Raw genomic sequence first — 72,089 nt, 5'->3', positions numbered from 1 at the left:
GAATTGTCACGGTCCGATTTATATCATTGAGATCGCTATCGGCTTGATATTTATTTCCGTCCGTCTCGAAACGAAGCATTCAGCTTAATTGCGTTAAAATGAGATTAACGCGGTATATAAAAACTTACGTAGCTTCGTAAACATGTATCGTGGAAAACACGAACGTGAGAAGAGCAATTCATCTTCATTATCGAATATATATTATAACGGAATGTAATGATCTATTCAACGAAATAAGTGGATGTAATTGATTCAATTTCCAACACACGCGAAAAAGAGACACGCTTATATCTTCCCGATTGCATGAAGAGAGAGATGATCTTTCAGTCATTAACCATTATATTGAAAAGCGCATGTATGTGTTGTTCCGACGATTTGTGTCACGAAGAGAGAAAGAGAGAGAGAGAGAGAGAGGAATGTCGTATATACGCTTGAATTCTTCGAGAGAAGAGTTTCTTTTGCGCGTAATTCGCGCACTGTAATTATCCGCTCTAATTCCAAGATAATTGCTCTCTTTTCTGTGGAAACAAAGGCCCTCGAGGTAAAGTTTACTCGCATTCCGGTAAACCGAGCCACCGATTAAATACGCGGACGCTAATTGAGACGTACTAATTTGTGAGAAATTTGGACGAACGATTATTACCATCTGCCAAATGCGCTTATAATTGTGCCGTTTTAATTATCACACGCAAGATCGGAGGTAGCAGCACCGATTTATCACCCACAGGGCAAATCTTGCTCGGACGGATGTTTTTTTTCTCCCCCGAAGGATTTTAACCGCCGGTTTGGTTGTTCTCATTTATTTTTCTCTTTTCAAATGAGTAACTTTACTTTCCAACTAAACTTGGTGTACGACAGTCCTATTTTCTTTACAAGAGAATAATGTAACAAACTAAGTTTTTTTTTTCGATTTAGCACGGATTCGCGGTTTATGGATCCGATATTAAATCCACGCTTAGATTTTCATTGATGTACAACATAATTGAAATTATAGCTTGCAAGATGTGTGCTGAACCGCAAGAGAGAGAAGAGTAGGAGCAAATAAATTATAAATCATAAATTACAAACTTCTTGCGGCCGAAGATAAATTTATCTTGGAAGCATGAACTACTCAACATAATAATATAAGATTGCGATATTTTTTTCATGTTCCCATTTTAGTTTCTTGCTATTCTGAATTGCTCGATAAACTTGATTCATTATCAGCATTTTACGCAAATGGATTTTAATATCGGTATATCTCTCTGTAACAGAGAAAAAAAATTTGCTGATGAAATGCAAGACATGAAAGATCATGCTGTGTGTGCATTAGAATAATTACATGCAGGATTAATCTGTAACATAATAAAATGTAATTATAAAATGTAATTTTTAAAAGAAGACTTAAAACCGTACGTGTCTGTTTTCTCGTGAAAAATCTTTTTTTTCCAGGATTCTTTTTTTAATTATAAATTCAATTATGATTTAATAATTTTTTAATATTTCTTTTCGATTTCAATTCTTTTCAAATTTTTTCGTTTAGCACATATGATAACGCATACGACTATAATTGGATCAGAAAGAAGAGGATGTGAGGTAGGTGGATAGAGTAACGTCACACGCAGATGAACGTATAGATAAGCCCGCATGCAAGAGCGGATCATTACACGCATAAAAGCAAACCAGGCTCTCTTGCATAAGGACAATAAATACTTCAATCAGCGCCCTGTAAGGTGTCAGTTAGCATCGAGGCAGTGTGGCGGCGGCGACTCGCAAAGAGTACGCGTCCTTCCACTTTCCGGGGCTCGCGACTAAAGTATGTCTGCCTCGGGTGACAGGCACCTGCGGCTGTAGGCAGGTATATCCTCGCTCTTTCTCTCCCTTCGTCGTAGATTTACATATCTCCGGGATGAGGTCTAGCCAATGGCAGTAAGCGAGTTTCGGCAGAATTGCGAAAGAAGGACGAAGTGTTCTGGGTGGCGATAATCGATTGGCTGCGCTGAAGAAATTCTGTGTAGAATAAAATTTCAAATTTTGCAATCCACTTTGATCGTCATTATCTTTGGAGAATGTGTAATCACTTCGAGAATTTTAATAATTACACCATTGATTATATATATTTAATTTTTGTAAATTGTGATCGATCTTTGAAGGGTCATTAAAAATAAAAATAAAGGAAGTTATGTGTTCCATAGAAAAAATGTAACTTGCTCTTGGCAGATAGTATTGGAGATAAGACATTTATTGCCGATAAATTATGTCAATTATATATTGTTTATGATCAGCTGTTGCGATCGCGGAACTGATCATTCTGTGCAACGAAGTCTTATACCGAAAAATTCTTCAGAAACATTTCGTATGGTCGTAGCTCTGATAATTGGGTGAGTAAAACTGCACGACATCTTGCGACCCGCGCCCGCTTTCGTTGCGGATCCAGAGCCATCGTGAAGAGTGGTTGCCACCATCGTGGGCATCAGGAACCCTCAGTCAGTCCCCCGTCCAGACAATAAATCTGGCCCTTTGGTGGGTAATTGGGTTCACTCGCCGAGATCAATCCGATACTGTCTGCCGCGTGTCCGTCTGTCCATCCGTTCGCCGCTTAGCTCCTGTCCTTCCAACATTCTGTATGTGCGCCGTTTCTTCTTTTATTCTCGTCCTCTCTCTCTGGACGTTTTACATCCTTCCCGTGTACGCTCCTCCGGAATTCAAGCTTGGTGTTTAATTATTCTCTCCTCGTATCTCTCGTATACGATGTGACTCCGGTAATTGTCGAATGACGAATTTAAAGAGCCAATCGAGCATACACCAGACTCAATTTAATTGCTCGGCTATCAGATAAGTTTCGGTTAAAAATGGAAGACTTGGGCGGAATACGCATCACGTTAATTAAACGCATAAAATCACTTACGTTGCTAATTCTCTTTAAACTGTCAAACTACGCTATCTCGGCAACAGCTGTTTATGAAGTAAATCCCGCGAAATAATTAACCGAAAAGCATCACGAAAAAGAGGCAACAATCACATTCAATACATTTGAGTATCGACTTAATGCTTTTTTAAAAAATAGAAAAAAAACGTAATTAATTTAACAAATGTGTGTAACAAATAATAAATTAAATTAGTTACAAACAGTGGTTTATGTCAAAGTCACCGTGTAAAATGCATTTTCCGAGAAAAATAAAATGTGTAATGTTAATAAATCAAACCTTTTTTCGTAATTTTAATAAATGAATATAATTAAATTAAGTTACTATATGTTGCTGTGAAAAAAATGAAAGCGTATTATTTTTCTTATTTAATTAAATTGCGGAAATTTTTCTTGCTGTATATTTCTCTCTGTTTGTTGACGTCTCTTGATATCGAAGCTTTCACAGATGTGTTTGTCAAAAGATGCACAGCGAGCGCGCTCATCCGTTGAAACCATCTCTTATTATGCGGATTTCGAATTGAACGAAGATTGTGTCGTATGCAAAGCATCGAATTTCTGAGGTTCTTCAAGGATCCGCGGCCAACTCGCAGAATCGCAAAGACCTGCCGATCTGTGGGAGTCAGTTCGAGTCTGGCTATAAATCTGAATAATAAATGAGTCTCGACGGCCTCTAAGAAGTCTCCGACTCAGCGAGAAGACGTTGCTGAAGACTTAAAAGATAAATTCACGAGAATACCGCTTATGAAACTCAAAATAAAAAAATAAAAGCTAAATAAAAAAATAGTACATTATCTATTATTTTATAATGCTTTAAACGTTGAATAATAATTCTTCCTTTTTTCATCTTGTTTGAATAATTAAAAATTTACTTGAATTTATTGCAAGTGTTTTATCGGATATCAGACGATGGATCCTTGTTTTTCAACCTTGTTAGAGTTATCCGAGTACCAGTTGTTCCCTCCTGTTCTCGTTGAGTAACCGATGTATCGTGGAAACCGGAGAATCTCGAGATCCTCGTACGAATTCTCAGCATTCTGTAAAGGAAGGAAACCACTTTTCTTCTTGTAAAGGAAATTCTCAAACTTGAGAAATCTCGCTCAATGATCTCCCGTTCTAAAACCGCCGAGAATCACCGACACCTGCCTTTGTCCGTGAGACTGTGGGCGTGGAGGGGCGTACGGATTTATTTATGCCCACGAACCTCCCTAATGAATTTTCGTCCGCGGTGTGAAATTTCGTCGATTTCATAATTGGCTCATTTATCTTCGAGCCTACAATCAGCAAACCTCGAGCGAAAACCGCGTACTGGGTAATTATTTCGTAATCCCTTACGACTTTGTCTGGCTCTACCTCTCGTTGTAATTAACCCCTCAGAAAATATATGGCGCATTTTCGAATGATTGTTTCTATACGTAACCATACGTATATCCGCAGCGTTTACGCAGTGTTTCCCCTCCGTAGATTGCCGATGTATAACGCGAATCCTGCGAAGATTCTACCGATCCCGCCGACCCTAGCGCGATGATAAATCACAATCCATTTAATTCGCTAAAGATAGAGATTAGATCCCGCTCTTCTTTAATCTCTCGCGAAGATTTCTCACTCCTATAAGTCCCGATACGCGGGGGATAAGCTTCTCTTCAACGGGAATGGAACGGTGTCGTAAAATTGCGGACGTGTAATATTCGCGGACTTTTTTATTATCGAGTTTTACCTCTCCGTAGGGAATCGCGACGCGCGAATGAGACCGGCACGCAAGTCGGCGCGCGTCAAAGGTGCCGACGTGCAAGCGGAGGTGCAAGGTGTGTAAATGTGATGAGGTGTGCGATACGGGTGCCACGGGTGTTACCGTTCGTGTGGCACAAGAGAAGGAGGTGCACACTTTTGTCTCTCGCCGCCAGCGCGGCTACCCACGTAACTCACGTCACCTGAGCGCCTGATTAGATCTATACGATTATTTTCTTTCTTCCTCTCGTTTTCGTTCTCTCTCTCTCTCTCTCTCTCTCTCTCTCTCTCTCTTTCTCTCCCTACCTGCATACGCCCTGTCATGCACTCGTCCGTCTTCCCGTAAGCACCCTGTGTTGTAACAGTCAGTATGCTACGCACGTATATGCCGCACCTTCGTCGATACTCATAAACGCACGTCGATCTCGTAATGCATTTGCAACGAGGCGGATTACTCAATGATCAAACGAAGATCGACCATCAAGATTATGTTCTTAGATGAAGCGTGAGCAAAAAAGTATCAAAGGTGTCACTAAATGGATTTGAATGAGAGAACAGCTAGTGACTTATAATTAACGAAAGATTTTAAAAAGAAATTTTGCTGATGTTTTACAGTAAAGCCTTTGGAAACCTATTTCTTTGAAGATAGAAAATTATTTGACATTTCTTCTCCATAAAAATCGCTCATTTAATAAATGGCAATCATATAATCATCCGAGTGACATTAAAGCGTATAATTAGCACGATCATCTCGTTGATTACACGATTCCGGTACATTAACGAAGTCACACCCGTTGCCTCCCGGATCCTCGGAACCGTGATAAGAAACGTGCCTTTCGTAGTCGTGGCATCCGGGCGAGAACTTACCTCCCGGCGCATCTCCGCTCTTTTCACGGTCCACGAGATCGCGAGAGACTTTCTTGCCAGTCCACAAATATCGTCGGCTCGTGTACGCCGGCATGTTTTGCTCTTTAGGAATCATTAGCTCCGGCTTTCGCGGCTAATTCAAATTGCAATTTCTGCGTCGCGAGCGGTTCCATTCCTTCTCATCAAAATACCGTGGCCGCGCACACGCCGCACAGAGAGCGCGAGATCTACCAGGGTTTCGGAGCAAAAAGCTGAATTAACTTTTACTATGGGAAAAAGCCAGACCAGTCTCGTTTTACGCGCAACCCAGAGAGCTGATGCAAGGACGGCTGATTTCTTTTTTCGCGCTTTCAATGATAGCCGATGGGCGGCATCAAAGAGAAATGAGGCACTTTTCTTTTCATGACTTTTGAAACGCATCTGATATTCAATAAGAGAATTTATTTTTTCAACAATTCAGATATATCATATTTCTTCGAACTAAAAAGATCGAGAAAAAAGAAACTTATTTCTATCAACGGCTAATTCATTATTATTATCGCACAACTAGATAAAAATAGAGATAATTTATATTACGATCGATTGTTAAAAAAAGCTTTTAAGAAACTTATAAAAGGTTTATAAAAAGCTTTTTCTTTAATTCTCTCGGTTGTGTAAATTATTTAAATAAACACGCGATTAATCTTAATTAATTTAAGTTTCGCACGTAATAAAATCCAACTTTTACCTACTACAAAAACAAAATTCATTTTGTTTTAATTATATTAATCTAATATTGTATAAGCATTAAAATAATAATTGCATCACAAAGTTAATGTATTTTAGATTGCATAATTATATTATTATTTTGTGTTTTACTTTTTCAATTTTCAACTTTTACTTGCCATTCTAACGCACCATGATTTTCTTTGTATTTTGCAACTTTGCCAATGCATCTAAATAAAAATCGTTTTTATTATTGCATACCATTAATAGCATGCTTCTTAAAAATGTTATAAATTAAAAAAAAAATGTAAGATGTAAATCTAAAATACACTCGTGAGAAAAATGCTTTTGGTGTCGCGCGAGGATCTTCGTAGAAGGGCACCGCATCTCCACGGTGCACTCCTCCGCCAAGGATTCTTTGTCCGAAGGAATGCAACTGACCCTTTCCTTCTCCTTGCAACCCGTTCTCTCGTGTCCTCCCACCATGGATGTGCCTGCAGTCACGCGTGGCACGCTCTACACACGTGGATCGCGCGTTTTCCAACTCGTACGAGCTCGGGCCCCTCCGGATGCGCTCGCGAGACGATGCCCACCACGTGTCCTCGTCGTCCCGGAGATTGGATCCCACGCGCATTCGCGCTCGCACCGTGCGATTCATTATCAACACGAGAAGTTGCTCGTGCATCATCGCGTCGTGCAATTAAGGCGATCACGCGAATGACCCGCAGCAACGACTCGCGTTCATTTAATATTTGCCCCGTTGTCCTTTTGCTCGAAATTTTGATTACGTGGTACACTACTCTGGGAACGGTCGTTATTTCACATCGTCGAGATAATCTCACTTTTGGCGACTTGTCTCGCAATTAGTTATCATTAAAAGTAACACGGAGAGGCATGCTGTTTAAAGATCATAAATTATGAAAATTATAGCCGAACGAAATACTCCGAGTTCTCTCTTGATTAGTTTTAACGGCAGCCTCACTGTCTCGGTAATTCTAGTGGTTTTCCTTGCAATTAAGAAAGATTGTTAATTAGCATTCCTCGTTAAAATCGGACTCGATCGCAGTAATTTATTTTGGACCTACCGCGCGAGCGCTTTTTGTAGAGATATCGGGGAGTTCGAGCTTTTCCTCCGATGCAAAGTAATATTAATGAGAACGTATATACAAAGCCCGAGATTTATATATATCCCGAAACACAGTTTCATATATTTCATCCTAATTCATCATTGTTCGAGCTTCCGAAAAGGTTGGCGGTATATCATTCCTCGAAAAGCAATTAAGAATCCACCCCCTTTGGTCAAACTCCGACGCTCTAATTGGATGCAGGACATATCCTATTAATTTCTCTTGTACCGGTCCATTTGACTAATGAATCTGTGGCAGCCGATCCCTAAGGAGTTCTACCGGATATGAGAGTGCATAACCCATTCATTGCACACACAATAAATATTAAAATCGAAGAAATAATTAAATTTGTTCAAGCGAAGAAGTTTATAGCGCCACATTACATTTATGTTTGAAATCTCAATTATTTTACAAAACCAATTATTTTATTATTTTTGTTATAGATATTCATTATTATATAATAGCGCAATTGAATAATTTTCTCATCATTCCACGCGATCGTGTAAAAAATGGATACGCGGGGTGGGATGAAACGCTGTAACTATTACAATTAAGTTTCTTCTGGTATACAATTGAGTACCACAATTTCGGAACTTGAAAAAGCCGAGTGCCGTAATTACCATCAAAATTATGAAAAATAACGGTTGCCCGACTTAGATCGTAAAATTGAGCTAACGAGAAGCGCGGCAAAAGGGCGTTCATCACACGCTATAAAAAAGGGGAACGTAAGTGTGGGGGTAAATGCGACGGATGCAGGTTGTTATGCGTTTAATTTTTGGCCACACACGTGGCTTCTGCCTGTGGTCTTTCTAAAAGGTGTAGGGGAGACTAGAAGAAGAATGTGGAAATTATAAGTTAATATTAATGATTTTGAAGTAAAACGATGCGCATTTCAATTTCTATTCAATGCCTATTAAAGGGTTGATTATTTATCGAACGCTTCCAAAAATTCGAGAACGAACCTAATAATCATTCCTATAATAAGAAGCTTTAATGAAAGTATTGTGTCTTGTAGTCACGCATACAAGTATTGTATCATATATGTATGTGGCATATGGCATATGTTCCACAAAGACACGACATTTACTTTAAAGATGAATCTTCTTTTCCTCCTTACGGGACCATGGCAGGTGGGTATCGAGATTTCCTGAGCATCTAACTGTATTACATAACAGGACTTGCTTTTACAAAAGAATCTAGAAAATATCAGTACACGCCCATCCAGGAAATGAAGAATATTATATCCTGAGATTATTTTTTTTCTCGCCTCTGTTTCTGCCATTAGTCTTATCATACGGAAGTAAATTAATAATAAGCAAAATTTAAAAAACCGATTACATCTATGAAAACTTTTCGAAAGTACAAGAAAGATGAAATCCGTGTATTCTAAAGTAAAAAGTAAAATCTGCAGGCGGTCGTTAATGGGTTAATAAATTTCCGGAAAAGAGATAGAGAGAGACGTAAAAAGTTTATGATTTATGGGATAAATTTTTTAAGATTTACTCTTGATTGAGATGAATTTCGGTGAAAGCATTAACAGTACCTTTCTCCCTTCTCATAAATCATATCTAAATAATTAAATTATTTTTGAACATTATTCAAAACGTGTATTATCAGAAAAGTTATTAAAATATTGTTTTTTACTCGATACATTGAAATAATTTAAACAACATAATTAGATCAATTTACTATTTCTTCCGTTTTACATCTGCATCTTCATTTTTCATTTTACATTTCTGCCTATTCCTTTTTACGTTATTTTGAAAATAATATTAATATTAAATAAATATGGAAATATACATAATAAAGTTGGGGATCTATAATTTATTGTTAATATATTTATATGTATTTATAATTATAATTATGACAATGAAATAAATTAAGTGTTATGATAATTTTTTTATATAGAATAGAAAATACACAGAAAATATAAAAGGAGGACTAATCTATCGTTTTTTTTGTAAAATCTGATTACAAGATTATCCAGTGTATTACATTGTATTACAACTTAGCTTATCTTACACATATTGCCCTCTATCGAAATCTTCTTTAAGCTTTATTCACATCATTCCTGGGTATGGAAAGTTACAATCGATGCACGATACACGAATGAAATTACTATTGCATTTACACATTTACCTTCAAATGGTTAAATAAATATAGTTTCTTGTCAATAAATAATTATTTAAATAAAAATAAAAATTATTTAAGTAAAAAATGTATATTTAAAAGCTTAAAATGTTGATAAAAATGTTTTTTTCTCTATTTATTTATTACGATTAATTATTTAAATTTTGAATTACATAATTGCATTACGGTTATTTAAAAGTATATAAATTTAAATTTTGAATATTTAAATGAGCAAAAAATATACATTTTTAATTATAATACTATACATTGATTTTTACTAATTATATTTAAAACTTATTTATTTAAGTTGTTGAGTTAATCATCTGGGTCATTGTAGATACAAAATTTATAATATTATTTCAATATAATAATGTATATATTCAAATTGATTATAAAATAATTAAATTTTTTAAAATTATTTAATCAGGATTGAGATAAAAAATATCTTTATGTAAAATTTTTTGTATATTTATTTTCATTACAATTTTTTATAATATGTTTGTTTCAAAGAGACAATTTCTAAGTACATATTATAAGCATCACCTCGATGCGTGTTACTCGTAACACAGCATCTGTCACGAGTTAAACTATTTGCCATATATGTCAGCGCCCTACCGGACGTTATTAACAGACAATTATTGTCCACTCAAACAAACGTTTTGCTGCAAACCGAGCTCCGATCTGGTCTCTTTTTTCAGACAAAACTTTCTCGACTGCCACTACATTCTGCCAGGTGTTGAAGCATCCATGGGAATTGCGCTGATAACCCATCGCTTATTCTCATAACGATAGTCTAATACAAGACAATGTTTATAAATTAATATTTATTTTCTGCAAAATTTGATGTAAGCAATGATACGGATAATAATTGTTTGAATAATTAAGATATAATGCTTAAAGAAATTGCTTGTGTCAGTCTCAATGAAGAATAAAAATTGATTGATAATTTTAACCCCCGTACTTCAATATTAATAAATGAATTTTGGAATCTTTCGCTTATGTTATATGTATATGATTATTGATTATAGTATTGTATGCACATTTCAGTGCTTATTCTTTTTATAGTTCTTTATAGTTTTATTAAGTGTTTAATAATTAATAAAAAATAATATAGTAATAAAATGAATAATTTTTTTCTACAGATCACATTGCATGACATATGAAATTTAAAAATAATTGGAACATTTTGCTGGTGTATCAAATTGAAAGCGTTCCCATAACGATAATACAATAATCAAACATATGTCGTGAGCGTCACGAAACCACCTGGACGGGTTAACTGCATTTCTCATGGTGAACGAACCCCAACACGATGACATGATGAAGATGAGCGCGTTATATTATTTTAAACAGTTATTGAGCGTAATATAAGTTCTCTTTGTAAAATTATTTTTTAGGCGTTCGTAATCGTGCGATAGCGACACGTGTAAGATAAAAGATTTTCTGACAAGTGTGATTAAAGTTGGGACAACACTTTGGCGTGTGAAGATTTGTGCGCGAATAATTGGCAAAAGAAATTGTTCGGTTTCTCTGTAGCAAGAACATCGAACGTGTACAAAGAAATTTCTAATTATCTGACGCAGGACAAGATCTCGTCTTCAGATGCAAATCCGTGTCCCACTTAAGCTACGTTGTAGAAACGTCACGCAATATTTTGCATAATCCGAAATTTAACAATAACAAGACAACTTTTACAGCTGCTGTCCGACATTCTTCACTTTTCAGAACATTGACCTAGTCTTGAAAGACACGAGGGCAAAGGGTCGAGGCGGTTGCTCGTACTTCGTAAAAAAGAAACGAACTGAATGCTTTATCGATTATATTTCACGTTAACGAAGAAAGTAGACTAAATTTGCATTCTCTGCACATTGCTAATTATGCTATATTACATAAACTATAATAGCTTCAAAATAAATATATTGCTTTAACAAATCGTACACATAATACTGTTAGCTTTCTATCAATATACTGTTATTAGTCGTTCAAATTATATTGTATATTTATCTAACAGAAAAATGGAACAAAACTTTTAACATATAACAATATCAATGTATTTATATGAAAAATAAAATAAATGATAAGAAAATAGAATATTTGATAAAATGCTATGGATGTGCAATTACAACATATTGCCATGTAACGCATCTGCTCGTAGCTTCCCTACGTAAATTCGGGGAGATCCCACGACCCAAGTCTACAAATGTCTCACCTAGAACGATAGCACTCGAAAAAAAGAATCATTGTATTTTGCCGGTTCCTTACGTCACAAGAGTCCGGCACATGTTCGTGACGTCACAGCAGGCACACGTCATCTGGCATGACGTCGTGCGACGAAGGGGGTCCGAAATCTTAAACGGGATATCTGTGGGGTGCCCAGATTAAGGGGAGGGAATGTGGAGTCTGATCTTCAGATCGTAGGGAGCAGAGGCAAAGAGGGAGAAATCGTGCAAGAAGAATGAGGTGGAATTGCACGCGGCGCATAACAAGGATCGAAGGGGAGGAAGTAGACACACATGGGAAAACGGCACGCGTCCCTTTTTCGGCCCGGTGTCTTTTACACCTGGAATTTTTCGGTCATCTATCAAGAAGCCCTCGATTTTCAAGGTGAAATTCCATCGTGTGACTTCGCGTGTCTGCGAACGCGAACCCCTCGATCGGACACGAGCGCGCAAAAACGATCGATTGTATTCGATTTCATCTACCACAAACATTCTGCTATTATTACACATCGGCAGAGATTATATAAATATATATTTTTCAATTATTTTTCAATTAGATATATTTTTCCATGCCGGTGTATAAAATTTTTTGTCTTTTATAAAATACTTAAGTAAATTTTATAATTTGTCTTAATACAAAATCAATTTTTTTCAAATTATTAAATAATAAATTTCAGAAAATAATCTTATATAAGAAACGCCTTGATTGAACTTTGCTCAATTTCGAAAGACTGCAGCAAGTGCAAAAAATACCTGATGGAGTTTCCTTTAAAATCCCGCGTAAAACGAAGAATCTCAACGTTTGTGCCATATGACGCGCATAGATAATGACTCCATAGACGTCTCGGTCTGATGACCGATGCAAGAAGCACGACGTCGCAGCTGCACTCAAGAAAATCGATATAAGAACTTCAGTAGGTCGCGCAACGGGCAGGTGACGTTGGTCGCGTGCCAGGTTCCCCCTTCTGCAGCCGAGTAAGAAAAGCATTTTGCGTAACGTATTGTCCTTGCTCCCTCTTTGCTCACCGGCTTGCGGTCCCTTTAACGGAGGTCTAAAAAGGACGGGCTCCTACAAAATTGTACGAAGGGAATATAATTCTTCGTCTTGCATACGCGGGAAAGTGATCTGCTTTGGTCGATGAAAAAAGTGCAATTTTGATGAATGACTTGACATGATGAGATATTTCGATTTTCTATCTTTTACGTTTATTATACAGCGTTATGAAAAATAAAATAAGCAAGAGTAGTCATTCAATTCTGTGATGCTTTAAATTTGATGTGTTATATCGGATGTTGCTATCCAGTCCGATTTATATATTGAACTTTGTTATTTTTTACAACCTCATGTAAAACGTTTACTTTCTTTTACGATGCAATTATGTAAATACTTATAATAATGTTTGCAATTACTTAATATTTAAAGTGATATTGGGAGAAACGTAATATTAAATTATTTCCGAAAATATTCGCAAATCTCACGATGGCACGTTAATGTAGAAATATATCTTCACATCAGCTGCTGTTCTAAAATCAATATCCAAGTGGCAGGTGATGTCTCGGCGCGTGCCAGCGTCTCTGGCAATAAGAGAATCGAAAAATCTTATAAGGAGGGGTTCTCGCGCAATCTGTGCAAGACCGATGCATTGTTTGCACCCCAGCTTTCGAAACAGCACGAGTTCGTCCGGCAGCAGATGCGGCGAACTTACTCTCTATCGACGTGTTTGTACTCTTCATTTCTACATCTCCCAATAAAAGAGTACCACGTCATCGCATTATTGATTTAATATGTAAAATTAAGATACTAAAAATGAAAAATTTTTAAGTATACAAGAAATTCAAGTATTAAATTAATTTTTTAATAAGAAAATTGAATAAATGGAAGATAATATATTTTATTAAAAAAATTTTAATTTTTTAAAATTTTAGCTTATTTTTATATATTGTAATGCAAATAAAAAGTTTTTAAACAAATAAAATTTGTTAAACGAAGAAAATGTAAAATATAGAGAACATAGCTAATTTTAAGTGATTAGGGTCAATAATTACGCCTACTTCGCCGTGAATTATCAGCTAAAGCGCAAAAGAAAATCGAAAATGTTTTAATTCAACAATTTTAATATATGTATCACAAATTTTGCAGTATTACATCGACTATCATATAGAATATTTTTTTGTTCAATATCCGGCTTTACTTTGCAGCGTATAAAATATATTAGCGTGAAAATGTCAAAAGGCTAATGGTCGAAGAACTTTTTTTAGGCGACCATCTGCGTTTTTTTCATCAATTCTACTTACATATGCAGAAATAAGCTGCGACTCAAATACGAATTTCTCACAACAAAGTAACCAGTGATCTGCAATTTCGACGAGCCGGTTTAGGTGTACAAACTACCTTGTTCAAAATGACAAATTTGACTGAAGGTCGACAGCATTCAATAACCTCGTGCGAAAAATTTGCATGAAGCTACGTTCGAAAGAGATCATAATCAAACCAATTGTAGGGCTGAAAAAAAATTATTGTAAAAATTTATTGTTAAAAAATTGTTATCGTCACATCTACTATCTATTTATTGTCGCTCATTCGTAATCTCTCAAATTAATACCTCTTACAGTCTTTTATTGTATTATATGTAGAATATTTAAAAAGCTGCATATTCTTAAAATATCCATAATAATTTTTCATTAGAAAATTATTATTATTATTTACGTGTTTAAAGTTAAGATTGATACGTTATAAAATTATTTATGTTAAAATAATTTTCAATCAAGATAAATTAATTATTTTTTATACTACTGCATAAAAAATTGTACAATGTTTTATACGTATTTTATACATACTAATTATACATTTAGAAAAAAAAAATATCTACATTAACAATTTGCATTTGCAATTTGCAATTTGAGTCTTCGACGTTTCTGCGGAAAAATGAACATGTTGAAAAAATGAGCGAGGGATCAACTAACACCATTTGGACCTGTTCCGGCATCTCAGAGTCCGGGCCTACAAGGGGGGACCCACTGTGGCGGAGAGGGCCCTTGACGGTAGCCGATATCGAGAACGCGGCGCACACACAGAGCCCGAGTATCACCGAAGAGGTTGCCGAAGAAGCCCGAGGATGATGGTGGGAACGCATGGCACAGTGTGTTCTCACCAGCTCTTCTCTCGGGGCGCCTAGCTGCGAGGAGCGCCGCCGCAAGGTTGCTGCCTTGTTACTGCTACGATGTTGAGGTCCGTAGCGCTTGCAGCCGCAACGCTGCTGCAGCAACCTGCCGCTGCACCGCGACCTCCGCCGGAATCACAGGCGATGACAACCGGGTTCCGCGACCGAAACTGGACCCCACATGACCCAGCCAGCCCTGTCGACCCTCCTCCTCCATTGTTTCGTTGGAGTAATAGCGCATCCGGAACTCTCGAGTATACTCGAGATCACGTTGCGCCTTAATGCGAGTTGCAAGACAGTTCTCTCATATGCACTCGATTTTTTTTTTGGCAACGATATTGGGACTTAAAATTTATTTAAAAATATTTATTTTAATTCTTATATCAACGATGCGTTTATAGAATAATAAGAAATGTTATATTACATAGCAGTCAATTTGCACTGGGAAAACGATCAATTATATTGTTGCGATAATTTAGCAGTAGAATAATAAAGGAATCAATTAATTTTTTGTCATAAATTATCATCGAATTATTCCAATTTTCAAGAATACTACAATTGAAAAACGACAACATGAATGTAATTTGTAGATGCGTAGCTTGGTCTCTTTCTTCTTGCATATGGGCGTAATAAAGACAGTAAAGGAAACAGTAGGAACACAATCTTGTGCCGTTGTAGGGATTATTGTGCTTTCGACTAAAACAACTAGTAGAAACCTAAAGGTCCTTTTTAGGTTTGGTCGAAGACTAACCAAAACATATCATGTTTCCTAAAGATCGGCCGCTAATGATTTTTAACGAGGTCGTGATGTATCAGCTTCAATATAGGTATATTAGCTATATGTTATATCATATTATATTTTTAATATCGATTCATACATATAAATTTAAATGCGTCATAATTATATAATGTGTTAAAAAAATGTTATTGTTTTAATTGTATGTACTTCAATTATTTCAAAATTATGTGTCTTCTCTTTACAATAACACAATATTCTATATATATAATCCATAATTTGAAGAAATCTTATATTATTAGTAAAATCAGCGTGCGATCTCGTAGAAGATACAATCCAAGGAAAGAGAGAGGGAGGAAGAAAGGATGCTAAAGGTTAGATTATAGAATATTCCCACAGGAGCCCGCGGATCCGAAACCTCCCACGATTCCCAAAGGAAAATAGTTATAAGATGGTGTAGCGCAGGGACAGAAAATTTCAATCTTTCTATGCAAATACATATATATATCGCTGCCGCACGGTCCGATTTTAACACCACGTTTTCTCCTTTCTCCCTTCTTAATAAAACGTCGAATCCCGGGGGGTTGCGCGGGGAGATCCTCGTGTGTCAGCCACGCGCATCGCTATAGCGGTCAGACCCCCATAATGGATGCACGAGGCACGGCTCGTTTCCTTTTCTTTTCGCATATTTTTTTTTCACTCCTTCCACGGGCCCCTCTCTCTCTCCCGTGCCCTTTGCGTGCTCACCATTATGGGCACCCGGAATCCACCGACACGATGGAATATAAGGCAAAAGGGTGACGCCGAACGCGAATCGCAGAAACGTGGGAACCGTCGCCAGGTGATCCTTCGCCGTAAGCTCGTAAGCGTCGTGCAGGCACGAACTTTTGCGAGCCAAGGCGAAAGACGGCCACTCCGGAAAGGGGTACGCGAGAATGGAACGGCCCTCTCCGAGTCCTCGATGCTTACGCAAGGGGGTAAGATGGGGTTACAACGAATGCGCGAATGTGAGCAGATTGCGAGAAGCTGTGTTGCAATTTTATATAATATTACAATTTTATGATTATTTAAGCTATTATAATAAAATTAAATCGTTCATTTATCAAGATTTATTAAATATATAAATTGTTGATAACAATGTAAAGCGGGGTTGTTAAATATGTTTCAGACAGAAATAGAAATTAAAAAGAAAATAGAATATGAAAATCATTTCTAAAAGTCTTTTGATAATCTTACAAATTAACGATGTATAATATATTTTTTTACGTATCTCATATATAGAAAAATAATCATCACAAAGATATTATTCAGGGTAAATTGAATCGAAAACTTTACCTGAACGAGTCTTCTATTGTAAGATATTTTTTTCTTTACGTGTGTCCAGTACACGACCTGATTCCCAGCGATGGAACCCACTGACCCAATTCGTATCAATAGGATACTTTCGTTTTACGATCGGGATTTTCAACTATTGTGCCAAAGATGTTCGTGTTACTTTCGCTGATGTGGTTGTACCGTATAAAGTTTCAATCATATTTTCTATCTCTCTTTCTCTCTCTTCTTTTTCAGCCCTTTTTTATTCTTGAAATCAATTTTTAGTTAGCGAATAGCTAAAACCATTTAAATACTATTAAAATAACATCAAAAAATAGAATTAAGTAAAAAAATAAAAATTTGTAGAGCTGACGTTTTATTTCCAATTACTTCTATTTATAACAACCTGAAATTGCCATGTTATACTCGAGTTTTGATAAAAAAATTTACTGCGGAAGTATTTTGTCCAAATGTCATTTTTTTGGAAGAAACAAATGGTAGAATGCTATAAATGATGCCGGTTATGCGAGACAGCGCGTTTTTTTATTGAACTCCCACGGAAACGAGTTATATTTTCCTGCATTTACAATGTGTGTTTCCCGAGAACGATAATCCAGATGTCGTCCCATCGACCCCACGCACGCATTTTTTGAGCCGGTTTGCATGCTTTGCCGCCAATAATATAAGGGGTTGGTTCTATATATATCCGTATTATATTTCGTATATATAGTACATATTTTATGTTCTCGGATTTTAATTCCTTACTATTTCGAGAGAACCTGTAATATATTTTTCCCGTGAAATATATAATTGATGCAAAAATTGAACAAATTTTCAAGTTTTAGAAGGAATATTTTTGTAAAATTAGGCGAACCATCTTTGAGAGATTTATTACTACCGGAAATGAAGATTTCGGCATTTAAGAATAACGTTTCCTTCCTGTGAGATCTTATGGCTGCGTGGGTGCAAGCTGCAGGTGCATCCCAAGATGATCGAACCTCAAAAACAGGAGGACCGGGAGGATGGGCGTTCCAAATTTAAACCATGGTGTGCCTTCTTGATTCTTCTCGAGAAGTTTGTGGTCAAGTCGAGTATTCCGGGCTCTCAGCCTCTCGGGGTTAATGAGAAGGTCGCGACATTTGACCGAACGCCTTCCGTTATGACAGCTAGGCTGGAATATTTATGGGAAATTATGGATCATGGGAAAGAGAGAATGGATCTTTCTTGCGAATAAATATAGCGAAGCGTTTACGCAAACTCTGTTTATTCGATATTTATTTGAATCCACATATAATTATTTATTTTGTGAGCGAGGACAAATAAAATTAATATTTCTGGATATATCTGTGAATCATTAATTCATATCTTTTACATTTTATCTCTCTCGATCGATCTTTATAATATTTAATAAAATACTATTTATACATTCATAATATTTAAAAAGATATAAAAAAATTAAATATATAAAGTAAATATAAATAAAAAATATGAATAATAAATGTTTATGAACTGATTACTTTATATTTCTGTTGAGACATATGTAAAGGTTGTACAATATAAAATAATACAAATGACTATACTATATCATAGTTGAGAGATTTAAGGTTGGCATATCTTTTTGTTAAATTTCATGTTATACTTTTAAAAGTCCAAACATAGATGAAAAGAGTGCAGTCTTAAAAATGAAAAAAGATTAAAAACTCTTTGCGTAAAATATCTGATTTTCGGTTCTTTTATAATTCGTTTTGACGTGTCTTTTAATGCTACCAGACTTGTCAGGGACAGAGTTGCAGTTTAGCTGATGGTATGACAAACAAAACCATAAAACATGTAATTCAAAAGGGCTTATTCTTTCTTTCAATATATAACGGAAATTCGACCTCGAATAAAATACAATAAATTTAATATCTTTTGTTACTATAGAATATAGAGAAAACATATGATAATATTAATAGTGATATTCTCTAAATAATATTATATAACAATATTTATTAATTATTATAAATTATTATTAAATTAACATTATTTTTTAATCATAAAACACACATGCATAAGATAATATTTATTTTTATAAAATTAATATTATTTTTTAAATTAAATATTGAAATGATTATTGAAACGTTGACCGCATAATTAATTCGCGATAAGCAAAGTATTATTTTGATTTCCTTGCATGAATTCTCTTATTCAAATGGCAGCTGCTTGGTAATGGATCGTTATCGAATTAATACAAACACTTATTGTTAAATCAAATAGAAAAGGGTTTTTATTTGTATTGTTAAGAACTGTTTATCGAATATCTAGACAGCGAATGCGCAGAGAAGAAAGACCAAGCGGAAATAAGTGAAAAACATCTCGCCTATAGACTGGTCATGTTTATCGAGTAATCTCGTTACGTTTTGCAAGGATCACAATTTTTTAAAATGTTTAATAGTTCAATTTTGTTAAAGAGCTCTGTTGCATCTGCTAACCGCACCTGGTCGTAGACAAATAATACGACCATATAGCTAACTCACATATTTGCGATTATATCTTTATATATCGCGAATGATTGAAATGATTCTTTTATTTGTCATATAATCATCTTATTAAATTATAAATTTTTTATAAATGTTTGCTATTTTTACAATAAATTTTTGCCTGTATAATGGAAAAACCTGGAGTATATTCAAAATTCGTAAAAATTTTAATAATTCCTTTAATATATCAAATAGATTATAATGAATTTTTCAATATCTACGGTTTAATTTTGGTTAATATGTTACAAAATAGTTAATTTTATTTTCGTGTTGTGTGATTGCATCACCGTGAAATATATTTTCAAAGTTTATAGCAATATACATATACATAGTTAGAAACATGAGGAAATAAATCAACTCGAAGGACCTTCACGTATTTTAAATGCTGAAAACTCGGAATGACCTGTGAGGCACGAAACCAAACGCAAAAGTTTTACAATACAATAATTGCGTGTCATAAAAATTTATTACGCTGGTTATTGCTTCCTTGAATGAGCCGTGACAGATTCAACAAAAAGAAACTCGTTGCTTGCAAATCATTTGACGTATATATATATATATCCACATAGCTTCTAAAAATACATTTTTATGAAGGCATCGTTTTTTATAATTTCGTTTCTCCACCCTTTTTGGATAAAAATAGCACGTATTAATTGTCAAAATTATTGTAATTAAAAAATAATTTTATTACGTTTAATATATATAACAGTTTTTATATATTAATATTATATTTTTAGTATATATAAAATTTAATTTAAAATTTTTATACAAATAAAAATTTTTCTCTATATAAAATATAAAGAAAAATATAGATATATACATATGTACATATTGCATATCTCTCATTTTATGTTTTTACATTTTACAAATAGCAACACGCTAGTGTCAATAGTCAGAACATATCACACTGCGCTAGCAGTAGCAACTTTGTACAGGTAAATAACAGTGCATTTTAAAACAATTCCCACGTGAAGGACCTTGCGCTCTCTCGTATGCACCCGTGCATCGGATCGCGTTGCGCGCGCCAGCCACACTTATGACGTGCGCATATGCACGCACATATACACATTGGCACGCAATGTTTGCCCTTCTCTGTCAGATGATACTCTATTGCATGCCTTTGTGCTTTACCGCTTCTATAGTCGATACACGTTATACTCGATCCCTCCTCATCGGCGTTCGCACCCAGACAGCAGCAATTGATTGAATCGCTTCTGAAATATTTCATTTAGCATTAGAATTTTACATGTCATCATTAGAATAGAGATAGAAAAATGTCTATACGTATACGTTTTTGCATCTGTTTGTAAAATAATATGTACATGAGAATTGTAACGCATATGTCATTTTTTACTTTAAAAAGAGAAGTGTAAATTATGTGATAATACAAGAGAGAATTCATTTATGAAGAGTAACAATTACAACGTTAATTATAATATCAATGCAAAATAAATTAAATGTATCGCTTTCGTTAAATGTTGCCGATCGCTCAAATTGCTTTCGATATTATCTTCACAGGATGTAGCCTAAATTTAAGTGACTATGTTGCACGAGGTAGTATATCCTGCAGACGGCGTGAATTCCCACACATCAACAGGTCTCAGGAGGGCCGAGGACTTCCCCACCTTTAGGGTACCCAAGACCCCACTCCGGGGCGCATTTTGCCCCACTCCAATATATACATCGGCATGCGGTCTTCGAAATCGAAAACGTCAAACAGTTTCCCTCAACATCCCAAGCGGGACGTCCATCAGCAACGATGGACTTCCCTAGCTTGGTATAAAGTATTTGAATGTTCGAATGGTGACCAGGCACGTCATCGAGCCTGCATTTCAGTGTTTTTTCAGTGCGATCGTTCAACTTTGACGTTTTGTGCGTTGCAACTGTATGAAACTAATCAATCAAGATAATTATCAAGATTAACAATTAATTGCGGATATAAAGTGTGTTTGCGCTCGAGCAAAAGTCATGCTAGTCAGAAAGCTTGCTTGAGTGGTGGATTACTATACTACAAAATGTTGAACAGCGAGGAGGAATTTGAACCTCAAACGCAGTCAGGGATGACGAAAGCGGAACTGAGAAGGGTAATGAATGGGTTTTATTATCAGATAAGAGATTGATAGTTTCATTGTTGCATAAAAAAATTTATCATGTCGAGAAAGAAAAATTAATTTATTAATATACTGATATATATTTTATTTTTGAAGTTAATATAGTATAATTAGTGAATCTATCATTAATTAATTAGTATTTTGAGAAATGTTAATTCAATTATTTCAGAGCAACAAACCCATTATGGAAAAACGACGGCGTGCTCGAATTAATCAATACCTCGATGAACTGAAGAATTTTATACTCGTTAACGAAAAAGACGTAAGTCATTATTTCATTTCTGATAACTTTTTAATAATAAGAAAACTAAAGTTTTTATCTATTGTCGTTTTATAATAGGAAGTAAAATATAATCGAGGAAAAGGGATAGTTAAATCGGAGTTATTTCGTAGCATTAGATATTAACATTTTTTTTAATCTTTCAATATTTAAACATTAAACACTACATTAGCAATTATATCAGCAACACGTTCAAATGATAACACGAGACTACATACCAATGAGTGTAAGAATGATTTTTGTTTGCACTTGTGAAAGCACGTTGCCGGCGCCGTATTACATGTCGTAAAAAAAAACGTGACTTCTACGAGTTTATCTAGAGATGTAATTCGTTTTACGAGAGATAACACAAAAAAATGTGCTACTTCTGATTGTTCGAAGAACGTTTAGAACATTTCCACATAACATTTACAATATATAATTACTTTTAAATTTTTAATTCATTTTTAAAAATTTTTATTGTCTTAATTACCTTCCCAAATTGTCATGGCCACGTGATCAAGTTTTACAAAATTCCATCTAAGCTATAGATAAAGATTAATTTTTTTTATTATCAAGTATTATACGATAAAATTAAAACACTCGAGATTATATATAAAAGTCAAAGTAAAATTATGCATTCCTGTCGATCTGATATTTAAAAAATGTAATTTTTCTTACGATAATATATATGGAGCTCAGTGCGAGTACATATGCTGAATTAACTGATTATTGTGTGCGATAGCGGAAGTTGTCATAACGGATGTATATTGGATGTATTTGATCAGGTTGTCCACTATGGACCCCTTTTTTTCCCTCGGCATCCTCTGCGACAGGATCTGTTTTAGACCTGAGTGTTGGCCATAACGAGGTATATATGTGTGTCTGTGTGAGAGAAGCGGGGGAGGAAGAAAGAGGATAGGTTTTGTTTTAGTATTTTAGAGATGCCTCCGCGTGGGAACGGATGGGACTCGATCCCCAATAACAGCGTGTATATAATCTGCTCTACAGATTTTACAATGGCATTCGAACCGGTTAAAAGAAGCGACGAAGAAACATTTAAGAGAACGTCCAATTACCGCGCCCACTCAAAATTAATTTACTGAGTTATAACTTCCGGAATCACATTTGTCATTTTTCAATATTGTTGAGTCGATAGCGATTTTTTATATTTCGGAAGTAAGATTTATTTTCGAATATGAAAATTATTGATAAAAAAACAGCTTAAATGTATGATACGTTTAAGTATGATTAAGTAAGTTTAACGCAAATTGAGGTGCAAATAAAGTAAAAAAAAAAAAAAAGGAAAGAAAATTGGATATCGATTAATTAGGAGTTATTTCACTTCTTTTCCGAATCAAAGATTCTGCGTTACGTAATATAGTAAAACATAATGAAATTGATTTCTCAAACCGGCATATAACAAGACAAGACGCTCTCACCATTTTCTCTCTTTACTCTCGTCCAGATGACTTCCGCTACCTGCTCGCTTCGGTGTGTCCGTCCCGTTCGTACGAAACGCCCCCCGCATGTTCGTGGGAACGTCGAAATAATTATTACCAAGAAAAAAAAATCTCATCTCAGGTTGCTGCTTCTCTCTTTGTTGACCGTATCATCTTTAAGGATCCAGCTCCGATCCGCGACGACGGATCGGCGAAAAAAAGGGAAGATGCACAAGGCCTCTGCTTTTTTTTCTTATTCTTAGTCCTTTAACAGGTGCCACTTCTCCGCTTTTAAGCTCGGGTGTCAAATTCTCATAGAAAAATCGATATCTGCGATTTTTTTCTTCTTTTTTTACAATATTTCGTTTTATTACATTCCTATAAAATCAATTATTCTATAAAAATTACAAAAGATTTTTATGATCTACAATGTATAAGCGATTCTTTGCTGACTCCCAAGCCTTATTCTCATTCTTCAAATGATCGCAAATTTACCATAAAAATGTGATCGGGATGATCCGACAGGATAAGATTCGAAGAATAGGACACAATGGACCCTTGAAAAAGGACAACGATACTATACTTATTTATTGAACTAGCTAAAGGGCTGGGAATTTCGACAGTATAAGGTCGATTCGGGAAAGGTCACGTCCATCAGGATATCCGAAAATCTTTGTGGGATATTTTCAAATCGCTTCTCACGATATTAGATTAAATACTGATATAATTAAAAAATTATTTAAAAATAACATAAAAAAATAATTAAATTATTTTATGCAAAGTATTTTTTTATCATCGATGGATTAGTTATACGTTTTGTATGCGGTTGCGAAAAGCAAATATCCCCGAGCAATTCACGCGTGACTTGGATGAAATAGACTAATGATCTATTGCTTGCGGTTTAATAACAAATCTAGGTGAATGTGGTGTGAACTGCCAGCCCTTAGGCTGACTATAAAATAGGTCGCATTAGCTACTATAGTTGCTAGTCTGTTATTACGAGAGCGGTTTACATCAAGTCAATTACGTAGGCGTGTCGCGTCATCGTAGATTTCTTCAATAGAGGATCAATAACCCTCGCTTGACAAGAAGTCAAGTCCCGCAGGCGATGATAGTTACTGTGCTTCGAATAAGAAGAAATCTCATTCTAGCTTTCTCTTATCTATATTGCCTCTTACCATACAGTATCTCCAATTCGCTTCTGTAGATAACGCAGAGCTTGCTTCTGTACCGATGTATGTTATCCTTTCTAACTTTTCGAACGAAGAGTTATTTCTTTCCAAGTATTCGTGTTTCATCAATAAAATAATAACGCAATTTTGTTTTACATTATCAATTATTCATATCGATATTTTTATCAATTTTTTTTCCTTGTTACAGCCAACTAGGCATTCGAAGCTCGAGAAGGCCGATATCCTCGAAATGACGGTAAAGCATATACAAACGATGCAACGACAGCATTTGAGCGTAGCCGTCTCCAACGATCCGGTGGTGTTAACGAAATTCCGCTCCGGATTTTCCGAATGTGCCACCGAAGTATCGCGATACGTCAGTCGTCTGGAGAACGTCGACCCCGCCGTAAAGCAACGATTGGTATCACACTTGAACAGCTGCGTGGGTCATCTCCAGCAAATGGCTCCATTCTACAGTCACTACGTACCCTACATGCCGGAGCGCCTCTATCCGGAGGTAAAGGTCGGTTTTCAGAGCGATTTCCAGAATGGAGACGAGAATAACAACGGCAGCGCGAGAATACAGATACCGAATGGAGTGCAACTGATCCCGAGTCGATTGCCGAACGGCGAATTAGCACTCTTGGTGCCGCAATCCGCCGGTATCTCTGCCAATTTTCCTTTCTTTCCCCCGGCCACGGATTCATCCGCGAAAAGCGGTCAATCCTCGGCATTCACCGCGGTTCACAGATCGCATAGTCCATTGTTGAGTCCGTCGACCTCTACATCGAGCTACGGTGACGAGGGTCATCATTCGGAACATCCACAGGCATCGTCACCTAATCATCATCAGCCGCAACGTCGATTCAAGTTACCGGAACAGAGTCCTGCGTCCTCTTCGAAGAGCTTCTCGTCCTCTCCGGAGACCCAAAAGCCGCAAATTAGCTCAACTAGCGACCGAAAGTCTCCGGCAACATTCCTGGAACCCAAGATCGTGGACGAGAAAATGGCAACGAAAAAAGACGTAGCCGAAGATTTGGAGAGTGTTAATTATATTATAAATAGTTCTATAGCGCACGGTTTGCGACAACCACTTTCTGTAATTACAGACAAAACTTACAATCGCGCAACTTCGAATGGCTCGTTGCTCAAGAGAGACGGTCTCAAGAGACGTCATTCCGACGGGCTTTTGGCGATCTCGGATAAGAGACCGAGATATCAGGAACCTACTAGTTCGATCTCCTCGATGAATAATGCCGTCGCGCATAAGAGCACAAATGAACAGTCCGCTGCGATTTCGGCCGAAGATTTGCCGCAAAGTCAGAATTGCCAAGCTCCACGAAATTCTAATTCAGATTCCGATAAGTTCGCAATGGGTCCGGCAGATCCGTTCGGTGCTAATAGCGATATGTGGAGACCTTGGTAATTATTATTGTCGAAAATGAAAGATTGAAAGTATTTAAAAATTAAACAAAATTGAAATTCAAAAATATTCAGTACAAAGAAGCACAAATGATGAGAGAGTAGATCTTTTTAATACCTCAATCCCTATATTTTTTTTTTAAGTCTCGAAGCACAATTTACTAAGCGACAGTTTGCCATAAATATAAATTATACCATTTTACATATTTTGTCATTTCCTAACAATTTACACAAATATAATAAATGGCAGGATTGTTGCGTGATATTGTATTGCGTATTTATTTTTTATTAGTTCTATATTTTATAAATATTACGTTAGAAATATTAGTTTAGCTTATGTTAAGAATAAGTGTAAGGGTAAATAAGCTCATTACCGATAATTACACGGTTTTGTGCCAAAGCCTGAAATTATTTTTTTCGAGCAAGATTATTAATGCACTCTTTGTTGCATTGTTATGTCGAATCCTCGCCTTCTCATAAAGACTCATAAGCTTTAAATAGGTTAAACGAGACTTTTTATTAAGATCACAAAACACATAATATGTGAATAGAGTTCTGTAAATATATATCTATATTTTTATTTAATTAATTAAATTCTGTATTTTAATTATAAATTATATTTTTATTATAAAAATGAAACAAAATATTACATAAGTGATTATTTTTCAATGATCTTCAATTCAACGGTGGTCAGTATTGCCAATTAACACGTTCATTGCCCCACGCGGATTTTGATTAATAAAACTTGTAAAAACTAAACAAAAGATTACATATATAAAATTTGAAATTAACAAACATATCTGTTATCGAATCAATTGTCAATCAATGATATGTTTAATTCTCTAAATATCGTTAGTTACATTTTATTCGTATATTAATGCGATGTGTCAGCATCATAGCTTGAACATCGATGACATGCACCGTCATGGCATTTAACGTGTTAAAATAGTATGTATGTATTACGAGTTTGTGATAAAAAATGTAACATTGAAATATACGATCTTTGTGAAAGACGCGATGTTTGTTACTTATTTCTGATTGATTTTATATGTATATCCATCGACGAAATAAAAAAAATAAATTTGCGGAATGCAAACCAATCTCGTGAGTGTTACAATTCTATCTCGCAAAAAAAGCTGACTCTCACATATATTCTACCAATATATTCCACGACCTCGTAAAAGCACGGAAATTTTCCTCTCTGAGAGAGCCATCGGAGGCGCTTTACCCTTTTAAGGAGCGTTAAACGCGCTCCGATTCATAAACTGGAACTTATTCTTTCCTTTTTTGCCGATAAAGGAGCAAAAAGCTGTGGAGAATGAGAATTTCAACCACCTGTTACACCGCAAAACCACCCGCGTTTTCATCGACTGAATGCTTAAACTGATTTATCGACAGAAATCGCGAACTTTGTTAAGTTCTCTTAATCTTATTCTCAGAACGTATTCTTGCGTATTCTTAACTAAAAAAATATTAATTTCTAATATGTATGGAGATAATTAAATATTTTAGTCGTAGTTAACATAACAAGAATACATAACAAAAATCAGGAAAAAATTTACGAGACATTTAACAAATTATTGTTTAATATTCGTTTTTACTTAGCTGACTTAAATAATCATAAATATGTAATTGTCGTTATGACGTTGCATTTATTTATAACTAGTTTTAATATTGAAATCCTATACAAGTTCTAGCTCTGATACTGAGATGGCAGCATTGTATATTTGAGATTACAATTTTTTATTCACAGATACAATTGTCAAAAAATGTTTGTAAAATTAAGACACAAAAATATATAAATATATTATTCACATTGCAAAAATATATCTGATACAAAAAAACCGACTTTTTTAAAACATAAAATAAACCAATTAAGATACTAGTTCAAGAAAGACTTAAACTATAGGAAAAAATTAACTCGTAATATATTCTATTTGTATCAATAGATACATAAATCTCTTTGGCATTGATATTAATATGTATATTAATATACATATATTAGCATAAAAATTAATATTTAAAATTGTAATTTAAAACCAAGTGATACTTTGTCGAACTTTGGTACTAATGGAATAAAGACGATGGTATTTTAATGAAAAATATGATATTCCTTGTAAGGAAAAATAGAATCAAGCCACCGGAAAGCAGCGAAGAGTGTACCGCGCCCGCGCTTTCTTTCTTCGATCCTTGACGGTGCCGTTCTACTGGCGCGAGGCATCGAAGTCGCCGATTCGTCCGCTCAAATTTGAGTTTAATATCACATTCTATTCGCTTCCCTTTTCGATATTCATGTACACAATGGGCTTCGCGACGCCGGTATATATAAATCTCGACTGTGTGTGAATAACTCCCGTATACGCTATATCACGAGTATAAATAATTACTGCGGCGTACAGCAATTACTATAAGTTATGGCGCAGCCGTTACAATTTGCAATGTCAAGACATAAACACTGCTACCGCTTACATTTGAATACATTAAGGCGATGGGAACCTCTGATTGGCCTGACTGGGGAGTGGTGCGGTCTCTCCTGTATCGGTACGTGAGCTACGATCTGGTTGACGATTTTTATTAGGGAAACGATCATCCCGCGGATCTCTCTTCGGCAATCACTGCCGCCGCTATTGCCGTACGTTGCAATCGCGCTGCCGCTTGATGGATCACCATTCTCTCATTCCCGCTCGCGAGTGCTCTCGCTAAAGTGGACTCGCGATTTTCCATTGATCCTGAGATATTTACGAGACGACACGGTCGAGATAATTTCCTTCTTCAATTGTTTTATGGCAATCCGTGAATCTTGTCCGCTAATCCATGGATCGCTCGCTCGATCCCAGCACTCGATACACGCTTCGCGTTTTCCTTAATTCGGACGTTTGTCGCGAGAAGAATAATTGCGCGTTCGATGATGGATAACGAATGATCTTGCAACGAATGGCAATCCAATTAAAATAGCAAAGCAGAGTATGTTAATTATTGTCGAGAGGACTCACGATATTTACGCGTAATATAGAGACAAGATATTTAAAATAAGATTGAATATTCCACTCGATGTATAAGTAAGCGAATGTTGATACAGAGAGAAATTAGAGAGGATGCCATAAATTATCGTCGCTCCGGCAGATGACATAAATGTACGACATGCAGTGTTAAGAAACAATAAATCACAGAGAGCAACCGCGATGGCAATGAAAGAGAGAGAGAGAGAGAAAGAGTCGCTTGCGATCACAGTTCTATTTTCCCCATTACTAGAATCAAGTTGGAATCGGTCGTTCCCGTACCAGCTAGTCGACCGATCTTGTCGGCCGACTCATCGATCGGGCGAAAAAACGATCGTCGAAAGCCAACCGGGCTGTTTCCGTTGCGGTATGCGACCAGACGCGAGTGCCTCCGGGCGGCGGATATAGCAATCGCCGAGTGTTTTTCGCGTAGTTGTATTTCGATGGGCATCCGATCGCGAAAGAGAGAGGCACGGCGTCAGGTGCCGGCGCGCGAAGGGCGGAGGCCGAAAGAGGAGGATGAGGAGGAGTAGGTTCCGTCCGCGCGCGTATGTGCGGCCGCCAGGCCATTTGCCTCTGCGGTCTCTTGATTCCTAGCGACTAAATTTTCATCTGTACTCATTCAAGTTTTAATGTGTTTTTGCGGCATCAGTCATTCAAACTTAATCAACAACCGGTTACACGTCGGCGCGCGAGCGCGACCACACAGGTTCGCGCGCCCGTCGTCGGTGTACGCGCATACGGGGCGTCCGGGTGGTGCGGCCCCGTCTGTGTACGTGTGTGGGCGCGACGGAATATTGGTCGGGCGCACTGTGACGAGAGCGTATTAATTATAACTCTGGTCAGAGGAACGTCAAGAGATGCTTTCGCAGATACCTACGATAAATTGTCGGTTTACCAGCAAATCTCATTTCCAAACCCCGCCATTTTTCCGCTCGTTTATCCATGCCCAACGGGAGAGAGTATCCGCGCCACGGCGCGCCTGGCCAACGTCGCGGTATTCCCTTCTTTTCGCGTTTATATACACCGTATGTGTGTATATATATATATATATATGCATGTACATATCCGGCCGCGGTGCGCGACTGTCGCATGCACAAGAGTGTGCGATGACAGCGGAAGGGAGAGCGTTTTTACCCAATAAAGTTGGTGAGCGTAATAGGAATGTCGGCATTAACGAGTTCATTCGGAGCTTATCGGGCATTGTCGGGCTGCGACGTGTCACGATAAGGATTTATTCATTTTCAAATCCATAGAATATCTTCCCCGTGTTTTTCATACGTTTGTTTTAATCGTCCCCACTGCAAGAAATTACTGTAATAATTTCCAAATAAATGTATAAAACTTGATTTATTAAAACTTATGCGTACAAATATATTTGATCTTACAATTAGAAAAATCTTGCGACGCGCGTGTAATTTCGTTCACGATTGCCTTGTAGCGACGTTTCATTTTTCACCGCATCGTAAACTTACTTATTTAATTAATCGCAGCATATACGATTATATCGTGGTGGCGGAAGGAAAAACGGAAGATAAAATTAAATCGCGCATCTAATTGGCCAATTTCCAAACATTCTTTGCACAAGCCTCGGTTACAAAGTTTTTATACGGTACACGATACCGAATTAGCTAAGCGTAGCGGAGAAGTGTCGGTGCAAGTAGTCGGAGAGACATTTATTTGGCTGTCTCTGAAGCGGTCGTGAGTTCCGCCAGTGTGGTATACTGATGCGCGAGAGCGAGTAGGAGAGATACCGTCCCTAGCGAGAAGCTGGTATATCCGATAGAGAAGGGTAGCAGAGCGCGGGGTAGTAGCAACCTTTAGGACGACGGGACAGAGAGAGGTCGGGAGATTGCCTGGCAAAAGAGAGAGAGAGAGAAGCTGTAGGGGAGAGATACACACAGAGAAAGAAAGGAAGATAAAGAGACTCGTTTACCACAAAACTCGAAAGAGGAACGAGGATGAGGGAAAGGTGTTGAAGCGTGACCAAGAGGAAGGAGGAGGAAGGAGGAGGAAGGGAAAGGAAAACAGAGTGGGAACGTAAAGCGTGCGTATATACGTGGGCGTACGTATGTGTGCGAGCCGGCGTGGATGCCACGAACGAGAGAGAGAGTGGGAACCCCGGTGCGGAAGAAGGACAGGTGCGAGAGGTCCGGAGAAGCGAGCATGTTTTATTAAGTGCGTCGCGCGTGGAAAAAGCGCGAGGCAATTTTCAGGTGCTAAAGCGGACGCTGATAACGCGAGACCGCGTTTGAAACAGTCTGTTACACTTTTCAAGTCATTATACCGGTTGCGCGAGCGCGCACTTAGCTCGTGTGGTTGATTGCGAACTACCACTTGGAGGAGCCGAAGATGGAAAATCGGGGTGCGTTTCCCCCGCACCGCCCTCCGTAACTTGTTGCACATGTGAATTTCCATTGTATATATTTTACGATACATTTTGCAATAATATACGCTCACCGGACACAATATTACGTCAATAAGTGAGGACCGATATGTAAATAGGATTTACACGCATTTGAAAACAAAAATGTATCTGAAATATTCATTTCATCAAAAGTTTAGATTTGTTTGTGCGTAAATCAAAACATTATCCAAAATATTTATATATAAATTGTATAACGATTTTCGTTGGCCAAGTATACTATACATATATATTTATCGAAAGCACGAGCGCGCGAATAATGCGAATAAGAGAAATGATATGTAACGAAAGAATAAACATGTTTTCTTCGACAAATCGAATGCGAATAACATTTCTGGGCGCTTCGATTCTTAATGCGTGCGTGGGTCGCGACTATTCTCGGGGGTACGATGACATAGGCGGTATAGAGGAAAAGGATTATATACATCGTTAACGCGCGCTGATACGGCGGAAGGCAAGCCATCTATTATTTCAGCCGTCAATGAGATGTGTCAGCGTTGACGGATGTACGTCACCCGCGGTGTTCGTCTGGCAGACGCGGCCGACTATCCCGCGAGGGAAAAAAATCCCGGAAAAGTGGAGGAGAGGCGTCGACAAAGTGAGAATTAATATTCAATCGCATTAACGAATCGTCGCTGGCGACGCCATCGTTATACCAACGGCGTACACACATCGGGGAACAAGGGGGATTCTGACGTGGCGGATGGGAGCGTCATGCGGGGAACAAACGGAGAGAGGAAACTAAGAGAGAGAGAGAGAGATTGGGAATGAGGCGAGGGGGTGCTACTGGAACAACTACCCCCCGCGTCGTTTCATCTCGCTCCGAGTGCGACGCCAAATGAAAATACCGAAGGACAATGGAAATACTAATGATTGATTGGATACGAAAAAGAATTATAATTGAAAAAAACGCGGAGCGCCAGCCAAAAAAAAAGCGGTGGCGGCGCGAGGGTGGGACGGGTGTGAGGGGGATGGGGGAGAACGGGAGAGAGGAGGAGGGAAGGCGATCGGAGGGAAAGAGAAGGCGCGCGCGAACTATTGGGAATAATATATCAATACCCATCGAACCCACGCATACGAATGCGACGGTTCGGCGAGGGTGCCTGCTCGGGGGTAAGGGGCGCCGGGGTTCGCTCGATCGGCGGGGGCGGGCACGAAGGGGTACGAGGGCGTTCGGAAAGAGTAAAAAATATTACACCCTCACATACCCTGGCGCCGCGTCGCGGATGAAACGGGCACTGACCAATACCAATAACGGGCGGCACAAAAGAATGGCCGGTCGGTGTGCGAAAAACAGACAGAAACCCACACAGTGCGACCTATCCTGCTGCTTCGGCGGCATTATAGCTTTTCACGTACCTGGTGGCTCTCCTCGATACAACAGCGCGACCGGGCCGGTTCGTTTGAAGGAAATTTCGACGCGGTCATGCGGCGCCTCGAACGGCCGCGAGGAAGTCCCGTGGAAAAATTTACCCTTGTAGCGCCGCGGCTTTTTTTGGCGGGTTAAGTGCAGCCCTAGGGCTGCTCTTTTCTCTCAATTTTACTTTCGGATTCAGTCGCGACAAGGAGCCGTGGTCTCGGACGATCGTTGAGAAAGCTCGTTGCCGCATCGTCTAAATCGGCAATATCATTTTACTCGTGGCACGTGAACTTATATATTATTTACAGGAATTAGCCAAGAATCCAATACATTAATTTAATCAACCGTAACTGATTCTGGATATAAAGTATTCTAAAATTGGTTGACCGACATACTGCGATGTATTCTTCAAACATATATCAAGCTTCCTTTTCGCGAGATAATATATACGAGTAGTATATCCTACTGATAAATTCTCAATTATATATTTCTATACATTACTCCAAGCAAAGTATAATGATTGGAGTCGAAACGCTACAAGACTCCTGACGCTCTACAACGTCGAGGCGTTCTCCATCGCGCTGCGGTGACGGGTGACACCGATCACCAGTCCACGCAGCTGTCTTGTTCGCTGACTTGTTCCGGGCAACCCTGTAGATGCCACGGGCACACGGGATGGGTGGGTACGAAGCGCGCGTTTAGCATTTGAAAAAAGCGCTGGCCGGGCGCGACCAACTCTCGCCCGAATCTCCCGTATACCCGCACAAACAAAAGGCTACATTTAGCATTAAAAAAGCACGCAGACCAGCGCGAGCAGGGTGAGGAGAGTTGGTCGGGAAAGGGACATAGGGATGGAAAACGTGCAGACTTGATGCCGGTTTACTCTCATCTCCGCGGCCGGACGTGCAGCTCCACTTCCACGCGATACGCGCGATGCAAGGTCTGCGCGTTTCGGTTCCGAGAGAAAAGCGAGAACGGATAGAGCGCGGAAGAGGGTGAAAGAGGAACAAGAGAGGTCGGTCGCGTACCAGGCCGGTGGTGCGAGGGCTTTGGGATCGGGACAGAAGTGGTTGATGCATTGGGACAAACACATTTGGCATTAAAACAGCTCTCCGACACTACGTAGTCTGCAGGAGCAACGGTCCCACCGGCAACGATGCTGCCGGTAGAGCGATCGTGTTGCTGAACGTTGCTGAGCGCGCGCGCGTTATGCGTTGCGTCCTCTCTCTCTCTCTCTCTCTCTTCCCCTGCTCCTCTTTCCTGTGGTCCATCGCTATCTCGCTTCCTGTTCCAACGGATCTCCCTGTCGAAAGACAAAGGACACCGATGGGTGCTTCTCTTTCTGTCACCTTCCGCGAGATGCGCGCGAAACGTTGTACGAGGAGTAACACACGTCCGTGGTAGTTGCGCGTGTGTGCTTGTACCTATCAATCGTGTTCGGGGGCTGCATTTTTTCTCGTCCACCACGAGCGGGCCTCCGCGCCGGAACGTGAGGCGGAATGAAAATAGAAGTGCAGTAACGTCGATGAAAAAAAAAAAAAAAAAAAAAAAAAAAAAAAAAAAAAAAAATGATCGGAGCCCCGGGCCGTGCGACGGCATTTCGACGACGACCGCGGCGGAGGATGCACCCCCGATACCGCCGATGCCGATTTTGAACAGGATCGTCGATTTCTTCTTACGCGAAGACGGCTGCGGACACCCTACACACACACACATATATATATGCGCGCGCGCGCAGCAATTAAAGAGACCATTTTTTCGTCAAATTCTATATTTACCTGTTCGCAAAATCTTTGACAATCGGAAAAAAGCAAGAAAATTTGAATGCGAAATATCCTCGGTATATCGTGTATCGACCAATTACCGATCGTAATATTGCGTTACATTGTAATAATATGGAATGCGTAATAATGATTACATCTATTGGGATAACTTTACATAATGCGATACTAAACTTTGTACATTATAATGGATGAAAATATTTAACTCATTTCATTTGCGATATATTATAACGCGCGCATAAATCACGCGTAATATATCCCGTATGCACATTATGTCGCTATATTATATGAATTTGCGCGTTGATTTACCCGAAACGAAAACGAAACGATCGCGCGAACGCCGAACCTATATATTTTCGATCGTATAATCAAGAGTTTCATCTTTCAAATCTCGCTCGCACCTCGTCGAGCTTCGATTATATTACGCGTAATTAGTATAACTTTAGAAGCGTCAGGCGATAAAGCATTATCGGGAGAGCAAGAGAAGAAGGAAGAAGAAGAAGAAGAAGAAGGGAGCCCGTCCTGCCTCCTTCGGATAATTAAAAATAATCCCCGCGGCCCTTTACTCCTTTTTCGCGGCTCATTAAATCGACCATAAATTATGCATCGAAAATTACGGGCAGGGCCACCGAATATCGGTACGAAGCGCGGACCCCCGACCGGCATAATAAGCAATTTGTAATCAAGAGGCGTCGTACGGGTGTTATAGTTAGTAAGAAATCCAATGGAGGTCCCTCTCCACCCCCTTGTCCCGTCCCGTCCGCGGACTGTCAGACGCGTAAAAAGAATTGCAAATTGCGAATTAGCATTATGTCCCGTCTGCTCAAATCGTTATTATCCCGGACGCGCCGCACCGCCCCCGGGGATGCGCTTTGTCGTGATACTCGGAGCAAATCGGATTCACGTCGCTTCGAGAGAGAAAGAGGCGTCCGGTTAATACGGGCGCCACAGCGCAGGTACGGACGAAAATTAAATATCGCGCGTATCTGCGGTGCGTTCGCCCGTGCCTCGCGAAAAATAGCCGGTAAACCAGCAAGAAACCGCACGCGGTTCGCCGCGGGTGCCTCGTATCGACCGCACGAAGAATCTCTCCGCGTTCAAGCGCGATCGATCCGATTTTCCCCCCGATCTTCTAAGTAATTTTTCGCGCGCGATTAAAATTATTTCACGGTATATCGAGAACCGTTCGATTAAACTCGAGCGCGAGAATAATATATTTTGTTATTCTCCTATGAAAACGAGTGATTTCAAAGATTTAGTTATTAGTTTAAGTAGTAACCGCACTCTTCTTCTACAGGGGAATATAAAAAGATCAGATTTCTCTTTCTCGCATATAATATTCGTGTAATTTGTGTTCTACGTGGAAAAGATTCAGATGTAAATATCGTGTAGATAATACATGGAGAATAAAAAAAAAAAAAGATACGCGAGCATAATTATGCAACCTATATAGCGCAATCGTATTGTGCTTTTGTGTAAAACAGTAAACGCGTATCGACAGATAAAGCTCCGTTACATGCGCATATATTGCAAAATGTGCATGCCGTGTATAAATGAATAAAATATAACGTAAATTTTTCTTTCGCATTAATTATCTTTCGCATCATGGGCATAGTATCGGCCTGTTATGTAATGGCAGCTCTACTGAATGTAATAATGTATTAATAAACAACTGAGTACATATATATATATATATATATACATGTAATAATTAGTAATATATTACCAAATTGAAAAAAAATAATACATTGTTACGAGTTTGATAAATACGTACGTTGCCATCCCCATTATTACGATATTGCGTGCGTAATAATTTAAAAAAATTGAATTTCATAAAACGCGCGTCTTTGTAAAGCAAAAAAATGTCCTAATAATAGTTAGTTATATTATATTATGTTAAAATTGCATAAAAAATTTTTTTTTCATTTCACATGGAACTGCGTTTTAAATTTATTTTTTAAACGGATAACAATGTAATAATAAAAAAAAAATGTGACTCGACGAGAGCGGGGAGCTTAAATCTTGGAAAAAAATAAAAGAGGAGAGAGAAGAGAGTGGAGAGAAATGAGATGAAAAATCGCATTGCTTGCCACATATTTTCGCGTTATGCGTATCAGATTAGTTAAACAAGATACAAATGCCGTACACGCGCGGCGGTTAATCGTACAGCGTTTATATCGACGGCATTATTCAATCTATCGGATCGATCATATGTATCCGCGCCTGATAAACGCGTAAACGTTATGAAAGCACTTTGGGTATTGATGTTTACTTTGAAAAACAGGATTAAAACGGGTATATCGTGGAAATTCGGTTGATGGAGGAACCGGCGGCGGCCGTGTCTCTCGTTGGACCGAATTTAAATAGTGGCCCAACCATATTATTGTATTAATAAATGGAATTAGCGAAACAGTAAAGTGCTTTTAACGGGCGGTGTCTATCCTGACTTCTCTAATATGACAAATACACTACAGTGCTCCGCCGGTTTCGGCGTTCTTGCATTCATTAAATGACGGTCGCAATGCGCCTCGTGGTTATTAATGGCACCGCGTCAGAATCAATTTTCATTTGTTGAATACTTATGTACGGCGCAATCCAATTTGCACTGTTCCCCGTGAAACCGTCCCACGCCGCGCATTTTACCGTAATTGAAAGCCCTCGAACGCTTCTGACGCCTGAAAAAATACATGCATAAAGAAAAAAGATTCATATATATATATATGTAGCTGATGTTCGCGTTTGTATCAACGTGATGGTGGTCAGTTTTATTTGAAGATAGCTTTAAATATATAAATGCGCGATGTATTATTCTTTTCGCGAGACGTTAATTATTTGAGATAAATATTTATATTCCTCGTCATATGTAAAATTAAATAAATCCGAGACAAACTTTGTCTCTCGTCCAATATATTTATTGCGATTACAGTACGTCGATAAAAAATTAATAAACCAACTTTGTCCGAAGAAGAGATTCCAAGGATCAATTATAGTGGTCTTCGCGTCTTTTCGCGATCAACTCTTGATAATATTAGGGAAAGTTTCGAAAGTCGCTCTCCCTTCTGGAGATAAAAAAAAAAAAAAACAAAGATCTCGCGAAGGTCTCGATATTTGCCAAAGTTGCACAGTTGCACGAAATAAAGCGGCCGAGAATAATACTCTCTCTTCGTAACCCCGGAATCAGCGGAGCGGCACTGGATCTCGAAGAAACCTAATTAACTCCGCGCTTTGGAATTAAATTATTTTTGCGCGGTCGCCGTGAAAAAAAAAAAAAAAAGAGAAAGACAGAGAGACGAAAAACGAAACGGCGGGTAAAGATGACGACGACGTCGACATCGACGACGACGACGAAGAAGAAGAAGGAGGACCGGCAGAAGTAGATGGTAGGGCGAAATGCGCCGGCTCGAAACTACCAAACTACTTTTCAAGCTGCCCCCGCGGCCCTGGCAAGATTATAATTAAAACGTCGCGCGGCTCTGGATAATAAATTAATGCATAATTAACATAGCTAATTATAATACCGGCTGAAATTTTTCTCGTAACTCGTAACACACTGGTCTCTCGCATGCGGAGGCAGTGCAGCCCGGTAATTTATGATCGGACATGAAAAATTACCGTCTCGGGGGGGTTTAATCATCCTCGGACCCCCTTCCCTCGGCCGCTCTTCCACCACTGGCCTTCCGCTAACGAACGCTTGCGAACCATTGCGTCTTTACCTCCTTCCCGCGCGCCAACCTCTCTTATAGCTGGACTTAATAACTTATTATAATGCAATGCGTCGTGCGTGGGTATCTTGCGAAATGTGGTGGCGCGCACGAAGGAGGGAAAAACCAGCTCTGCGAGTGAAACGTATATACGAACGATGGAACGATAAGACGGGTAATGAAAAATGAAAAACGAGAGAAGGGAGAGACGTTTCAAATATACCTATACTTTAAAGGATTTTTACAATTATTTTATAATGATTAATCTTTAACAGGTGTGTTCCGCGATAGTATAACGTAATGTAATAAAGTAAGCTGATGCGATCGGATGAGGTAGCGCGTTATAATTAGCCTTCGATAGTATGACGGTTAATAAAGAGACGCGCGTTCAAGGGCCACTACTATAATGAGAGGATGGACATCGAATTCGGGCGGTAAAAAACTTTCCGTACGGGCGCTTATGCGCGCCACAGCGGTGCAACACGAAGCGTCTGTTAATTGACTTATAAAAAGCTTAAATAATTAAATTAGCATTAAAAGCCGCCGCGAGGCGGCCCTCTGGCCGTCGTATAATTCAACATTGTGCTTTTTTCGTACCGCTGGCAGTAACGTGAAAGCTGCCGCTGGTCTTTTTCAAAGCGAACCCACCGCACGCGCGTTAATTCATTAGTCGTTGCTATACATCGTTTTCGCGAAAACTTCCTGGTTTTTAGATTCTCTCTGTCACACGGTTTCAAACGATACAACCGCGGCGATTCTGTAATAATTTATTACGTAAACGAGTCACTTTTCTTCGTACACCTCCGTGTGCGTTACATAGATTATCGTTTATTGTTCCTCGTATCGGTGCAGCGATAATAATCATTTCAATCACACTTTTGTCGCTTAATTATCTCAAACTCATCAGAATTACAAAAAAAAAAAAAGAAAGAAAAATGTACCTTCTCTATTGTTACATGTTGAAACTATCGATCTCTGTTCCTTTTTTTTTTAGCACAAATACATAATCGAGGGAAAAGGGTTGCGTAAATCTACGCGTCGCGCGCGATTGAACGAGATCCGCCAAAGCATCACTCTTGCCGAAATCTGCAGAATCATCGGCCATTATCCTGGACCGAAATCGCACGATCGCTTAGCCTCGGACGCAACTCGAATGCAGTAGCGTCGTAGTAATTTGTCCGTGTTATTCGAACCGGTCGTGAGGTCGCTACCGCGGTCCGGTTTCCTGTTCCTCCTGTACGCTCCCCATCGGGCACCGACCGAAAATGCAGACAAATGAGTTAAAAAACGCAGTTGCAACGCCTCGCCGTGGCCGAACGTCGGCGAGGGCGGCGTTGCCGACGATTTGACATTGTCGAAAGTTAATCAATGCCCTCCGGCACATATACATATACGCGCGCGCGCGGATACGTACGTATCGCGAGGATCGAGCTCACGATCGCAAGGGAGAAACGTTTGGGCCCGCTCTCTTTCTCCCTTTTTTCCCCCTTTCTCTCTCTTTCTAGCGTCGTTTCGTCAATTTTTTAAAATTAAATCACTATCTGTCCTTGTTAAACGCGCTTCCCGGGCACAACCGGTCTCCACCCCCAACTCGCTGTCATGCCCTGCACTCCCCATTCCTCCCATCGTGGCTTCGCTCGTACGTCGATCCACGTGCTGCGCCTAATGACAGACAGTTGCCGGCCGAAAAAAGTGTGTAAATCCGTGGTGGAACGGCCGCGAGCGAGCGAACGAGTAAAAAGGGAAGAGAGAAAGAGGAAGAAGCATTGGAAGCGCGCGGACGAGAGTCGCGTAAGTGCAGCGAGTTGGGAGAGGGTGGATTTGGAGAACGAGGGAGCGAGAGAGAGAGAAAGGGAGGAACATAGAGAGAAAGATATACGGAAAAAAAAGAGAGAGAGAGAGAGAGACCGTTCCATCGTGCCCGTATATAGATGGCGGCTCGGCCGAGCGGCCATTCCGGTAAAACGCACCGGAATAAAAATAATGGCTGGAAATGGACACGGGGTAGGTATCCCGGCACCTCGTCATTTTTTTCTATTAGCCGAAACTTACAAACACCCGGGGCTTCCGGCCATTTCGGCCGACCCCGCAGACCGCCAAACTGCTCTGCCGGCCGTGTCCGTGCGGCCGTCGAAATTCGAAGCGCCGCGGCCTGTTGTTACCCCTCGCCCCCTCCCCGTTGGCTGTCCTTCCACCCCCGACCCACTCTTTTCCTCCCTTGCTGAAAACGGTGGCCATATTTTTTTTCGAGCAACGAGAAGGAGCCCGGGCACCGCTCGCGCCCGCGATTAAAATGTCATCCGCGTTCTGCAAATGACGCTTTTTTCCGCGGCGCTTTCGGCGTGTCGAGAGCGCGCGACGGAAAGAGAGGGGGAGTGAGACGAGGTAAACACGGAGCAGAGGGATAATTCAACCACTTCGTTCTAGTTATTAATGCCTCCGCTGTGACGGGGAAGTATTTAAACCGCGCGGGTCTTTAAATATTTTAACTCGGGCTATTTTTTTCTGCCGGCGAAAGGATCGTCGCGCTCTAGCGCGTTCCCGACGATTGCGCGTCATATATTTGCCCGCCCTACTTGTCTTTCGCGTTTTGCTCGGTTGTTTTTATCGCTCGTAAAATAACAGTTTTTATTTAAAATAACGTTTACCAAATATAATACACGGCGAGGAATATGTTAGAATATAAATGGTTCATACAAAAAATATAAATAAAGAAGAAAAAATTCTACCCAAATAATGCGATTCTGTTTTTTCATATACGGTGCATCTTGAAGGGCAGGAAGATGATTGTCACGTGGTCGCTATGTCTTCAAATCACTACGCAAGACTGGAAAATTTCTCGCGAGACAATTTCGTTGGACTCCGGCGAATTTAGCATCCGCTCATTCGTATGCGGACCGAACCGAACCTCAAGACATATGCGTAATGTACGCGTTTCGTTAAAATGGCCCGAGCAAAGGCCAGGCGGCAAATTATGCACAATTAACGTCAGTCACTAACGTCCTTCGTTCGAGAAAATATTTACGCATAATTCGGTCTGTAATTTTACTCGCTCATATACATACATATCTTTTTTTTATAATTATGTACAGCAACGTCCGTGTCTCTTACAACTCCCAATTTTCTTCCTATACTTGCAGAATGATTATTATACACGGAAAAATCTGAAAATATATTTATTTGTAAGAACTGTGATATAAATTTGAATAAGAAACATATTATTTTACAGAAAAAATTAAAAAATCTTTCAACTTACATTATCGTTTTAACAAGTCCTTTTCCCCGATATTTCAAGTGTGTGTTGCGAAGTCTGAATACCAAATGTCAAAATAGAGAGCGTGATGTATTTATTTATTATCCAATGTTTTTTCTAAATTATGATTCAGCAAATTTTTTAAGTATGTCAAAATAACTACTGCCTAACAATTCGGTGTCTGTATTTAAATTAATTCCATTTTTCTGTTCTTTAATGTGGATCATTTCAGATATTAGTCTTTTTTGGTAATTCTTTTCATGATCCATAATTTTAATATTGTCCCAGTCAAATGTATGTTGTTCGTTTAGAATGTGTTCCGTGATAACCGAATGTCTAGCAGAGTCTAATTTAATATTATTTTTATGTTCTTTAAGTCTCGTTCCTAACTGTCTTTTTGTCTGTCCGACATATGTGGCGTCACAATCGTTGCAATTCAATTTGTAAATAACGTTAGAATTCGTGGGGCAATTATTTTTGTCCTTTTGAACTCTTATGAAGTCATTTAATTTTTTAATGCAACGATATCCTACCACTACGTCACATTGTGACGCCACATATGTCGGACAGACAAAAAGACAGTTAGGAACGAGACTTAAAGAACATAAAAATAATATTAAATTAGACTCTGCTAGACATTCGGTTATCACGGAACACATTCTAAACGAACAACATACATTTGACTGGGACAATATTAAAATTATGGATCATGAAAAGAATTACCAAAAAAGACTAATATCTGAAATGATCCACATTAAAGAACAGAAAAATGGAATTAATTTAAATACAGACACCGAATTGTTAGACAGTAGTTATTTTGACATACTTAAAAAATTTGCTGAATCATAATTTAGAAAAAACATTGGTAATAAATAAATACATCACGCTCTCTATTTTGACATTTGGTATTCAGACTTCGCAACACACACTTGAAATATCGGGGAAAAGGACTTGTTAAAACGATAATGTAAGTTGAAAGATCACGATAAGATAGTCAGCAACTGTTTCGTCTAGGAATTAATAGAAATATTTAAACGAAAACTATCCGAATAGGGATTCAATAGTGCTTTAAATATTAACGATAAAATTAAGCGCGTCAAAGATAGCCCGATCGATCTCTCGATCCATGCATCGGCCGATCCAGCCGTAATTCGTACGATACGCGCAATGACTATCTAGCGTCCATCACCGCTCGTAGGCGCTCACTCAAAGTGACTCATCAGTAGGAAACAGCGCGTCGATGGCCACCCTCTTACGTTCGAATTGACGTTAATATTACCGGGGCTGCGAACGCAATCGGCCGACATAATAACCGTTTTAGGCGGCTCTCTGACCCGGCGATTCGCCTGGCTGCTGCGACTCCAACGTTTAAGTGACGTTAGCGTTGCGAGCATTAGCTTTGACTCGTTTAACTCGATCAAAGTGAGAATATATCCTTTCTACGAAAGAATCATTTATTTTCGTCTGTTCAGATATTCTACTTTTAGCGTAAGTCGTCGGTCAAATATTTGCGGATTAGTTACGTCCGATTACATGCGTCTAGAAGTCTTGTAAGATTTTTTCATCCAATGCCAAATATATTTATCGTATAAAATTTACAAAAATCTATTGACATTTTTTGATATATTTTACGAATCCGGAAAGAGAGATTTCGAGATACAATTTGCGAAGAAAAATTACGAGAGAGAGATTCTTCGCCGAATTGTCGAATTCACGCGTCGTTGTCCGGTACAATGAATCTTTGGAAAAAGCAAAGACTCTCTCTCTCCGCAGTGTCCCGTCGACCCGGAACGCAAATCTGATTGGCTCATGAATATTAAGTTCGGCCCGCAATTATTATCTGCGTTATAAATCGGGCGACTTGCCTCGCCTGCCTTTCTCGCAGCCATTGCAGCCTCGCTGGACCAGGCCAGCCGTTATTATCCGCGTTCACACACATTCACCCTGGCTATCACGGACACAGACTCGGCTGCAGGCTCATACACATACTCCTCCTCCTCCTCTTGTTCTCGTCCGTACGTCCGTGCACCTTCACGCAACGTTCGCGATTACCCCCAAGTGTTAATTACTAATCTCGCCTCTGCTAATTATAATTAACGCCTTTCGGCCTGGGTTGCGGCTCGAGCGTGTCTGGGTATACGTTGCAAAAGGAAAGGACAGATCGGTGCGAATCGAGTTGTGTTCTTGAGTTCATCTCCGTAAAGGAGATCGGCCGAATGGTTGCGGCTTCGATGGGAATCGCGAGCGAATGTCGGACCGGTTTCACGCTTCTCGCGGATTTCACACGATTTTCGCGCGAGAGGAGGAGTGAAACGGACCATTGGAAATTTTCGCGTAATAAAGGAAACCAAAGTCTCTTTGAACGTAATTTGGATTCGATGCAACGTCCGCGTGCGGTTACCGCAGGTGGGTTTGCACGAATATTTTTTTTCTTTGTTCCATTGGATCCACATCACAATTCAATAAAATAAAATTTATAAAATATTTATATTATTTTCCGATAAATTTGAATTTCTAATAATTTCTTCAAGAGTCAACAATTTATAATTTTGCTCGTAGAATTGATTGATTGACGAATAGATCTTAAAACGAAATAAATATATCGAAAAGAACTAGAAGACTAATAATAAGCAGGTCATGGAGAGAGGTGACAATATTCGTAGGTATTACTGGTAATATAATGGACCTACATAAACGAGCAATTTAATTAGTTGGTAAAAGTTACATTTATTATTGAGTAACGGAAGCATATTATGAGTAGATTTTTACGACTGTACGTAGTCTTTATCGGTACTAGAAAAATTGACAACCGTAGGAAAAATATATACGTTAGATGCTAATGAGCTAAACATATTAATAACAATTATTTATACTAATTTTGTTTACTTCCGATCGAACCAATATCAACGCTTTCTTCCGTGTAAACGACGTTATGCGGAGAGACAATTTCTTCGGTAGAAGGCGAGAAATTGTTGATGCAGATTAACAAGTGCGTTGATACCATTTTATGTCGTCAGTTTAACTGTATTTAGTTATTTTGCAAACAGTAGAAGAAGATCTCTTGTTTAAGATCAAATGTTTTGAATATATATATATGTGTGTGTGTGTGTGTGTGCCGCGAGCCAATTGATATGCGACCGCCACATTGCGTTTTCGCAGGAACGCATTAGGCTCGCACGTCACATTATCATCGGCATTTGGGTCTGTGAGCGAAACCTACCAGAGGACTACCTGCTGCCGTCGTGGCGCGTCTCTCGGCAGCTCCCGCGGCACTATAAGCCCGGTACCTCATTAAAATATGCAAATACACAGTTCTCTCTCTCGGGTCGTCCGTTCCGTTTCCTTGGCTACCCCTCCCTCGCGCGCGTATGCGTCGAAATGTTTACGATCACGGCGAAATTAAAAGTACCGCTAAAATATTGCCCCTAATACGTATGTGGTCGCTGCCTGCTATCCGTTGCCGTCGCGTCGTTCATCCTGGACCCTCTGCAACTTCCCCTAAAGCCAGCCCGCTACCGTTGTTGCTCTCGGAACGATGGCACGCAAGACTAAAAGACTGACGACGCTCCCTGAAAATGAGTACGGACTCGCACAGCCGGTTGGTGACACTTTGCGGGTGTGTAATTTAGCCAAGGTTTTTCCCCCCCGACGTACACGGCGCCGATTGCTCCGGTCATTAGTTAAATTAGGCTAACGATCGCGAGACGCGTCGCCTTATCTCTATTGAAAAACGAACGAAAAATAAATCAGAGATAAATCTCCTACTGGAAGAACGTTCAACTTCATCGGCATTCGAGATAGTCCTCGATAGGATTCGTCGTCTATCTTCGATGTGTATTCGAAAATATTTTCACGGAATGTTCGTCGCGAAATTTTTCGCCCTCAGTTGATTGGTTCCATTGATTCATCAACAAAATCCTCGGCAAGAAGGACGGAGTCAAGGATTTAGCTGTTGCGGATGACGAACGATCGCGATAAACAAGTTCGAATTGATTTACGAAGGAGGCATGGGTGCGTTGCAGTTCGGAAGATTGGAAGACGTTGGGTGACGAACCAAAGGAGGAGTGAAGTTTCGAACATCTTGAGGCCCTCGCAGCAATTCCGCCGCGTCTCCTCGCGGTCCGATTGGCCGACAAACCCCTGGCGCATACCGGGAATCCGTCGTGCGTGCAACCGCGATGATTTTTACGATCCCGATCCGCTAACGAGTAGTCCAACGCCTATTCCATCGGGAATCTTATGCGGCGATAATTCTTCATTATCGTATATTGTTGCGCGACGGTGTCGAGCGTGCGCTTGCTTGCGCTCGTCTAAGTCGCAGAATGCCTCTCCGCTTCGGGGCTGCATATATGTACGCGTCGAAATGCCGTTTTTTCTCTCTCTTTGTTACATTAGACCGCATTGCGAAGTAATCAGAACGCGCTTTTAATTGCCATCGTTTTTGTCAGGTTAAATTTGACGTTTATGAGCGGACAGTATAACGCGGCCGGCGGATGAATAATCAGCCACAAAGTAGTCGATACGAATCCAGTATTCATTACGACGCTACCTGTCTGCCGTCTGTTTCTCCTTGGCGAGGCTAAAACGAGCTTTGAGTGACGTAGTAACTTGAGTTTTTTCGTTCGAATTAATTGTATGCGAGAATAGTCGTATTCTCGCGTAATTAAAACGATGAATGATAGAAGCTTGAATCAGCAAGCAATTCAAAGTGTTTAAATTTTTGATAGTATTTTATGTCCAAATCAGAGACAGAAAGAAAGATGAGAAGCAAGTTTTACACGTGCATTAATAATTCTTTCAAAAGAGAATCGTATGTATTAATGTCAAATGCAAGTGATGTATTAAAATGTTCTTACATAATATACTAATAATATTTTGAAACAAGCGACGCAGTATCGATAATATAATTTTGCCGCTTTGGATGAAGGCTCATCTCAGGCGTCGTCGGGACGACATTTTCGAGGATTAATAATCAGAATATTAATCTGCTTTCGTTGGTTAGATATTTGTTAATGAGCGTGAAACGAGTTCCTCAAGGAATGCTCCTTGAACGCGATCACAGAGGACAGCTGGCTGTAGTTTTCGTATTATGCGATTAAACATGATTTATTGCTGTAAATGCGCCTTCCGTGCTAGTAATTTCATCGGCACGTAATGGTATCTCTTGAAATAAAGAGAGAGAGAGAGAGAGAGAGACAGATGCGGGAGGGAAGTAGAGGGAGAGTGAGTTCTGTAGACGGAGAATCGAGCGTAGCAGTCACATGGACAAAGAAACGCGATCCCTCCGACGACGTGCTAATTATGCGGAGCAAGCGCGACCTTCTTCGTATAACATTGAAACGCTTCATTTGGACGGGTTCCCAATTGCCCGCCGCGATATAAATGCCGCGACAAGTCGCGGCGAAGGGTGGATGAGCTATGGCCTCGCATTCCTTAAATTTACGCGCGATTTTATGACGCGAGCATTTTAATTGTAGCCTTAATGACGCGTCTCGCTCATGATTTTTTCTTTTTTTTATCATCAAACGGCCTAATCTTCGATCTTTTTTTCTACTTTGATAGTGTGCGTGAAACATCCACGTTGCGACTCTTGTTTGTAATATTAATTTATTTTATTTATTTATATTTGTTTTTTTTTTTGGGAGCGATTGTAAAAAGCTTGAATCTCCAATGAGAGAGACTCTCATCTGCTGTGTTACCGGTGAGACGTCGCTTTTCGCGGATCATCGGCCCCCGCGGCACCACGTTTCCACGGAAGCGACATAAATCTTTGTCGTCGCTGCCGCCGCGAGGAGTCTCGTACAGCCTCGAAAGCACTTAATCACAGTTACCCTTATTGAGCTTACAGATTTATCCACGCCCAGTAGCCTCGGTCCTATCATGCCGGGCGGATGATTACTCAGCTGCGTACCAAATGATGCGCAGGACCAAACTGGAAGGGTACAATAAAATGCTAGAGGCCACTTCATTATACCGTCCTCATTATGCAACGCATTTAAATAATACGCGAAATAACAATATTTTTTGTCCTCGTGCGCAAAGTTGATATCTCGCGCTCTGATAGCAGAAGAAACGGAGAAAAGACTTTCTCTCTCGCGGAAAGCTGAAATCCGGAACCAACGAGAACGGGTTACGGTCGCGCGAAATCGCGTTAATAAGTCCCCGGCACGAAAATCGAAATTAATATCGCATCACCATTTATCTTACCTGCGGTAATTTATCCCGCTGCCTCTCTCCCACCCCCATATTCGTATATCGTTGCGCGAATACTCCATCGTCGTCGTTCTCTTCCTCGGGGGTATATAAGCGCGGCGATTTTTGTTAATGCGTAATTGAATTTACGGAGCGTGTCTACTAGATTGTATCTGGGCTATAGATTTCAGCCGGGCGATAACCTTGGGAAGGCGTGGACTGCGGCTCGATTCAATTCCCATTTATAACACCGTCACATCGAAAGTGGCGCCGTAAGTATCTGCAGCCGATTGTAAATACACACGTGTCCCGCGGATCGCACACACGCGAGGGAGCACGTGTACAGGGGGCTAACACACAGCGCAGCGGTAAAATTCAATCAACTTCTTGCTTTTTTTTCTCTCTTCCTCACGCGTTTTCACCCTCTTCCTCTTCTTTTCTCTTCCTCGTCCCTCTCTCTCTCTCTCGCTCTCTCTCCCTCGGCCCCGGCTCGACACTCCAGATCCCTCGTCAAATACTCGCAGATACTACACGCGGACCCCGTCCCTTTCTCGTCATCCGCCGCGGTAGCGAGTTACGCGCGCGCGCGCGGCGATCCTTGAGAACTCATTAATATTCGTCCTGTAATTGATACGTACCGATACCGATCGCGGGAAAAGGTATGACCTCGCTGAGCAAAAGTTAATAACCCTCGTTAATTCGCCGGACTTACTCGCCGGTAATGAGTGAGCCGACTGCGTATAATAACTCGTGGATCTTCGCTTCGATTGAGAAAAAGAGAAACTGTTCTACGAGGACTCTGTTTAATACCTGATTAAACAGGCGCAGCGACTTTGTGATCGAGAACGAGCCAAGTGCCTCGCTATCCAGATTTAAATATATCTTCAAATGCAGGTATTATCTTACATCAATTTTCAAATCTGCAAAACATCGTCTTTGGATTTTAATGGAATCATTAAATGTGCGGAAAATGTATAAAATTTCGTGGTTTTTCTACACATTTTTTTTCGAACGGCCTAAACAAGTACAAGAGTATAGAACATGGACTCTTTTCAAATCTCTGATTATCATTTAACGAGGTAACGCACCTCGGGCAAATTGTCAGAGTCGGGCGTCGCCTCTGTAACGCAATAGCGCGTGGGCCGCGCGTAACGCGAATGTTAATTGTTTACCGATCATACTTTACGAAGGCTATCATTCAGGTGCTCTCCTAAGGCGTGCACCGATTCGATATTTTCTAACGAGTACCCACCGCCGAGTGCACCGCCGCGAGGTATCGACAACTCGATCGGCGAAGCCCGAGGCGGACATTGCCTTTCGAAATATTCTACGTGACTGTGACTTGAGTACGCCAGGCGAGGCAGGTTAATTTCGTTATTACGTACGCTATTTCCGTTTTCAGCTCATATAAATCGCGCTAAATCGTAAATAAACGAGATGGATGATATATTCGCGGATGAAAGAGAAACGCGGTTCAAGCAAGTATTTTTCAAGTATAAATTCAAGATGTGAATAAAGAAACTATACGAGTGTGAAAGTAGAAATAAATTACTGATAACTAGAATAAGTTGATTCCTTTGGTTACGTTTATTAAGGAGGAATCAATTAATTCTCGATTAATTCTAACACGAAGGAAAACGATGCCATTTTCAGATACCTAGTATCGAAAGATGAGATACAAAGCTACTCTTTAGAAATTGAACTAATTTCATAAGATAATCCCGAACAAAATGTATTAGCTTGCAAATTGGAAACGAGTTCGGAGATGTATCCACGGGGAAGAAATTCGTTCCGTCGTACCGGCCAATTTACCAGCAGTATCACCAAGACATATCGAAGTTCTAAATTCGCGATTTGCACCAAAGTTCGACACTGTTTGCGCAGCATACGCCACGGTTAGTTTGTCGGTGGTCACGTGAGACCAGGTCTCACGTCTTGTACTGATGCTATAGCTCACATTCTGTTGGCCGGACACTTGGCGACGACCCATCCCTCATCCCTGTCGTAGCTGTCCGAGCTTCCAGGTACTGTCCAGTCACTGAACTCTCGAGCAACTTCTGTTATTATAAGTTAACCCCAGACCTCCCATGCCTTCGACCCCACCAGCCTGCTCAGATTATGGCCATCAGCCAGCGACCCGAGATCTGGGTGATGCCGCGCCCAACTTCGCTTCGTTTGTATAAGGAAGCGTCTCAGGTCATCCGAAGAATAACACGTTCAACTACTTGTCCCTTCTTCAACGGCTAGAAAGTACTTCACTAGCTTCGATTTCGATAGCTTCGAATATCTTCGCGTCTCTAATATTTTCCATCCGATTTCACAATCCATACATACATTTCTAATAAGAGAGATCGTACATTCACGTTCCCACTGTAAAATTTAATTAAAACGAGCATCTTGATATTTCCAAAATAATATTGAAATCTTAATTTTAATTCGATTAATTACATTCTTAATAAATGTAGAAGATTGCTAATTTATCGTTTATCATAAATACGAGGCTTTGAAATTTTCATTTTGTTAGCTTAAGAAAAATTGTGTTCGCATCATAACGAAGCGTAGAATCAGTCCAAGAGAGTTGAGTAATCTGCGAGGTTAAAAACCGCGTATGTATTCGACTTAAAAGGACGATACACTTTCGGAGGCAGTGAATGCAAAGAGAAGAGAGCGAAGCAGCTTTACGAGAGCGGAAAGTTGCGCTGGAGATATAAAGCAAGCACGTCGCATATAACTTACAATCAGCCAGGCTGGCTCGCCTTCCTCTCCGCTTCACTCTAGACGTTTCTCCAGCAGCTACCGCACCGCGTTTACCTTGAACTCGGCATCAAAGTTCGACTTAGCAGAATTTATGACAACGGTGACGCTAAAATGTGCTAACTTCCAAGTTCTACACGATTCAAGAGAATTCTTGCTGGGCTGCCTGCCGAGTAAATATCGCACGTCTGAAATATTCAAGAGACACGCGGTAGGAACAATAAAATTTAATAAAACATACCAACCGTTTGCACTACCAGCGTCGCGCTAAATTTTAAGTGGCCCTGTTTAAAAAATAAATCGCATAACGGCATGTGTAATTTCAAATCTACTCTCCTTCATGTATATTTCATCTAAACGGTTAGTTTCTTCAACGAATTTGTACCTCGTTACGTTGATCGTTGCAAAAATATCTTATGAGGTTTATTCACGAAGCGGTTCGTCATCGTTTAAGTTGACTACTTCCGTATGCTATATATTTTTTATAAGATCACGATACATCTATAGGTTTAATTTATCTATTTCCTATCAATATTCGTTTCTTCGACGGTGAGTAAATGCCGGAGTTTTCAGTCGAACGTGACGAGTCGCATATAAACGCTTGCTTACGCAGCAGAAAAAAAATCGCACTTTATAGGAGAGACAATGCCGAAAATAAATCGATAACTTAATTAAAACCGCTGGTCCGTTGAGAATCGGTTAATCACAATTCACCCTGCATTCTGTATTACACGAATACGCATAACAATCGTGCTCATAAAACAGGCGCGATTTCATTAACTTATCTCTTTTGCCAGGGTGCATGCGTGACTCGAAGAAGTAAAATCAGCCAATTATATCGGCCGTGAAAGCGACCGAATGTACCTCGTACATTTTTATACCTTTAAGGGCTCGACGTTTCTCGCTCAAGGGCGTCATTATTATCATTCGTACGACACTTTATACAATTCCTTGGATAGTTACGACGTAAGCGTATATTCTCTTTGCGACAATTTAACCAATTAAGATAGCATCTTCCGAGAAGATTATTCAGTTTTCACAGTCGCAGAGTAAAGTATTTCCCCTTCAACGACTATCGAGGCAGTCGTTTTTATTTCATTCGATTATCCCGTATCGATTAATCTCGAATAGCTTTTAATCAATTCGAATCTTTCCAATTGATTCTATATTTAATCATCCAAGTTGTTTAAATGATATAGACGACGCTAGCAATTATCACTTTTTCAGCTGGAGCAACTACTGCGGAGCATTTAACTCACCGCAGCTCGCCTGATTTCATTCGATCGACCATCCTGAACGCGCTTGATCGTTAAGCCTTCTTTGAAAATGTATACACTCGGGACACAGACTCCGAGGATCCTTGGACGCAGGCGTGGCAACGGAGCTACTCGCGCGAAGATAGACAGAAGTATACCCGCGGATAACTGTTGCAAGGGCGCGACAATAGATATGCGGCGGACAGCACAATGGTCATTGTAAATCAGGGCATTTTAAAAATCTGACAGGATATATGTTGACTCGGCCTCGTATATCGTGTCACACACGGCTTGCAGTGCCGCCCATTAAATACAGCATTATGCTATCCAACAACCAAACCGACTTTAGCTACGTAATGGTAATTGCTGGGATATAGTCCCAACACCATTTTCGGCAAGTTGCCATTCCGAGGAATCCTCTTATATTTTCTCTTTCCGAGAGAGAGAGAGAGAGATGAGTGCGCTTCACTCTCGTGAATTACTGTCGTTTGTATGTTTTACAAATTAACAGCAAATGTTTGGTAATTATCAACGATTGCATTATCGTATTTAAAGTTTTGTTTAAAACAAATTTTTAAAAGTCTAGTATTTTTGCGAACAAAATTCAATTAATTACATAAAGCTAATATTGTTTAGCCTATTTAAATGATTTTACACGAGATTACATTATTCGGAATTTTATTTGAAAACGATATTAAAAAAAATCCAGGAGCGAAGTTAGAAGAAGATAAAGAAAACGAGAAGAAGGCGAATATCCGGATGAGTTAGGTCAAGCTGGTCGATCTAACTGCGAATAGACACGCGACAGACTCCATAATTTCTTACAAATATGAAGCGAAGTCTATACTCTTCGCAAATACACGGACCGGCTCTTTCAGCACCTCCTTTTCTCTATCTTTCTCGTACCGTACTTTACACACGCTTTCCTCACTCTTCTCCTCACCTTTTGTCTTTAATCAGCGGAGCTCTGATTTACGGGAAATTAAAGCGGCTCTCAATCACCGTGACAGTCTTACTATCTTACCACTTCATGAAGATCGATAGATAACATTGCTTCGCGACGCGAACTAAGTAGCATTATCGTCGCGAACAATTAAAAAAAAAATGAAACAAGGTTTCGGAGAAGGGAGAGAGATCTCGACAAGAGCATAAGTAAACCGTTCTCGATGTAATCAATCGCGGCGTACCTTAATAATCAAGCGCATTGATGCGACGATTTTTTCGCGTCGACTAACGACACCGCAATCCGCGAACATTATTATCCGAGCGAGCGTGTAATTAGCATTAATCCCGGAATTATTATTAATTGTTCCACGCTTATACGGCCGGACGACCGCAGCTCTTTTAGTTCTCCTCGCGTTGCGCGAGAATAAAGCCTTTCTCCTCTCGTGCAAACCAGTTATCGGAGAGCGGGTGACCCGAAAAGGATACGCTTCCGCGCTGATTTCTACTGTAGGTGAGCTCGTAAATCTATTCGCCGACAGGCCAGCTGGTCTATATCGTGCGATCACAAGGACGTTAATTAAGGGACGACTAATATATCGATTACTTACCCCAGATTGCGATTACCGCTTAATGCGAAATTATGGCTTCCCGCTCCGTAGGGTTTCGCGCGCAGTTTGCAATCTAGCATGGTAAGTTTCTCGATAAGTGAGATAATTATAAGCAGGTACTTCGCTCAGACGGGTTACGAAAATAATTTCTACGCTTAATATGCTATATATTTTAATTACTTTAATCTCGCCAATATTAAAACGCGAAATTAATCTCACTTTTTTTTTAGCCTTTTTATTAACTATTTTCTCGATTTGTATATATACTTTTTTTTTTTTAGATATAAATTACTTTATATATCTTCTTCGCGTTGTGTTTTTTCGATCTATCCTTTTATTTTTCTAACAGCATTTTTTTATACTCGCATGCAAAGCAATCTTTTGTTTGATTTTACTAGAAATTCAGGTATATTACTAATATTTTGGTAAAATTGACCATCTATTTTGATTAGATCGTATCTTCTGTATAATTGTAAATACGAATCACACGCGTATTATCCGCGGAAAGACAAATCGCGCGTTAAAATCGCCAAGTTGAGAACCAGCAAAGTAACCTGCAAGCTAGAAAATCCAAACGGTAACAAGAGGTTACGTTTAGGGGCAGTAAGCAGTAATGTATTCTGTCGGAGAAGTGAAGCATGCATATTCTAGATATATTATAAATAATTACTCAATTATATCTTTGGAAAGGCAATGAATAAAGATGTCTGTTGCCGAGCTGTAGGCAAGGAGAGAGGGCCGGCAAGCTAATAAAAAAAACTTGCGTTGAATATTCAAACGCAACAACTAGGTACACGGGGGTGCTAGGAGGCGGACGAGGGGGAGAGCTTATTTCAAATGGAGATCCATATTATACCCTCTTCTTACCAGAACGTACTTTTGTTCCCAGATTTCGCGATTTTCGCTGTGCTCGAGTACGCTGGATGGAGGACAGAGGGGTGTACTTGAATTTCTAAACAGCACTCTCTCTCTCTCTCTCTCTCTCTCTCTCTCTCTCTCTCTTTCCCCCTTTCTCTGGAACCAGCTATAAACTTTGCAATAAACATGATCGTTTTATCGATGACTAATTATTGCATTAACCGATGCTCGTAAAAAATGTATATGACAGCGATCGTCTCCGATTAAATCATATCGTCGATGAGGACAGAGGGAGAGAAGGGTTGTAAAAACAAAGATAATCGATTCGAGCGTTATAATTTCTTGATTCCGATAACAGATCGAGGGTATCGCGGTGACATGAAAATTTATACGATCAAATTGATCCATACGGGTTGGATGATGACGAAGTGCAAGCACGTGACACAATTCCGAATTAAAGTCGACAAAATCGGACAATTCTTCAATACATCGCTTGGCTTCAAAAGTGCATATATGAATACGAACGCATTACATGCAAAAAATTTGTTCAATAATTTTTGACCGTATATATTTAGAGAGAAAAAAAGTACGATACAGTCTGTATTTATATTATATATAATATATATGTAATAATAGGTAAGATTATAAATGTAGCCGTCTCTATATTTTTACTTACATCAATCGACATGAAATTCATCGAGACGAGAGAAATTTGTAGCGGGAAAATAATTGAGTAGATTTTACGCGATACCTTGATGTATATAAATATTCGGAATAACATTACGAGCAATCTATTTTGGGGTAGTACGAAGCTAAGATTATATATTTCCATTTATCAGATGTATGCAATGCGTCACTTAAAGGTTGACGGAACAAATTTAAAGTGATGCCTGTCGATATGAGGTGTCCGATGCTTCCGAAACAGCCGACACGAATCGTTAACGTAATTCGCGCGGAACCATTTATTCGCTAGCGAGCTGTTCTTCCCGCGTGTACGAAAAGGTCGAAAAACTTTATTGGGGTATAAATTTGCCGAGGCGGACACGATAACTTTAAAATATCACGGAAATGAAAAGCTTTTGCCGACGCGTGCAATGTTTGCCTCCTTTTCCGCGAAAGATAATGCAACTACGGACCGGATTTACGGGACGTTGTTTTGTAAGTGGACCTTTCTCGTCGGCGAAAGATACCGTGAATTTAAAGCCGGTTAAGCTACTTTTTCTCGCTTGTGTTCGCGGTGAAACGTATCCGACGAATTTTCTCACATTAGACGAAGACGTCGAGAGAAACCTGGTTCGGTGCATTTTGGATGGCACTTTGACGCGTTTCATTCTGATTTAAACTCGTTGTAAAATTAGTTTGCAACGCTGTCCACAATCATTATAATAACAATAATAATAATACATTGTTATATACTCGGTAAAAATAGAAAATAAAATGATTGAAGATAATATATAGAATGTTATTTTATAATTTATGATATTTACATACATACACAAACCATTATTAAACCTGTTATTAAAAAATGTTTTGCAAAGATAGAAGACTAAAATGACTTTATTACAATAGACGTAATAAGATAATACGTATGATGATCTTTGCTCGTTCTGAATAATATTGTCTTTGGTCGAAATTGGACCGTAAACTTGGTGGAAACGTCGAACATGAGAGAGTGCTCGAGTCTTCTCGATATTCGCGCACTCGAAGTCAAAGAAATCCGTCGTCTCGGGATTCGCGCATGAACGAAACAATATTTTCATAAGACGCCGGGCTAGGAATCGGTGTTTCCGCCTCGACGATTTTCCGCATGCACAGATAGGGCCACCCTCTGCCGGACGTGATTGGCTTCTGATAGAATTACGAAGGGTGGACACACGGGACTGCTACCCCAGTCTTGTGTGTGTGTGTATGTACGTATGTCTGTGTGCGCGGCACCATCCAGGACACACACCGAGAGAACCACAAACGACCCTCGCTTAAAACAAAGGATGGAGGATGCTGCGTCGCTCCGGCGCATCTTCATATAGTCGGGATCATATTAAGTTTATTTTTTGTCCCTCCGCATGGAAACGGGAAATTGATGAGGTCCTTTCTATGGTGTATAGGGATGGAGAGGATAGCCGCTGTATTCTCTCGTGTTCGACGGCCGTAAGAAGCAGCAACGTCGATCGTTTCATTACGCTGAATAGAATTTGCGCGCGAAGTGTATATATGTGTGTACATATATAGCGGTGACGTTTAATTTTACTGCAGATTTGGTCCTAATATTAAATCTATATATTATTTATGAATTCTATTTGATTAGAATTAAACCCCCAATATAACGAATCGAGACTAGTGCAAGTAAAACGAGCTATTTGGATATTTCGCGATAATTCGAATATTATCCGTTATTTCAACGAAACAATTTCAATAATTTTTGATATTTCTGTGTATACATTAATACAAGGTGTCCACATAAAGTCTGTTCCCACCCTCTATATTAAAATTATGAAAAAACCGTGAAAAAATGTGTTTATTTCGAAGGGCTACTCTTTTAAGGGGATTGCAGAAGTTCTCCATCAAGGGGATGCCCCAGGGAGATCCTATCTTAAAAATTTTTAATAGAATCTCCTATTATACTCTCGTTTAAAAGGGCGGCAAAAAAATAAAATTTTTGGCAAAAACGGAGGTTGCTCAAGACGGACCCGTTCAAGAGTTATTTAGAATTAGGTTTGAAAAAGTTATTTAGGATTAAGGTTTAAAAAAATTGTTATTATCATTTAGAAAATCCCCAAAAACAAAGTGTGAAAATGTTCGTTTCTTAAAGTCCTTTTCATAAAAAAGTCAGATTTGATCTTGAGATTTTTTTTAGTTTAAAAAGAAATCCGAGCAAGACGTGAATTTAACAAGTACTTGGATTCTTTTTCAAATTGAAATGTTTTATTAATAAAAACCTCTAGAGTCTAGTAATTATTTCCAATCTATACGCGCTTGCAATGTTTGTATGATTATCGATGATTTGTATAATCTCTGTTGTTGGCGCGCATGCAAAGTTAATATACCAAGAAATATCGTAAGTATCGAGTTTGGCGCGCTCGTCCTGCGTTTTCTTTCCACAATAATCAAGAGTGTGTCGTGCAAAGTGTTGCACACACAATTGTGGTTAATATTTAGGTGTGATTAGTGCGCGTGTAATTTTACTTAATTGTTTTTGCGAGCATATGCTTATTTGTAATGTATTGTTTTCATTGTGTGCAGTGATTATCACAAAAGAGCGACAACGAGAATGAATGAAATAAGAGCGAAGAAAGAGATCCGGGGACGAACACACATGGAAAAAATACATGAGGTGAATACATTATTATTTATTTATTACTATTTGTAAAATACTCAACAAAAAGACATTTTAATACGTGCAATAACTCTTTTTCGAGATATTAACTATAATTTGGACACTTGCTTTAAAAATTAGTAAAGCAGTGACTAAGATTCTTGCGAACAGTTAACATCTATTTAATATGTGCTTACTTCTGTCAGTCTTGCATTGTTCATCAAAACAAGCGTTAACATTGTCGGTAGTTTGCATAGAAGTTGATTTACTGTTTTAAATTTGATGTACTTGAAAAGGGCTGCAATGACAGCCGAAACGTTGTATTTCAAATAATTATTTATAATAAATTATTGCCAGTCTGGTCGACTTTAAACATTGAGAAGTGGTTTTTTATTAATTATTACTGGCAACCTTAAGGATTATTATTTATTTAAAAATTAGGTTAAGAAGATATATTTGTGTATTTTACAGATTAACGCTCTGTGTTAGGGTATGTAATTCGGCCACATCGCATCGGTGAGTTTAATATCTTTTCTATTTTAACTGTAAGTTAATGAATTTAAGAAAATTATCGTATGTAGTAGGTATATATAAAAAATATCTTTACACGCTAATAAATAAGAACCAAGTCAATCAGAAAGAAATCATCTTTATTGTTTGATCCTATAAATTATTTATTACTTATTTAAAATAAAAAAATTTTAATATTATATTAAAAATGAATTACAATTATATTTAAAAAATAAAAGTTTATATAATTTGATTTCTATTTACCAGTTAAAGATCAATGTCTACGATTTTAATAATCTGGAAAATCAATTATTAATATAAATTAATTATTTTAGATGCTGTCTCAGTTTGGATTTACTTTATATGTTACAGATCACATTACTGCAGACCTAGGAGGAGAAATCTAGGAGAGACATCGGGCGTCGGCGGAGCAACTCAGAGATGAGAGTATTTATTTATATTAGATGCATTGAATTAAAATTTATAAAATTATTTATATTAATTATATTTCTACTTATTGTACGCATTACAAATATAAAATTAAATTAAAATACAATATAAATACAATATAAATACAATATAAAATTACAATATAAAATTAAATGTATACAATAAAACTTTTTAAAATATTAATTACTGCAGTCGCTTCTACAATTTAAATTTCATTTGCATCTTACAGAGCAACTTAGTCGGAGCAGTCAACTCCGCTGTTGCGCTTCGATTAGTGAGTGATAAACTATTATTTTATTATGAGATAACGGTTTTGTAGAGATTAGTGTTTGCGTAGATGTAGATCTAGATTCTATAGATTATACTTTGTAGATAGTTCCGTTATCTCAAAATTGATGGATTACACAACAAAAATGAAGAATATTTCATTTTAAAAAAGAAAAAATATGAAACATTTTATAATACATATTATATTTAATATAATTTATTTTACAAAACACACGTTATAGTTTTGCTTTGCGTGTGTGATTAGAAATTGTCATATTTGATTATATAATCATAATTATTTATTCTTTTGTTTGTATCAATTTTTATATGCGGGAATACCAAGTAAAATGTCGTGCGTTTTAATCCGGGAAGTCGTCCAAAGTATCGCAAGTTTAGTGCGGAAGTGTCTGAAGTATCGCGCGTTCAACGCGAAAGTGTCGTCCAAAATATCGCGCGAAAATCAAAGAAGTTTGACAACAGACGATATTTTGGATAAATTAGCGAACAATAAATAATAATAAGACAAATAGGACATTAACGGTTTAAACATAGGTATTAGATCATATATAAACACGCACATTCTTCGATTAAGTAGAGTTTGAAATGAGGTGTCTTTTTATATTGTTGGTCTTGTCTTGCGTCATCTTCAATAACTTTTTCAAAAAAAACGTGATTAAAATTGTCAAGAAGGACGATGTCAAGTAAGCATATTGCTAATTGTTGAGGATATATATTTTAATTTTTGACATACGTTAATCGTCAATTTTTTATTAATCGCAGCGCCTACGGAACGTATTAATTTCTCGCATATTAACGATGAAACTTTTCGAGATTTGATTAAAATCAAAGATCATATCGAGGCGAACATTTGTTGGATATGACGGATTAAAACACGCTTTAATTGCTTATAAATTCTCGACTCTTATTGAAGAACTAACATTAATTTTCGATATTATGTGGAATTTTTGTATGATTTTGTATTTTTTAATAATTACTGTAATATAATACCGAGGAAGACCGCGTGCGGTTGAAACGTTTATTTTATAATGATTGTAATTTTCGCTAAGTTTGAGTATAGAATGTTTGTAGCTTTCACATAATGTTTTACGTTTAGTTTATACATGGAATAAATTTTATTTGACAGAACAACTCTAATAATTGCTCGATAAGTTGGCCTTTTTATCTATCACTAGTATTTACAATATACGAGCGAAACTTTGTATCAATTGACTTTCGATATAACTTTTAATATTTCGATGTAATAGGTTATATAAAAATTCCTATAAAAATTTATTCATAAAAAATAGTGTTTACAAAATTTTTCAAGATATTTAATATACATTTGTGTATGCATTTTTCTAAACTTAAAATGCAATGATTACAACAATATTAATTATTGTGAGCGCTGCTATAATTTGAATTCTATTTGTTACAGCAGTCACTCGACTTTGCTGTTGCACATTGATTGGTGAGTGAACTATTATTTTATTATTAGGTAATTTGTAGAAATTATATTATAAATATGTAGATTTATGTTGTAGATTGGTAATAAAATATATATATATACATTGCGTGCCCTCAATCTCCCCTATGCAAATTCGACGGATATGAATGGAGAAGACGGTGCCACTTCTAATATATCGGACGCAGTGTGGCAAGAGCGCGAATGGGGTCGTGAAATTGAAAGATTCGAACGGCATTCATGCCAATTTCCTTTCGACGCGATTTCATAATTTTATTGGCAATTTGCGATCCATTTGCCGCCTTTGCGTACGCCGGATCGCTGCTGCCGGCCGTTTTCTCGGTCGCGTTCCTCCACGACCCGCCACTTCCTTCTCTCACTCGCTTGTCACCTATATTCGAGGATCACGATATTGCAGGGGTGCTTAAACTCTGAAATCTTCGTCCGAACGAATTTACGAATGACAGCGTGCTGATTCGATGTACGACTCGGGCCACGAAGGGTCTTCCTCTGAGAGGGATGTTGGCGTAATTACGCGCTCCTAAAGCGGGCGAATATTATCGAAGCCTCGCAGTAAATGTAATTTAAAAATCCTTTCGGGGTTTCCATCGGATGGAAGGCGAAAATATTATTTTTTCCGCGATATCGCCCCGGTAGTAGTGCCAATGAATTTTGAATACCGCGAATGGAATATTATCGGCTCGTGTTCCGGAGTTTATAATGCACTTTATCGTCAATGAATTTTATCCGGCCAACTGCCACCTCTCGGCGAATTGTCATTTCATGTTCTTTCGATGATTTTATTGGAAATGCGCAAATCCACGGCGTCTTAGTAATATCTTGATAACAATGTTATATCATTTTTTATCAAATTATGGCGTGCATTAGACGTAGACTCTATTGACAATCGTTCATATGGATACAACAATATTCTTATCCCTTGCGTAATTTATATTACTTTGTACAAAATTGTGCAAAGTGTTTTTTTTGAAATAGCTTAATTTGAAAAAAAATAATAAGTGTTTGAAAAAGCATAGCCATACATACATATATCCTTTCGTCTCCACCGAGTATAGAGAGACAACAACAAGTTAGAGGGACGCGCCAATTGTACGATATTTACTCTCTTGGAAACGATTTTCATCTTCTCTCCCCACCCTGACGAAAAGCACGTTTAGTAAGCCGTTGATTTTCGCGACGGACTGTACCCGCATGCCAACAGCGTCGGTCGCCTGAAAGTCGAGCACATCATTTTATCTCCATGATAAATACGCTACATTTTATGCGCATTATTTTGCGCCCCCTCCATCCGCACGTGAGAGCTGCCCAAACCTCCGATCCAACCCCCGATGTGTCCCCGCGCCACCCCGCATGCCTCCTCGTGGCGTTTCTCACCCCCTCGAGCGACACATACGTGCAACGCGGTTGTATCTCTCCATGCTCGTCGTTCGCAACCCGACGACCCGCTGCCCCGCCGCCCTCCGGCCTCTCTCAGCACCGCCACCTCCTCCGCCACGTCCTCCAACCCCTTCCTGTCCTGCTCTCTCGCGCGTCCGTCCGTCCAGCCACCGCCACCCCGTACACAGCCCATCTTTTTTAATGTTAGGCAGTTATAGCCGGTGCGCAGCGCGAGCTGTCCCTCTCTCTCTCTCCTCGTTGTGTCTGTAGCGCGCTACGTTTCCGACTCTTTCTCGCTGTCACTGCCTCTCCCTCGCTCGTGCTCTTTCGAAAAAAAAAAGAAGAGGACTTAGGTCAATTTTTATCACACAAACCGGCCGACCGAGCGGCGCCCATAAAAAATGCCTCTTTACGTATGGCGATTGGTCCGCAACGGGCTTCGGGGGTAATGCCGAACCGCTCTCTCTTTCCCTTTACCCCTCGCGGCCTGCCCTCCGCCGTTGGCGTCTCTTTCCGACGCGCGTTCTCCAGTTCTCTTCTCGTCTTCCTCGTGCGCTCTCTTGTGCTTCTCTATCTCTTTCGCTCATTCCTACTTTTTTTTCAACGCGGGGAAAAAATGCGCGCCGCCCGTCGATTGGTCGAGGGGACAGATGACGTAGTGAGCGACGTGCCACCCCCGGCTTTGGGGGTGGGGATGCACGCGAGACGGTGGTGAGAGGGCGCGCGGTTGAGTGCAGCACCGCTGGGTGCATATATCGAGGGGGAGGAGGGGGGTGTTGCACACGAGGGTGCGGAGTGAGAGGAAGAACACCTCAGATCGAATTGGAAATATTATTATATATAAAAGGAACCTTTGCGAAATCTCCGCGCGACGGACAGAGAGGGATGCATCTCCGAATGATGGGACGCGAGGAAAACCCAAATCGATCTCGATCGAGAGATCGATACGTGTGTCTATTTTGTAAATTGATAATTTGCCTCATATTTTTATTATTACGCGTGCTTATATATAATTCACGTATTTTTTAAAAATTCTTCCAATATTTGGATTTATACAATGTAATTATAAAAAGTTTTGAAATAAAAATTTATAGATTCAAAATATATAATATAAAATTATACATATATATATATATATATATATTTTTTTTACCGAGTATTTAATTTTTTTTATTTTTTATAGATTTATACCTGGCAGAGGGAACATCTTGTATGTGATAAAATATATTTGAAACGTGTTTAAAAGACACGTGTATTATCGGCACGAAGAAATGTAATTAAAACATTTGCCATTCCGATGCAATTGGTCAGTCAACTTGTTGAATTTCTCGCGTGAGTCGCGTCCATCTCCGGCAGCTTGAAACAACCCTAAAACGTTGACGAGGCGCTTGGGGCGCGCATCTCGTGGAATAGGACGAGCAAGAAATGTAATATATATATATATATATATTTGTATACATATACACATACAGATACACTTGTATATATATGATGCATGATATAAAATTTTCTGAAGGGACGAGCTGTCGACGAGATCGCGGGAGAATCGAACAACAGTAGCTACGACACAGTCGTACATTTTCGTCCGCGCGAGCAGGTATTTGTTTAGCCAGCACCTCGATATGACATGATCAGCGCATTAACCCCGCTCGCATTTTTCCATCCGCGCGGTCCTCTTCTGGCTGGCGCCTGCCTGGGATGCGTTTTTATCGATTCGTAGACCCCTGCCCCTCGCGACGGCGCTCGTGTATCTGTATGTCCACCTCCACACTGCCGGCGTACAAAGCATCGATAGAGAAGCATACAGATTGGACTGGGCGTCCCTCTTTTTCGAAAGCAGCCCTCTCGCGCCCGGGGACACCATCGTCGAACTTCCGAGAGCCCCGGAATAATAAGGCCTCGTGTAGCACGTGTGTTCCCCCTTATGTTCTCTCTTTCGCGTGTTGTTTTTATATAAATATATCCCGCGGCCATCTCTCGGAAATCGCATTTCGTTAAGGTCTTATCACTTCGCGTTTAACGCTGTATTTCCATCCTCCGGCTCTTGGATTGTATAATCGGATTTGGTGCCCGAAAGAACAATGGTTTCGTACGAAAGGCGATAATCATTATTTTATTTATCATTAGATAAATAAAAAAAAAACTTTCGAAAATGATAGATATTATCTCCAAACTGGAATAAAATGATTTTTTAAATATTTGGAACATTAGACGGATCGATGAAATAAATATTTATCGTACGAGTCTTCGCGTCAAATCGCCTTGCTCAATTTTGAAGCTAAATTTTGCAAAAAAAAAAAAAAAAAAAAAAAAAAAAAAGGAGAACCCTTTTGCGATCGCGCTCAGGCCATTCGCCGTCGAATTTTTTAAAACCACTTTAAATTTACCGGACTGTAAAAGGCGGATAATAAGTTTTATGGGTCCTGCCCATCGACCATCTGCGATCCGTCATCCGCGACCGTGTTACATCCGATTCGTCACCGATACATCGTCGCGAACACGCCGGACATCGTAATGTTATATTCGATCGAGTTTCCGGTATTTATTCCGCACGCGACAGAATACAAGATTGCTCGCCGCTTCTCGATCGTCGTCAATTTTTATTCGATACGGATTCGATAAAGAGAGAAAAACTTTCGGTGCGAGAGATGTCGATCAACTTGAGGCGAGAAGGTCGACCGGAGAAAAGAGCAGGAAGTCGGGCGCCGGGGCTTTTATCGCTTACGGAAGTGCCAAACACCTGTGGAATAACGGCGCGGCCAAGTACATAGTTGGCGAAGAAAAACGAAAGTATTTAGCACGCGAGAGAACCCGCAAGATAGAGTTTTATTGCTCGCTGCCGGCATGCCGTTCGTTCGTATGCACACGTGCACGTGCGTCGCACATACACGTTGAAGAGTAAGATCGATACGTTCTCCGTCTCGATCCCGGGGGCTAGTAATTGCCGCGGAGACCGAGAGAAAAAAGCAAGCGCCTCTCGTTCCTCCGTAATACGAATCTTTCACAGGTTCTTTTTCTCTCTCTCTCTCTCTCTCTCTCTCTCTCTCTTTCTCCGGAAAGCATTCTCGTTGCGTTAAAAGATCGCTTTTAACGCAGTCGTGTCACTTTTTTCTAATTAGATTTTGAGACGATCAAATCAATCTGTCGTTTTAAAATTAGAGAATTGGTCGCGATAGCATTCGAAACTTAAAAATGAGGAAATTACATTTTAAAGAACTTGGAAGAACGCGAGTTGCAACAGTAATCCACGACGAATCGGAACGGAAAGGGACACGCATAAAAGCGGTATTCGGCAAAGAACGGGAATCCTAGACCAGACCGCACTGCGATGAGAGAGCCATAAGGAGGCATAGGGTCTAAAGGGAGGAGGGTAGTATAAGCATAACAATCGGGGGTGTATAGAATCGGTTGTAAAGTCAAATGCGCGATACTTGGCTGACCGTTTCGCGTCGGGATTCCCCCTCGCACTTTCGGCTCGGTCCGTAACCATAGTAACCATGGTAACTCAAGCTCATAATGATCTTCTAGCAGCGGTCCAGAGAGAGTCCGGCACCCTTCTCACTTACCGACACACTCGACAACCGCCCGTAAACGCCGCGTATCCCTGACGCCGCATCGCATCGGTAGGAGAAGCCCCACGCTCATCTTATTACAATAAAGTTATCGCAAACTTCGTTCCGCAACGTTAATCGCCGTCCATATAACTTGGGAAGGATTAGCGGAATACGGGGCCAGCAGAAGCGGCGCCAAACGCCATTCGCCATTTTACAGACGGTATAAAAATGTTGTAAAAATAATACACGCGTCGTATTAATTCTTTATCGTTCGCATATATGTGTCTTGATAGAAAATACAGAGATTATTGATAAACCTGTGCTGAAAGGAAGAGCTAAAACGTGAGTAATTTAAGCTTCGAGCGCGACACATACGTTATACAGTTGTGTATTAATTGGCTAATTAATATTAACGGTTGAACGATTGTCGCGAATGTGCATGTCGTGCAAAAAAAAAAAAAAAAAAAAAAAAACGCGCCAAGTTAGCATTGCGAGGGAGAGTGAGGCCTCTTGAAAAATTCAGGCCGCAACTCGACGGCCACAGAGAATGTCACGGTAATCCAAATGCAAAAACCGCGCGCTTTTCTGAAATTCAACGTATTACGGCCGCGCTTGTTTCTGTATTAAGAGACACTCGCTAAGCGAGTTGTTTCCGTACAAGAGAGCGAGGCGTTGCGGCGAAACGTCTCTCTTCCCCTTCGCGGGGGTTGGGGGAGAAAATGCGAAAAAAAAAGAACGAACCTTAACTCAATCTGTGTACCGCTGTACTGAGAGCCCCGCGAATACCAACGCGGCGGCCTATCAATTTTTCAACAGCAATTCTCATTGCGGTGAAATTTTATGCCATAAAAAAATAGGAACATTCTCACCCTTCCTCGGTGAACATTACATCGAGCCTCTGTCGGGAAACGGCAGTAATGCAAAACGCATTCATTTCAACGTTCCTGCATTCGTAATGTCGCGTTCTGGTATTTTAATCAGAAGCGTAACTATATAAAAATTACGTGCCCGTACATACGATCCCGCTCGTCGCAGGGTATTAAATTAAGAACGAACGATTCTCGCGTGTCCAACAGGCGTGCGCGATCATCTTCTGATAATGTTTTTCACAATCGCGTATTTTGTAATATCGCGGCGGAAATGTGAAATAAACTAAGCGCGATAAAATATTTAATCATATTATTTTTCTCATTCTCGTTCTCCGCAGAGAACATCGATAATTCGCCACTCGTAAACGCCTCGTAAGATGAATTGGCGCAATTACTCGTGAAAAATAATTTTATATTTATATATAGCGCGACACGCAGGCTCTTCTCTTTCTCTCTCCCGAAGGAAGATATGAGAAAACTTGGTTTTATGAGGCGAGAAGACGTTCATCGCGTCGACTCTGTGTCTCAATACCGCGAGCTCTACTAATTAACATCATTTCTGTGCGATCTAACGGCGAATAATTTGATATTCTTAATCATTCGATATTCATCGCATGAAAGAGTCTTGATTTTAAGTGCGGCCTCTAATAATTTCTAATAACGACGCGCTCTCTTCACCGAGCCTGTCATTATTCCACGGGGGTTATATGTCGCGCAACGGATCGTCCCTGACGTTCGCGGCTCACTTATGCAAATTATCGGAGGGTTAATTTCGCTCTCTCTCTCTCCCCTTTCTCGTATTTCCAATCGCATCCAACGTTACGGCGCGTCATCATTTTCACCGATAAGATTTTTTTGGCTTATCGTCTGCGCGCTAAATTGCGGAATATAAGACACATTTATAACAAATTGATCCCTTCTCGATATAAAAGCTTTTTTGTTTTAAACAAACGTGTGTATTTTCTTATCACACACCCTTTTTTTCAACAGCGAAACAGCGTCGCTACTATCGCGAGACTGCATCATTATTCACAACGTATGCCGACACCGAATAAATTCAGCTTCGGGAATTAAACACTGTTGTCTGGTATTTTCAGACTGGCGGACACTTTGGCGAAATTTTAGGAAAAAAACATGTGTACGTCAGGGCGTGTGTGCGCACTGCGGAGCGAGGATGAAAAATGGACTTTAAAATCGAATAGCTCCTGTCATATTATAAATTGAATTTTGGCTTCGGGAGCGTGTACCACCGAGATTTTTTTTCCTCCTTTCGCACGGCGCTTTCTCTTTTCCGCTTCCCACGAATTTAGCGTTTATACATATATATACATGTATATGTATATATATTTTTTTTCGAACGTCAGTCGTGGCTACGTCGAATATTTTTGACGAATTGATAATGAACGCCCGCGGGAGGGACGGCTTTCTCGAAAGTTGGCACGTAACGCCGTTGACTGGCGCGAGTTTGTCGGCGTGACGTCGTCGAATTTATCGTTCGAAGCTCGATAAATTTATAACCATAGAATTACGAAGTGTACTAAAAAAATACGAGTGATTATTATATTACGCTTATGTTACGAGCATGAGAAAAGAACGCGTCGAATCGGACAATTAACGTTAATTAGATTCCAATGTTGCGATCTGCGCATTTTATTTTTTTTTTTATTTCTAGTTAAGGCAGATTTTTCGCATTAAAAAATTAGCATAATATAATAAACTTTATCGTCGAGATTTTACACGTTGTGTGGAAAAAACTGATAATTTTTCTCTTAAAATATTCAGGCTACGAGTTTATCGAGCGGAGGGACAACTAATTAATCGCAGCACGTAGATACAGGTTTTTATATACGATCTTCTCTCATTTTCTATTGGAAAGAGAAAGAGAGAGAGAGAGAGAGAGAGAGAGAGGGGAGAGCATTTACTTACAATCAAGAACACGGCTTATTGCTTTACGTCGTGTCGTATAATATCTATTTGCGACTTGTATAAAATTGTTTATTAGAACGGAACAAATCACGGCCGTGCATCAATCTCGAGATCGAGATGGTCCTTTCTCGCTCCGGATAGCTTAAGGCGATATCTATTCCGTGCGCGTTCGCGATGCTAAACAAGCGGGTGATCACTCTCGGGTGAACTTCCAATGGACTTTAATCTCTACGACATGTATTAATACATCGCGAGCTTGGTAAATTATATTAATTAAATTTCTGTCTGTGTGTTGGTGGCGATCCGGATGCGCGTTTCGCCCCGGCGCCATAACTGGAACGAATGGCACCGTCGATAGTAAGCAATGGGATAATTACTTCTGGAACGCCTCGTTCTACTAAAGCAGTTACATGTTTCTGATATTACACGGATATACTATATCAGCGCGGTTATTAATTCTACCATCTCGTATACATACATGCGCGGTCTCGATACTTTGTTTATAACGTACTATCCCCCCTTTAGAGTTTCTTTTTTTCAACCGGAATGCCTGTGATAATGAAGCGGTAATTAATGCAAAGCCGCGATACAAAATACACAATATCGTTAACTCGCATAATGCGAGTCCCGTGTTAAGTAGTGCCATTAAAATTCCTATCAAAATTATAAATTGTAATCTCTTCCGATTGTGGTGCTGCGTTTCCGCGACAATTACTCGCGAAGATCTCTTTATATTACTGGTTATTACTTTTTATATTATTGGTATCAGAGAATTTTTCCGCGCTGTATTTAACCGTCATGCTAAAATTGCATAATTAAGACGAAGAGGAGGATCGTTTCTTTTTTACATTATATTTGCAATTCTTTTCATACGCTTTTTCTACCCTTTTAATTTAAATTATTTCATCGAAATACAGTATAAACGTTTATGCGTCTGTGCTTTATCGTAGGCATCGCGAATGGAGACAAGGGCAGAGTCGACATCCCCTTCCGAAGAGAGAGAGAGAGAGAGAGAGAGAGCGTAATAGAACACCTCCATTTCCAAGCGGCAGCGTTATCTGCCACTGCCTGTCCTCATTATGCTAAGCACTAGGAATCGATAGCATTAGAACGGCGGACTTTACTCGTCCCCCTCTGCATCGCATCCCTTCTGAACACCCCCGCCTCGACGTGGCAACGACCTTCCCGCCGTCCGATTTGCGTGCAACCCTTTCGTTCCCGCAATCACGCCGGGATAATCAGTATGCAAAGTCCGACCCGGTCCAACATGGACGATTCGCTGTAATGCAAAACGGCCCGAACCGTTCGGCCGGGGTGTTCGATTCCCGTCGGGGGATACGAGCGGCGAGAAATGCGCGCTCCGCGCGTCTGTAAAACGCGCCAGGAAACTGAGAAATGACCAATTTATCATTTCGTACGCGGCCGTCCACGCGGCCGTTAACCGATGCGCATAAATTGCGAATCGCTCCGGAAAATATGTGCCGTTCCCCCTATCCGCGCGGAAAATCGAACTCGCCGAGTGGATCATAATGAAATTTTAATGCTATTCTTATACTCCCCGTTCCCGGTTGAATCACCCTCGCGGGAATCTCGTAGCGATGAGTCTTGAGAAAGGCGGGAGCCGCGAAAGTTTTGGAGCCTCCTACCTCGGATCGCCGTAATGTTTCAAGCGGGCGGAGACGATCCTTTATCTTTGCGTTTTGCAATGTTGTCTACAGAGATTATTACGGTCTTTATCTGAGATTATAGTTATCCGTGTGAGAAGCGATGATACGACGACGATGCGGCCGGTTATTATGGACAACATCTCTGCTGTGCGATTTGCCGAGCGAAGCAAAACGATAGACGCGAATGTGGAATCGATAATAGATGCCGAGCTCGTAACGAACGATCGCGGAATAATATCGCGTTGAGCCAATTCCTCCGGCAAATACTCCGACTAATCTTTAACGCTAAAGTAAGATATACATCATTCCGCTTTATATTTTTACGTTCAAAGTTGAGGTAAATGTTGTAAAAGATTAATCCAATGTTGAAATTCTAAAAAAGATAATATTGCGTTTCTTAATACGTATGCAATAATGATTCGAAAGAGCGTGTTTCGATTTTGATCCGTAGCCTCTGCGAATTGAGATCGAGGCGGGAAATATACCGGGGGACATTTGCATCCAAGTGCCGTCCGTTAGCAATCCTAGCCCAATAATCCCTGTTCCACGTCGTCTATCGGTAGACGCTATCGGCTAATGACAAAACTACAGGCTCCGACAGTGGCGCATTGGCCGCGCGCGGTGTGGACGTCGGTATCAAGTTGTTGCCAGTCCAGTTCAGCTGGACCCTCGCTTCGCCGGCCGAATGATAATTTGCAATACCCTCTTCTCCTCCTGCGCATCCATCTACTCTACTCTACTCTACCGGCGCGGCAACGCCACCTCCACCTCTTCCAAGCCGACCCCTGCCGTCGTTCCTCGCCGATCCGGAACCCGCCGTGTCGTCCCCTCTACGCTCATGTCCACCCTTTGATTACGTCATACCCCGCGCGACCCCCCTCTGGCCCCCAATCCTCTAATTATATTCACTCGGCGCTCCGACTCTCCGGCTCCAGGGGGTCCAATTCCGTTCACCTTTCATTACGAACTGGCTGCGATTCCAGCGATCGAACCAGCTGCGTTTTTCTCTTCCCGCCTCTGTCGCGGTCACCTCCATCCGCCTCATCTCATCTCTGTCTTGCCCGACAGGCGCCAGTGCCTGCTTTCGGTAACGGGGCTGGAACAGGGTTATACATCTATCCGTCTTTCTCTCCTTTCGTCTCGTTCTCGATATTCGATCCTCGTCGTCGGTGCATGTGCGGCCCGCGACGGATGGAAGCGGGGTATCTCGGAATTTTCGCGTTGCGTTCTGAACGCCCCGGCTGTGTGATCCGGACGAAGGGAGAAGGATTAAGTTCCTCGATAACCGCGCCGCAAGTCTGGCTTAACTGGTCGACAATCGTTGTAGTGTGAGTTATGCCACGTCGGTTCTTCGCGGTCGGGTTTTCTCTTATTTTTCCTTCTTTTCCATTTGTCCAATTGCTTCCGTTTAACGACACCGCGCATGGAAAAATGCACGCGAGTAATAAACGGAAGATACAAAAGTCGCCGTTTGCGTTAATTCGCAAAGAAAAATTGTCGTGCGATGTTAAACGAAAAAAAAAAAAAAAAAAAAAAGAAATGAAAACAAAAACCTATCATATTCATTTTCCATTCTTTAGAAATATCTTTACGCGCCCGAATGCTATTCGCGCCCCATTAGCGCGATAAATCAATACCATTTTATCTATGCAATGTAACGCTAACTAGAGTACTTGAAATATGAACGAAATTCAAAACCAAGTTGGAGGGACCATCGTAGTTTCACGCCATACTATACTATATCAGAATTATCAGTAAGACAATACGAGATACATGCGAAGGTTCGCATGCTTTTCGGCGCTTAGACATAGTAATATTCAAAAGAAGGGGCGTTTCACCCCGAGTGGCTACGAGCGGCGTATTTCGCCATTGGATTATTCAGACGTGTTGATTATAAACTAATGGACCTTGAAATATAGAGATATTATACGCGACGGCCGCCAGTTATTACTTCATAATTTCGAGGAAAATTATTAAGGAAGGAAGTGTCCGTCCACCCGCGTATAAGAAAGCTTAGCTGTGTTATCTCTTCAAGATTTAGGAGGATCTCGCGAGCCAGCACGAACAAACTGCTTTTCACATGTAAGTGTTTCGAGGGGGTCGATTGACCCTACTTCGTGTAGATTCCTCACATTTGTTAAACGAATCATTTCGATGTATAATCAATCTATGCATCGATACTATGAAAAATATGTAAAGCGCAGGATCAGTTTCCGTTATCGAGAAGAATCGATATTAATTACGATATAGATAAGATAATTCGCGCGATTAACCAAGTTCATTCTTGACGAGATAAATGCACCGAATTTTACGTAGGAACGTGGACAATAGTCAAACTCTCCTTAGCTCCTACAGCCAAGAGAATGCCTAGGAACGCCAAGAGCGCCTCGTTGCCGCAGTCGTCCCGCGGAACTCCATTATTACTCGCCAATTAGCCATGATTAAAATATTTGGGCATCTCGCGTGCATTCAGAATATTAATATACACGTGATCCACGTCGTATGCGGGAGCGGCGATTATATGGAAATGCGCGAGAGCGATCGGAAGGAAAGCCCTCCTTCATTGATTAAATAATCCCGCAAAAGCCCTCGTTAATGACTTATTTATTACGCCAATTATGTTACGGTCTATTAACCATGGTGCGCATGCACATGCGGGAGGTTAACGCATACAGATATCACTCCGATCGTAAATTTCATCAAAATTACCCGAAAATCGTCGTT

General features: G+C 39.8%; 1 protein-coding gene across 1 annotated transcript; it reads left to right on the top strand.

Annotated features, from left to right (window-relative positions):
* The first annotated feature begins 21,144 nt into the window (after positions 1 to 21,144).
* Positions 21,145 to 26,830, top strand: dpn (bHLH protein deadpan). The gene is made up of 3 exons (XM_029304844.2): positions 21,145 to 21,495; positions 21,692 to 21,784; positions 24,604 to 26,830. The coding sequence occupies exons 1-3, from the start codon at positions 21,427 to 21,429 to the stop codon at positions 25,819 to 25,821; spliced, it is 1,380 nt and encodes a 459-aa protein (XP_029160677.2). The 5' UTR covers positions 21,145 to 21,426; the 3' UTR covers positions 25,822 to 26,830.
* Positions 26,831 to 72,089: the final 45,259 nt, after the last annotated feature.

Source organism: Nylanderia fulva, unplaced genomic scaffold, assembly GCF_048542155.1.
Source record: "Nylanderia fulva isolate GAGA-0341 unplaced genomic scaffold, ASM4854215v1 Scaffold13, whole genome shotgun sequence".
NCBI lineage: Eukaryota > Metazoa > Arthropoda > Insecta > Hymenoptera > Formicidae > Nylanderia > Nylanderia fulva.
This window is presented reverse-complemented; position numbering and strand designations above follow the sequence as displayed.

What these genes read in the sequence shown, in the direction of transcription:
- dpn (XM_029304844.2), top strand. Translation starts at nt 21,427, where the DNA reads ATGTTGAACAGCGAGGAGGAATTTGAACCTCAAACGCAGTCAGGGATG. An exon ending in CGAAAGCGGAACTGAGAAGG is followed by an intron (nt 21,496 to 21,691) that starts GTAATGAATGGG and finishes CAATTATTTCAG; the next exon opens with AGCAACAAACCCATTATGGA. An exon ending in TACTCGTTAACGAAAAAGAC is followed by an intron (nt 21,785 to 24,603) that starts GTAAGTCATTAT and finishes TCCTTGTTACAG; the next exon opens with CCAACTAGGCATTCGAAGCT.